We start from the raw sequence: 72,089 nt of genomic DNA on the forward strand, positions 1-72,089 counted from the left end.
TAGCGAAAAATTAAGAACTTTTCCTTTAGATATCGGATGGTTTCGATGAACGGATTAGAACTTATAGTCAATTGAATTTTTATATTATTATTAAAATGATTATTATTATCGTCTTTATTATCGTCGTTCTAGTTTTTATCAAATTATTATTATTATTATTATTATTATTATTATTATTATTATTATTATTATTATTATTATTATTATTATTATTATTATTATTATTATTATTATTATTATTGTTATTGTTATTGTCATTATTATTATTATTATTATTATTATTATTATTATTATTATTATTATTATTATTATTATTATTATTATTATTATTATTATTATTATTATCAATAAAAAGTATTATCATTAAAAAAATTGTTATTTTTATTATTATTACTATCGTTAAAGTTATAATTAGTATTATTATTATTATTATTATTATTATTATTATTATTATTATTATTATTATTATTATTATTATTATTATTATTATTTGTGATGACCCGGAAATTTCCGACCAAATTTAAACTTAATATTTATATGTTTTCGACACGATAAGCAAAGTCTGTAATGTTGATGTTTCAAAAACTTTGAACTGTGTTCATGTAATCAATTGACCTTCGACCATTCTCGACGATTCATGAACAATTAATTGTAAATAGATATGTGTGTATGTATATATAAATAATTATTTGAAATATAATTTGAAGTATTATATGTTATTGTTATTAAAAATTAATAAAATAAAAATAAGATATTAAATTTGATTGCAAGCTGAAATATAGTTGTTAAGTAATTTGTTACTTTCATTACTAAAGTAAATATTTAATATTAATATCAATATCAGTATTACTAATACCATTAAATATAAAATATATAGATATAAAACTTGATACATGAGGTGTGTTGTATTTATTACCAATACTATTATTATTAACATTATTAATATCATATTTATTGATATAAATAATAGTAAAACTTTAATTAGTATTATGAATATTATTTTATAATTATCATTATTATCATAAATAATAAAAATAGTATTATTATGAATAAAATTATTATTATTATCAGTTTTTATAATAAATATCATTATTATTACATAATAATATTATAAATACTATAAAAATAATTATTATTATTATAAGTATTGTTATTATAATTACCATTAATAATATCAGTATTATCAACTACACTAAAAATTACTATTATGACTTATTATTAATATTGCCCTTATTATTAATATTGTTAGTATTTTTGATTATTAATAATATAATTATAATTATTAATTAATAATATCATATATAAAATCGTATATATATAAAGATTTGAAATCTGTAGCTATTTTATGTAGCAATCAACTTTAATCCATTTTTGTTTTTGGTCTCCAGTTTGTTATCTATCGTAATCGATCGTACCAGTTTTTGTTTCAATCACACTCAACTTTTATTTCTTTATTAATTATATTTCTGATCGAATTTTTCTAATTATCTACACTCGACTATAAATCTAACAAAGTGTTCAATTATATGGATTATCTTCTCCAAATTTTCTTTTTCATATCTATTATCAGTTAAAAACATCACAGTCGATTAAACTGGGTGAATTTAAACAAGAAAAATGGTTGACGGCTCTGTATGTCAAACTTTTCAGCCAAAACTCAAATTCGAGTTTTATTTCAAAAAATATTTATTCAATTCTATTAGAAAGCTTTCATCTAAACTATCTGGAGAATCTCAGGTATTAATTTTACCTATCGAGTAAGAATTTTGCAGTCAAAGTTATATTTTCAAAGGTCAAACAATGTGTTCATCACCAAAATTAGAAATCGTTCATAGGTTTTAAGTCTAATTGAGGTTACAGAAAGATTCTAGGAATGATTTTACACCTTTTTCATGTTGTGATCGAAGTCTAAAACATTATTAATTTTAAAAATCAAATTCAAAGTGCACGAGTGTATGTTTCTTCCTGTTACAGCGTTTAATTTTAATTTTATTCTGTTTAATTAAAATAATCTATCTCTAAACGTTTCTGTGACAATTGTAAATTATAAGTTAAGGAATTTATTAGCTGTTAATAGGGTTTGGGTATTCACTGGTCGATCTCGGTCATGAAGAAGAAGAAGAAAAGCTGAAACATATGGTACACGTATTATATACATATTGGGATGATTAAAATCAGATAAAAATATATGGAAGGATGGTTAGGGTGCGTGTATGGTGTACGAGAGGTCGCGGGTTCGAGTCCTGGCTTGGGCGGATTGCTATTTTTTTTAGCCTTTAATGCCTTTAAGGTAGTAATCAATTTCTTTTTATTAATATTAGTATTATTATTAAAATATTATTATTATTAATATTACTAATAAGTATTAGTTATCATTTATCACTATTATTATTACAATTAAAGTTATAATTAAAATATTGTTATTACTACTATTATTATTATATTTATTAACTACTAATAGATGTATTATTATTATTATTTTCATTATGTTAATGTAAAGACTATGACTAACATTATTATCATTTAGATTAAGTAACGTCATTAAGTATTGTTAACGATATTATTATTAATCTTCATATCAATATAATTAAATACAACTTTTTATATATATAGCAAACATTATTATCTATGTAAAATATACTTATAAGTATACTACATATAAGTATAAATTAATTAGGTTATCAACCTTTATATAAATATCCATATATAATAAATTAAGTATTTTTAATATATATATATATATATATATATATATATATATATATATATATATATATATATATATATATATAGATTATATATAACTAAATAGATAAAAATCATTATTAAAGATATATACAAATTAATTACATAAAGTTATAATTATTCGATTACGAGTATATGTTTTAATATATATACAATTGATATAGGTTCGTGAATCCGAGGCCAACCCTGCATTGTTCAGTTATTCAATATAGTTGTATGTATTTTTACTACAAAATACATTAGGTGAGTTCATTTACTCCCTTTTACTCATTACATTTTTGGACTGAGAATACATGCAAATGCTTTATTAACTGTTTTACAATATTTATATGCGTGAATTTCATTATTCCCTTTTTATATATTTTTTTGGGCTGAGAATACATGCAAATGCTTTATTAACTATTTTACAATATTTATATGCGTGAGTTTCATTTGCCTTTTTACTCTTTACATTTTTGGGCTGAAAATACATGCAAATGCTTTATTAACTGTTTTACAATATTTATATGCGTGAGTTCATTAGCTCCCTTTTTACTCATTACATTTTGGGCTGAGAATACATGCAAATGCTTTATTAACTGTTTTACAATATTTATATGCGTGAGTTTCATTTGCTCCCTTTTTAAATGCTTTTGCAATATATATTTTTGGGACTGAGAATACATGCGCTGCTTTTATAAATGCTTTACGAAATAGACACAAGTGATCGAAACTACATTCTGTGGTTGGATTATTAAACCGGATATGCCCCTTTTTAGTCTGGTAATCTAAGAATTAGGGAACAGACACCCTAATTGACGCGAATCCTAAAGATAGATCTATCGGGCCCAACAAGCCCCATCCAAAGTACCGGATGCTTTAGTACTTCGAAATTTATATCATGTCCGAAGGAGGATCCCGGAATGATGGGGATATTCTTATATGTATATTGTGAATGTCGGTTACCAGGTGTTCAATCCATACGAATGATATTTTTGTCTCTATGCATGGGACGTATGTTTATGAGAAATGGAAATATGAAATCTTGTGATCTATTAAAATTATGAAATGATTATTTATGTTAAACTAATGAACTCACCAACCTTTTGGTTGACACTTGAAAGCATGTTTATTCTCAGGTACGAAAGAAATCTTTCGCTGTACATTTGCTCATGTTATAGATATTACTTGGAGTCATTCATGGCATATTTCAAAAGACGTTGCATTCGAGTCGTTGAGTTCATCAAGATTATTATTAAGTCAATTATAGTTGGATATATTATGAAATGGTATGCATGTCTGTCAACTTTCGATGTAATGAAAGATTGTCTTTTCAAAAACGAATGCAATGTTTGTAAAATGTATCATATAGAGGTCAAGTACCTCGCGATCTAATCAATTGTTGTGAATCGCTTATAATCGATATGGACTTCATCCGGATGGATTAGGACGGGTCTTCACATTATTATTATTGTTATTATCATTAAAATAGTTATTAGTAATATCATTATCATAATATTTATTATTATTAGTATTATTATAATTAAACTAATATTAGTAACACTTAATTATTATAATTACTATTACTATTATTATCATTAAAATGAACGCAACATAAAAGACGATTTAAAAGCTACTAACAAATCAATTAGGAAATAATGAGTATGGGTATCATGATGAAATTTAAAATATGGAAAGAAATTGATTTAGATAAAATTATCGTTTTTCATTATTTTTATCACTATTATTATTAAAAATATTATTAATATTAAAAATATTACTTTTACAAAAGTTATTATTTTTAATAGGAATATCATTGTTAATATAAATTTCACTAATATCACGAATTAGAATTATCATTTTTTCATAATATCATTTTGGTAAATATAAAAATTAATATTTTTATTAATAAGATAATAATTATTATTATTACAAAATAATACAACTTTTATTTACTATTATTATCAATGTTAAAATTATCAAATAAATAAGTAATACAAATAATATAATTAACTTAATAAAACCTATCATAATATCTTTATGATATTAAATGAACTTTATAAATTTTATTACTTAAGATATATAAGATTATATTTTTATATAAAGTTTTATTTATTAATAAATGAATTATATTATTTACTCTAATAAATTTTTTAAAAATATTTAAAAATATAAAACGACGATATTTAAACTATATAATAATCATGTATAAATTTCGGAAATTATTTTGAGTCAAATTGACTGTTGTTGACTTTTGCATACTAGACTCGAGCATTAAGATTGTGGTACACTATGACTTGACCTAATTGTTAGACAAATTTTGACCAATATATATATATCTATATATATATATATATATATATATATATATATATATATATATATATATATATATATATATATATATATATATATATAATTAATTTATGTCCGTGAATCCGAGGCCAACCTTGCACTTGTTCAATGACGTTATATGTATTTTTACTACGAAATACAGTATGGTGAGTTTCATTTGCCTTTTTACCTTTTATATTTTTGGGCTGAGAATACATGCGGAATTTTTATAAATGTTTTACGAAATAGACACAAGTAATCGAAAGTACATTATATGGTTGAATGATCGAAGCCGAATATGCCCCTTTTTGCTTGGTAGCCTAAGAATTAGGGAACATCACTAATTTTGAGAATTAGTGCACGCCTAATTGACGCGAATCCTAAAGATAGATCTATTGGGCCTAATGAACCCCATCCAAAGTACCGGATGCTTTAGTAATTCGATGTTGTTTTTATCATGTCCGAAGGATTTCCCGAAATGATCGGGGATATTCTTATATGCATCTTGTTAATGTCGGTTACCAGGTGTTCAATCCATATGAATGATTTTTGTCTCTATGCATGAGACGTATATTTATGAGAACTGGAAATGAAATTCTTGTGGTCTATTAAAATGATGAAAATGAATGATTATGATAAATTAATGAACTCACCAACCTTTTGGTTGACACTTTATAACATGTTTATTCTAGGGTATTAAAGAAATCTTCTGTGTGCATTTGCTCATTTTAAAGTTATTAGTTGGAGTCTTTCATGGCATATTTCGAAGAACGTTGCATTCGAGTCATTAGGTTCATCAAAGATTATTTTAAGTAAATTTATAGTTGGATATTATGAAATGGTATGGATGCCTGTCAATTTTTGATGTAAAGAAAGTTTATCTTTTAAAAATGAATGCAATGTCTGAAAAATGTATCATATAGAGGTCAAATACCTCGCGATGTAATCAACTATTGAGAATCGTTTATAATGTATATGAAAGGGTCCTTTCAGTTGGTATCAGAGAGGTGGTCTTAGCAAACCAGGTCTGCATTAGTGTGTCTAACTGATAAGTCGTTAGGATGCATTAGTGAGTCTGGACTTCGACCGTCCCTGCATGTCAAAAGTTTTGCTTATCATTTCTAGTCGAAAATCATCTGCTTATCATCCTTAGAAAATTACCTGCTTATCATTATTAGTCTAGACATGTCTTGCTACATTAATTGCATGAGTAGTGAAATGTCCCGTTCATATTGATTATAAACGTTCCATATTAATTGATTTCGTTGCGAGGTTTTGACCTCTATATGAGACGTTTTTCAAAGACTGCATTCATTTTTAAAACAACGATAACCTTTATTTTATCAATAAAGGTTTTAAAAACATTACGTAGATTATCAAATAATGATAATCTAAAATATACTGTTTACACACGACCATTACATAATGGTTTACAATAGAAATATATTACATCGACATATGTTTCTTGAATGCAGTTTTTACACAATATCATACAAACATGGACTCCAAATCTTGTCCTTATTTTAGTATGCAACAGCGGAAGCTCTTAGTATTCACCTGAGAATAAACATGCTTTAAACGTCAACAAAAATGTTGGTGAGTTATAGGTTTAACCTATATATATCAAATCGTAACAATAGACCACAAGATTTCATATTTCAATACACATCCCATACATAGAGATAAAAATCATTCATATGGTGAACACCTGGTAACCGACATTAATAAGATGCATATATAAGAATATCCCCATCATTCCGGGACACCCTTCGGATATGATATAAATTTCGAAGTACTAAAGCATCCGGTACTTTGGATGGGGTTTGTTAGGCTCAATAGATCTATCTTTAGGATTTGCGTCAATTAGGGTTTCTGTTCCCTAATTCTTAGATTACCAGACTTAATAAAAAGGGGCATATTCGATTTCGATAATTCAACCATAGAATGTACTTTCACGTACTTGTGTCTATTTTGTAAATCATTTATAAAACCTGCATGTATTCTCATCCCAAAAATATTAGATTTTAAAAGTGGGACTATAACTCACTTTCACAGATATTCCCTTCCTCAAAAATAAGACTTGGCCACGGATCGATTCACGAACCTATACAAATATGTACATATATATCAAAGTATGATCAAAATATAATTACAACCATTTTTATTATGTTTTAAAGATTTGAGTGTATTAAGTCAGCTGTCCTCGTTAGTAACCTACAACTAGTTGTCCACAGTTAGATGTACAGAAATAAATTGATATATATTATCTTGAATTAATCCACGACCCAGTGTATACACGTCTCGGGCTAAATCACAACTCAAAGTATATATATTTTTGTAATTTTATGAGATATTTCATGCTAGTTGCCAAATGATGGTTCCCACATGTGTTAGGTGACTCACATGGGCTGCTAAGAGCTGATTATTGGAGTGTATATACCAATAGTACATACATCTAAAAGCTGTGTATTGTACGAGTACGAATACGGGTGCATATGAGTAGAATTGTTGATGAAACTGAACGAGGATGTAATTGTAAGCATTTTTGTTAAGTAGAAGTACTTTGATACGTGTCTTGAAGTCTTTCAAAAGTGTAAGAATACATATCAAAACACAACATGTATATACATTCTAATGGAGTCGTTAAGTCTTCGTTAGTCGTTACATGTAAGTGTTGTTTTGAAACCTTTAAGTTAACGATCTCAATTAATGTTGTTAACCCAATGTTCATTATATCAAATGAGATGTTAAATTATTATATTATCATGATATTATGATGTATGAATATCTCTTAATATGATATATACATTAAAATATCGTTACAACGATAATCGTTACATATAAGTCTCGTTTCGTAATTCTTGAGTTAGTAGTCTTGTTTTTACATATGTAGTTCATTGTTAACACACTTAATGATATATTTAAATATCATTTTATCATGTTAAATATAGTGTATCAATATCTTAATATGATACATATATATTTAGTAGACGTTATCATAACGATAATCGTTATATATATCATTTCGAGTTTCTTAACTTAGTAATCTCATTTCTTATGTATATCACACATTGTTAATATACTTAGTGATACTTACTCATCATAATCTCATGTCAACCATATATATATGTCTATATATACCACAACATGTAGTTTTTACAATTTTGTAACGTTCGTGAATCGCCGGTCAACTTGGGTGATCAATTGTCTATATGAAACTTATTTCATTTAATCAAGTCTTAACAAGTTTGATTGCTTAACACATTGGAAACATTTAGTCATGTAAATATCAATCTCAATTAATATATATAAACATGGAAAAGTTCGGGTCACTACAGTACCTACCCGTTAAATAAATTTTGTCCCGAAATTTTAAGCTGTTGAAGGTGTTGACGAATCTTCTGGAAATAGATGCGGGTATTTCTTCTTCATCTGATCTTCATGCTCCCAGGTGAACTTGGGTCCTCTACGAGCATTCCATCGAACCTTAACAATCGGTATCTTATTTTGCTTAAGTCTCTTAACCTCACGATCCATTATTTCGACGGGTTCTTCAATGAATTGAAGTTTTGCATTGATTTGGATTTCATCCAACGGAATAGTGAGATCTTCTTTAGCAAAACATTTCTTCAAATTCGAGACGTGGAAAGTGTTATGTATAGTCGCGAGTTGTTGAGGTAGCTCCAGTTGGTAAGCTACTGGTCCGACACGATCTATAATCTTGAATGGTCCAATATACCTTGGATTTAGTTTCCCCCGTTTACCAAATCGAACAACGTCTTTCCAAGGTGAAACCTTAAGCATGACCATTTCTCTAATTTCAAACTTTATATATTTTCTTTTACTATCCACGTTGCTCTTTTGTTGACTCTGGGAGATTTTCAATCGTTGTTGAATTTGGATGATTTTCTCGGTAGTTTCTTGTATTATCTCCGGACCCGTAATCTGTCTATCCCCCACTTCATTCCAACAAATCGGAGACCTGCACTTTCTACCATAAAGTGCCTCAAACGGTGCCATCTCAATACTAGAATGATAACTGTTGTTGTAGGAAAATTCTGCTAACGGTAGGTGTCGATCCCAACTTTTTCCGAAATCAATAACACATGTTCGTAGCATGTCTTCAAGTGTTTGTATCGTCCTTTCGCTCTGCCCATCAGTTTGTGGATGATAGGCAGTACTCATGTCTAGACGAGTCCCCAATGCTTGTTGCAACGTCTGCCAGAACCTTGAAACAAATCTACCATCCCAATCAGAGATAATAGAGACGGGTATTCCATGTCTGGAGACAACCTCCTTCAAATACAATCGCGCCAACTTCTCCATTTTGTCATTTTCTCTCATTGGCAGGAAGTGTACTGACTTGGTGAGACGATCAACTATTACCCAAATAGTATCATAACCACTTGCAGTCCTTGGCAATTTAGTAATAAAATCCATGGTAATGTTTTCTCATTTCCATTCCGGGAGTTCAGGTTGTTGTAGTAGCCCTGATGGTTTCTGATGTTCAGCTTTGACCTTAGAACACGTCAAACATTCTCTTACATATTTAGCAATATCGGCTTTCATACCCGGCCACCAAAAGTGTTTCTTGAGATCTTTATACATCTTCCCCGCTCCGGGATATATTGAATATCTGGTTTTATGTGCTTCTTTAAGTACCATTTCTCTCACATCTCCAAACCTTGGTACCCAAATTCTATCAGCCCTATATCGGGTTCCATCTTCCCGAATATTAAGATGTTTCTCTAATCCTTTGGGTATCTCATTCTTCAACTTTCCTTCTTTTACAACCCCCTGTTGCGCCTCCTTTATTTGAGTAGTAAGGTTAGTACGAATAATTATATTCATAGCTTTTACCCGTACATGTTCTCTGTCCTTTCTACTCAAAGCGTCGGCTACTACATTCGCCTTCCCCGGGTGGTATCGAATCTCAAAATCATAATCATTCAACAGTTCAATCCACATGCGTTGTCTCATATTCAGTTGCTTCTGATTAAATATATGTTGGAAACTTTTGTGGTCGGTATATATAATACTTTTGACTCCATATAAATAATGCCTCCAAGTCTTTAATGCAAAAACAACAGCACCCAATTCCAAATCGTGAGTTGTATAATTTTGCTCGTGAATCTTTAATTGTCTAGACGCATAAGCAATCACCTTCGTTCGTTGCATTAATACACAACCGAGACCTTGCTTTGATGCGTCACAATAAATCACAAAATCATCATTCCCTTCAGGCAATGACAATATAGGTGCCGTAGTTAGCTTTTTCTTCAATAACTGAAACACATTCTCTTGTTCATCCTTCCATTCAATTTTCTTCCCTTTATGCGTTAATGCAGTCAAGGGTTTTGCTATTTTGGAGAAATCTTGGATGAATCTTCTGTAGTAACAAGCCAATCCTAAAAATTGACATATATGCTTCGGAGTTTTTGGGGTTTCCTACTTTTCAACGATTTTGATCTTTGCCGGGTCCACCTGGATACCTTCTTTGTTCACTATGTGACCGAGGAATTGAACTTCTTCCAACCAAAATGCACACTTTGAAAACTTAGCGTACAGTTTTTCTTTCCTCAATACTTCTAGCACTTTTTTCAAATGTTCTTTGTGCTCTTAATCATTCTTTGAGTAAATAAGTATGTCATCAATGAAAACAATGATAAACTTGTCAAGATATGGCCCACACACTCGGTTCATAAGGTCCATGAACACAGCTGGTGCGTTAGTCAATCCAAACGGCATAACCATAAACTCGTAATGACCATAACGCATCCTAAAAGCAGTTTTTGGAATATCATCCTCCTTTACTCGCATTTGATGATATCCAAAATGTAAATCGATTTTCGAATAAACCGACGAGCCTTGTAGTTGATCAAATAAGTCGTCAATTCTCGGCAGTGGATAACGGTTTTTGATGGTAAGTTTATTCAACTCTCTGTAGTCAATACACAACCTAAATGTACCATCCTTCTTCTTGACAAACAAAACAGGAGCTCCCCATGGTGATGTGCTTGGTCAAATGAAACCACGTTCTAATAGTTCTTGCAGTTGGCTTTTCAGTTCTTTCATCTCGCTGGGTGCGAGTCTGTAAGGAGCACGAGCTATTGGTGCAGCTCCTGGTACAAGATCTATTTGAAATTCAACAGATCGATGTGGAGGTAGTCCCGGTAATTCTTTCGGAAATACATCGGGAAATTCTTTTGCGACGGGAACATCATTGATGCTCTTTTCTTCAGTTTGTACTTTCTCGACGTGTGCTAGAACAGCATAGCAACCTTTTCTTATTAGTTTTTGTGCCTTCAAATTACTAATAAGATGTAGCTTCGTGTTGCCCTCTTCTCCGTACACCATTAATGGTTCTCCTTCTTCTCGTATAATGTGAATTGCATTTTTGTAACATACGATCTCTTCTTTCATCTCCTTCAGCCAGTCCATGCTAACTATTACATCAAAACTCCCTAACTCTACTGGTATCAAATCAATCTTAAATATTTCGCTACCAGTTTAATTTCTCGATTCCGGCATATATAATCTGCTGAAATTAATTTACCGTTTGCTAATTCGAGTTAAAATTTACTATCCAACGGCGTCAATGGACAACTTAATTTAGCACAAAAATCTCTATGCATATAGCTTCTATCCGCACCCGAATCAAATAAAACGTAAGCAGATTTATTGTCAATAAGAAACGTACCCGTAACAAGCTCCGGGTCTTCCTATGCCTCTGCCGTATTAATATTGAAAACTCTTCTGCGGCCTTGTCTATTCGTGTTCTCCTGGTTCGGGCAATTTCTAATAATGTGGCCCGGTTTTCCACATTGGTTTAGAAAAACCTGGTGGTTTAGAGGTTCCCGGGTTATTGTCACGATATTGAAAATACGGGTGTTGACGGTACATATAAAGTTCATCGGGGTCAGAATAGATTTCTCTATTTTGATGCCTTTTCCCTTATTATTTTCTTTTGCCTCATTAAATTGGGTCTCGGTAATTTCTATAACATCATCGGAATCCTCATCAGGATCCGATTCATCGAAAAATTGGTAATTTTCCCAATATTTTGCTTCCTTAGCGGAAACACCATTGACCATTATTAACTTTGGTCCATTGGTTGAGGATTTTCTTTTATTTGACCGGTTTTCTGTGGTTCCTACTATCCCCCCCCGGAACCTATTCTTCTTTCGGTTCCTCTTCTTCTGGTTCCTCTTCTTCCAGTTCCGTTTCCTCTTCTTCCGGTTCTTCGGGAACTTGTGAATCTTGCCAATATATATTCGACTCTTCGTTATTATTAGGTGAGTCAATGGGATTTGTGCTAGAGGTAGACATCTATCACACAATATCAAACATGTTAAGAGATTAATATATCACATAATATTTACATATTAATAATACATAGTTTCCAACAAAAATGTTAAGCAATCATTTTTAAAGAAAACACGGTCGAAGTCCAGACTCACTAATGCATCCTAACAAACTCGATAAGACACAATAATGCAAATTTTTTGATTCTCTAAGACCAACGCTCGGATACCAACTGAAATGTCACATTCATATTTATTATAAACGTTCCATATTAATTGATTTCGTTGCGAGGTTTTGACCTCTATATGAGACGTTTTTCAAAAACTGCATTCATTTTTAAAACAACCATAACCTTTATTTTATCAATAAAGGTTTTAAAAACATTACGTAGATTATCAAATAATGATAATCTAAAATATACTGTTTACACACGACCATTACATAGTGGTTTACAATAGAAATATATTACATCGACATATGTTTCTTGAATGCAGTTTTTACACAATATCATACAAATATGGACTCCAAATCTTGTCCTTATTTTAGTATGCAACAGTGGAAGCTCTTAGTATTCACCTGAGAATAAACATGCTTTAAACATCAACAAAAATGTTGGTGAGTTATAGGTTTAACCTATATATATCAAATCGTAACAATAGACCACAAGATTTCATATTTCAATACACATCCCATACATAGAGATAAAAATCATTCATATGGTGAACACCTGGTAACTAACATTAACAAGATTCATATATAAGAATATCCCCATCATTCCGGGACACCCTTCGGATATGATATAAATTTCAAAGTACTAAAGCATCCGGTACTTTGGATGAGGTTTGTTAGGCCCAATAGATCTATCTTTAGGATTCGCGTCAATTGGGGTGTCTGTTCCCTAATTCTTAGATTAGCAGACTTAATAAAAAGGGGCATATTCGATTTCGATAATTCAACCATAGAATGTAGTTTCACGTACTTGTGTCTATTTTGTAAATCATTTATAAAACCTGCATGTATTCTCATCCCAAAAATATTAGATTTTAAAAGTGGGACTATAACTCACTTTCACAGATATTTCCTTCCTCGGAAATAGGACTTGGCCACGGATCGATTCATGAACCTATACAAATATGTACATATATATCAAAGTATGATCAAAATATAATTACAACCATTTTTATTATGTTTTAAAGATTTGAGTGTATTAAGTCAGGTGTCCTCGTTAGTAACCTACAACTAGTTGTCCACAGTTAGATGTACAGAAATAAATCGATATATATTATCTTGAATCAATCCATGACCCAGTGTATATACGTCTCAGGCTAAATCACAACTCAAAGTATATATATTTTTGTAATTTTATGAGATATTTCATGCTAGTTGCCAAATGATGGTTCCCACATGTGTTAGGTGACTCACATGGGCTGCTAAGAGCTGATCATTGGAGTGTATATACCAATAGTACATACATCTAAAATCTGTGTATTGTACGAGTACGAATACGAGTGCATACGAGTAGAATTGTTGATGAAACTGAACGTGGATGTAATTGTAAGCATTTTTTTAAGTAGAAGTACTTTGATATGTGTCTTGAAGTCTTTCAAAAGTGAAAGAATACATATCAAAACAAAACATGTATATACATTCTAATGGAGTCGTTAAGTCTTCATTAGTCGTTACATGTAAGTGTTGTTTTGAAACCTTTAAGTTAACGATCTCAATTAATGTTGTTAACCCAATGTTTATTATATCAAATGATATGTTAAATTATTATATTATCATGATATTATGATGTATGAATATCTCTTAATATGATATATACATTAAAATATCGTTACAACGATAATCGTTACATATAAGTCTCGTTTCGTAATTCTTGAGTTAGTAGTCTTGTTTTTACATATGTAGTTCATTGTTAACACACTTAATGATATATTTAAATATCATTTTATCATGTTAAATATAGTGTATCAATATCTTAATATGATACATATATATTTAGTATACGTTATCATAACGATAATCTTTATATATATCATTTCGAGTTTCTTAACTTAGTAATCTCATTTCTTATGTATATCACACATTGTTAATATACTTAGTGAGATACTTACTCATCATAATCTTATGTCAACCATATATATATGTCTATATATACCACAACATGTAGTTTTTACAATTTTGTAACGTTCGTGAATCGCCGGTCAACTTGGGTGATCAATTGTCTGTATGAAACTTATTTCATTTAATCAAGTCTTAACAAGTTTGATTGCTTAACACGTTGGAAACATTTAGTCATGTAAATATCAATCTCAATTAATATATATAAACATGGAAAAGTTCGGGTCACTACAAGTAGTGTATGGACAAAATTCATATCTTAGCATATCTGCTAAATCATATCTTATCGTATCTGTTACTTTAGACTTTGCCTGATATATTCCGTAAATTCCTCCGTAATTTATGAAATCTTTTGCTCTACATATGTAGATATTCTATGTAATTAGAATACCATCCGATAGCCGGAAGATCATTTCATATCGAAAAATCCTTTATCCAATCGTACAGAATTGAAATTGTCATCAGTACAAGTCACTCGGATTCCGAAATGAAATCTCACTCAAGCTCCGAAAGCAGTGTGACCGAAATGGATCAACCAATTAGTCATCACCTATTCTGGATGAATTGGGATGGGTTCGTAGCCTCCTCAATCATTGGAAACAAGAAGAAGGCGATCCTTTCCATCCATCACATTGCCCTCTTGGGAAAGAACCTGAAGCACTTACCGGCGAACCTGTTCGAGATACCATTTTTTCTCTCATTTCCAGAGTATCTCGTCATGATTATATACTACAACAAGTTCTAGATTTTATTTATCCGCTCGTCTGAACCGACAATCACCCCGGTGTAATAGAAGAAGTCAACAAGCTTCGTGCTCGGGTGTAGTGACCTGGAAATTTCCGATCAAATTTAAACTTTAATCTTTATATGTATCCGACACGATAAGCAAAATCTGTAATGTTGAGTCTCGAAAAGTTTGAAAACTATATTCATGTAATCAATTACCCTTTGACCATGTCTGACGATTCACGAACAAAAATGTGTAAATAGAAATGTATGTGTATGTACATATGTGTATTTTTTTTTTTAAGCTAAGAAATATTGATAAAACATTTAAGAGCTTGGTGATACAAAAATAGATTATGAGATTATTATGTGACTTGAAAGCATTGAACGAATTAGTTGATATGAATATAAGCTACGAGATCTATTTTATGAACATAGAAATGCTATCACAGTAGTTAGTGAATAATACTTTACTTGAACGTATTTGTTCGATGTAAGTTTATCAATGAGATTAAAAGATAATATCAAGTGATTGATTTATCAGGTACATTGAATTATAATTACGAGTCTTTGTTATGAGGTCCACTTGAATTAGAAAACTCTTACTTTTAACGGTATTCGGAATATTTAGTAAAGTGATTCCATGTAAGAACAAAAGTGTTATTATTGAGGATTAGACAGAGGTTAGCGGAGAGTCTCGTTTAATTATCAAAAGCGTACCTTGCAATGATTGACTTGTGTCACTTGGTAGGTTAATTATTTAGTTTTCTTAATATTGAAGACGTTTTACGATATAGATGAAACCTTTTAAAGAATGATTTTGAATATAACTAATTCTGGAAAACTAAATTATATTTATTCAATTTAGTACAAACACATTTTTTTTCGATATAATAGAATTTGATTATAAAATATTTTTATGGATTTTCAATGATATAAAAATAAAAATAAATATAAAATAAAGATTTCTAATGAGCACCAAAAGACTACAACATTTCATCACAAGATTGAAAGTTAAAATGTTGGAAATCACTAAACCTGCGCACTTGCACGAGAAAAATCATAACTAAATCATACTGACTCGAAAAAGGGTGATTCCGGTGTCCAAACGACCGTAACTCAAAAATCTACAACTTTCATGAAGACACCATACACGAATCGTGTACCTATCTACACGAAACGTGTAATCTTGTGCCGACATATTTTGGTGGCGGCTCACTATGCAACATGTTTTTAATTTTTATTAATATTATATTATATTATTATATTATTTATAAATCTATATATATAGGATCGATCATAATTGTTTTCTAACTATCTATCTCTCACACTCTCTCTATAATTATATTTATTATTATTATTGTTAGTGTTATTATTATTATTATTATTATTAGTATTATTATACATAAAATACTACGACGAGGTCATGGGCGAGTTATTTCAAAACGGGTTTTATGAGCGGGATAGAGCTAAGGAAATTATGAGTTATGGTTATGGAGGTGATGGGTATTGTTCATGGGTATGCTTGTGAGGTTAAACTAGTGTTTGTCACCTCCATTGCGTCTACGTACCTTTCCTACAATATTGAACCTCAATATTGATACGTGAGTACTCCTAATTTAATTTTTACATACTAATAGTGTATCCCTGACTAGTGCTCGAGAAAATAGGATTATGCATGCTTGTAAATTTGATAGTGCCCTTAGATAGGTTATGCCGAATCTTAAAGGTTGTTATATTATAGTTGAAGGAAGATATAAGATTTGCATGTCCTTAAAAAGCTAGAAAAAAATTAAGAACTTTTCCTTTAGATGCCAAATAGATTTGATGGACGGATTAAAAGTTATAGTCAATTAAAATTTCGTAAAAATGATTATTATCGTCGTTAATATCGTTGTCTTAATTTTTTTTATCAAATTGTTATTATTCCAAAATAACACGACTGTTACTTATTATTATTATCAATACTATATTATTAACTAGAAATGTAATACAAATTATATAACTACCTTAATAGAATCTATCGCAGTATTTTTATGATATTAAATGAACTTTATAAGTTTTATTACTTAAGATATATAAAAGTATATTTTAATATAAAATTTTATTTATAAACGAATTATATTATTTACTTTATTAAATCTTTAAAAAAAAAATATTTTAAAAATATAAAACGACGATATTTAAATTATATAATAAAACATTTATAAAGTTTTGAAATCATTTGGAGTTAAACTAATTTTTGTCGACCTTTGCATACTAGACTCGAGCATTAGGATTGTGGTACACTATGACTTAACTTAATGTATTAGACAAATATTGACAAATACATAATTATATATAAATAATTTAGGTTCGTGAATCCAAGGCCAACCTTACACTTGTTCAATGATGTTATATGTATTTTTACTACAAAATACAGTATGGTGAGTTTCATTTGCCTTTTTACCCTTTATATTTTTGGGACTGAGAATACATGCGCTTTTATAAATGTTTGACGAAATAGACACAAGTAATTGAAACTACATTCTATGGTTGAATTATCGAAATCGAATATGCCCCTTTTTATTAAAGTCTGGTAATCTAAGAATTAGGGAACAGACACCCTAATTGACGCGAATCCTAAAGATAGATCTATTGGGCCTAACAAACCCCATCCAAAGTACCGGATGCTTTAGTACTTCGAAATTTATATCATGTCCGAAGGAGGATCCCGGAATGATAGGGGATATTCTTATATGCATATTGTTAATGTCGGTTACCAGGTGTTCACCATTTGAATGATTATTTTTGTCTCTATGCATGGGACGTATATTTATGAGAACTGGAAATGAAATTCTTGTGGTCTATTAAAATGATGGAAATAAATGATTATGATAAACTAATGAACTCACCAACCTTTTGGTTGACACTTGAAAGCATGTTTATTCTCAGGTTTGAAAGAGATCTTCCGCTGTGCATTAGCTCATTTTAAAGATATTACTTGGAGTCATTCATGACATACTTCAAAAGACGTTGCATTCGAGTCGTTGAAGTTCATTAAAGATTATTATTAAGTAAATGACAGATTAGGTCATTTATAGTTTGGATATTATGAAATGGTATGCATACATGTCAATTTTCGATGTAAAGAAAGATTGTCTTTTAAAAACGAATGCAATGTTTGTAAAATGTATCATATAGAGGTCAAATACCTCGCAATGTAATCAACTATTGTGAATCGTTTATAATGTATATGAACGGGTCCTTTCAGTTGGTATCAGAGCGGTGGTCTTAGCGAACCAGGTCTGCATTAGTGTGTCTAACTGATAAGTCGTTAGGATACATTAGTGAGTCTGGACTTCGACCGTGTCTGCATGTCAAAAGTTTTGCTTATCATTTCGTGTCGAAAATTACCTGCTTATCATTTTTAAGTCTAGACGCGCTTTCCTGCATTTATTGCATAATAGTGTATAGACGAATTCTTATCTTAGCATATCTGATACTGTGAACTTTGACTGACATTTTTCAAAGATTCTCCGTAATTTATGGGATTTTGGTATTATATATACATATGTAAATTATGTATAGAAAGATATCAAATCTAACTCCTATAATCTATTTCATATCAAAAATTCATTCCCTTGATCATACGAGATGGATCCCTCAACCAGTTCGAATTCCTTAGATTACGACAGCTATTCCGATATGGAGTCTCATTCCAGCTCCGAAAGCAGTATGACCAGAATAGATCAACCAATCAGTCATCACCTATTCTGGATGAAATGGGGATGGGTTCGTAGCCTCCTCAATTATTGGAGACAAGAAGAAGGTGATCCTTTCCATCCACCAAATTGCCCTATTGACAATGAACCTGAAGCACTTACCGGCGAACCTGTTCGAGAAACCATTTTCTCTCTCATCTCCAGAGTATCTCGTCACGATTATATACTACACCAAATTCTTGATTATATTTATCCGCTCGTCCGAACCGACGATCACCCCGGTGTAATAGAAGAAGTTAACGAGCTTCGCGCTCGGGTAGTGGCTTTGGAGAATACGGTGCGAAGGTTACAAACACCATCAGCAGCACCAGCAGCGTAACCAGTACCTCCAGTAACATCCACATCGCAAGTCTCAATACTAAAAGCACCAGCAGCATCACCGACATCAACATTAACCACCATTATTAACATCAACAGGATCATTACCACCACCAACAATCACATCCGCATCACACACCTCAATATCCCAATCTGTATATCGGATATCAACGTCACACGCACCAAAGATACCAAGGAGTACCAACAACAACAAACGATGAAGTATTGATTCATAACTTCATCGGAGAAACATTCTGTGGTGATTAGGTAATCTCTAAAGTTTTAGAGATTATCTATCTCAGCCTTAACCGTAAACCAGATGAGTGGACAGAGATGATAGAGAGAAGAACCGAAACCCTAACAAGACTGGTGCGTAAGGTACAAGCTAGACTTGTTTTACCAACATCATCAGCAGTACCAATAGCCTCACCAACACAGTCAATGCTGTCAACATTGTTAGAATCGTCAGCACCTCTAACCTCACAAGTTTCGCCAATTCAAGAATCACTGTGGAAACCATTACAAATTAATAACAAGTATATTGTATCAACGAGTTATGAAGTATTAACTCAGTTCCTCCAAAGAATTTATATGTATATTCTATAAAAATTTTTTTTTACCATAATAAATCTTTCTGTACTAAGCTATTATGTATGGAACTTAACTATCTGGTTAATTCATATTACTAATTTGCTATGATGTACATTCTTCGTTAACAATTTAATCATTGTTAACTACAATCTCTGCTTCAACTCAATGAATTTTATTTCATAATAAATCAAGTGTATCATTCAATAACATGTTTGATTATACACTTTCATCTTTGATATACCCGAAATTTACGGGAAAACAATATTCGTATCTTGCGAAGTTAGCAAGAGTTCCATGAGCATCAGCATGATTCACTAAGGAAATACATATAAATATTGAAGCATTGATTACATTAGTGAAATACTCCGCAAAGTTTATGTAATCTCTAATGTTTTAGAGAAAATTCATTTCTAATTCAATCCGAAAATCAAATGAGCTTAGTATGATATTAACTCATTGAATCTGTACTACATCTGAAGAAAATATACCCACATATATTTTCATAAAGATTGTAATGAGAATTCTTGTTCAAAATATTATTTGTGAAATTTTTTTAACGGGTAGGTAATACCCGAGAGATATATAAAATCACAATTAATATGTTACATTCTTCAATTCTGATTCAATAATCATCAACTAAACCAATATACATTCTTCTATAGAAATCAAAACAATCATACTCATTCGAATCTAATTACATATTCTGATTTTGGGAATTTCAGAATTCAACTCGAGATACAACCAAAATCATCACTCTTAGATCCTTATATTTTTCAAAGCTATACTTTGACTTCAAAACTGTGATAGCACATCACTTTTAATCGTAACACACAAGATGGATATGAGAAATCATTCGGGATTTAGGAAGATTTCATCATTTGGATATTGACTATGACAATCTGCAATCAAAACCCTCCGAAATTCTAGAAGACACTTCAAATAATAAACAATTGAGATGATGATCCAACCACACGTTACCCGAAGTTTTGTACCTGAAAAACTCTCGAAACCAAAGTCATAATCTAACATGTACCTGCGTCGAATTCTTCTAGCAAGAACAACATTTCGATTCCTTTTCAAAGTAGCCAATTTTGTCACGGATCCAGCAAGTCAACTTCGATTTTTTCAGTCGGACCAGTCTTATTATAACCCTGATAGATACGTTGCCCTTTCGTCATTATTACTGGGGAACCTTTCATATTCCACCATATTACCACCAGCGTTTAATCATCTAAAACACGATTCTTCTGAACCCACCTCAGATTGATAACCAGAGATTCAGATATTATTGCATTAAATGCAGAGGAAACATAAAAATGGTAGATGGTTTAAACGGTCAAAAGTTTGATGATAAAAGATAGTGAGTTGGTAAAGCTCAGAAAAAGAAAGGATTTGGTACTGAAAAATGGATTGAGCAAAGTATGAAGGAAGCCATGGACAAATCACAGAGACTGAATCTGCCTTCAAAGGATCCAAATGATTCAGTGCCTGCTGAACTCGTTAGCGAACACCTTATTTCTTATTCTAAATCTCCACAGACAAATATTCTTCATCATCATCATATCTTGAATATTCTAAGATATCATAGTATCTTTCATTATAAATATCCTTGATAATTCTGAAGATATTTTCATAAGTATTCTCATTTGAAATCAATTATCTCTCTGTAATATCTGCAACATAGAAAGAAACTGTGTTAGTTTCTAAATACTGAAAAATTCGAATATGAATGTTTTTGAAGTAGTGTTGGGAACTGATACATGAGTTAATATAATATAATGACACTTGATCAACGTCATTATATTACAGTAGGTCATGTTAAGTTTCTAATGGGATGTGATGATTCACAGCACCATCATCATGTGCCATTTACACGACTCTTACATTCGATCTAATCCTTAAACATAGCAAGAAAATATTTCTTGATGATTCGATCTTTTACAGGATATTCTGGTAATTTGACAAGTCAAAATCGCATCATTAAGATTTCCTTCTTAGAACATTAACTATGTTCATTCCGAAATTCATAACTGCAAATTCTGGACCATTACTCGCTTGACTCAAGGACGGGAAGAGGAAACGAAATAATGAAGCTCCAAACTAGAAATTGGAGCATAAACCGCAGCAAATAAAAGAGAATATTAATTATGGGTGACAATGATTATAGAAGACAGATGCAGGGGCATCGAAATATAAGGGAAGATATAAAACTCAACAACCACCCTGAAGCTACAAACCGTGCATATCAATACGTATTGCCACGTAAAGGCACGGAAAAATTAATAACACTATAACCCCAAGATAATAGTAGAAGTAAATAAAATCTTCCGGTGGTAGATGAAAGAAAAGGATGACAGATGTAAAAATTAAGAGTATATCAAGGATCAAAATGGGATGGAGCATATTGACGAATGTTTTAAAGTATGAACTGAGGAGAAAGAATAGAAGGTGTGAGTTGTAAGGAAACAAAGAGGGTGGATTTATAGAAAAATATCCGACAGAGCAATCGGAACAGATTATTACATTTACTCAAAGAAGATCCTGATTTCCTAAGTCGCCGAAGAACCAAATCTTATTACGAAAATTTTCTTTAAATCCCTTAAATTCCGGAAATCAATCATAGCTACGTCATCAGTTAAAACAAATCTACATTTACTCATTTCGCTCTTTTACGATAGCTTCACTCATACGCTTCGAGAAATCGAATTATTTTATCCGTACTTCTTAATCATGATAAAACTCTATGTATCAGCTTATATTCGTCATAATAACATTCTTACTATTAGCTATGACGACCTCTATCAAATTTCGGGACGAAATTTCTTTTAACGGGTAGGTACTGTAGTGACCCGGAAATTTCCGATCAAATTTAAACTTTAATCTTTATATGTATCCGACACGATAAGCAAAATCTGTAATGTTGAGTCTCGAAAAGTTTGAAAACTATATTCATGTAATCAATTACCCTTTGACCATGTCTGACGATTCACGAACAAAAATGTGTAAATAGAAATGTATGTGTATGTACATATGTGTATTTTTTTTTAAGCTAAGAAATATTGATAAAACATTTAAGAGCTTGGTGATACAAAAATAGATTATGAGATTATTATGTGACTTGAAAGCATTGAACGAATTAGTTGATATGAATATAAGCTACGAGATCTATTTTATGAACATAGAAATGCTATCACAGTAGTTAGTGAATAATACTTTACTTGAACGTATTTGTTCGATGTAAGTTTATCAATGAGATTAAAAGATAATATCAAGTGATTGATTTATCAGGTACATTGAATTATAATTACGAGTCTTTGTTATGAGGTCCACTTGAATTAGAAAACTCTTACTTTTAACGGTATTCGGAATATTTAGTAAAGTGATTCCATGTAAGAACAAAAGTGTTATTATTGAGGATTAGACAGAGGTTAGCGGAGAGTCTCGTTTAATTATCAAAAGCGTACCTTGCAATGATTGACTTGTGTCACTTGGTAGGTTAATTATTTAGTTTTCTTAATATTGAAGACGTTTTACGATATAGATGAAACCTTTTAAAGAATGATTTTGAATATAACTAATTCTGGAAAACTAAATTATATTTATTCAATTTAGTACAAACACATTTTTTTTCGATATAATAGAATTTGATTATAAAATATTTTTATGGATTTTCAATGATATAAAAATAAAAATAAATATAAAATAAAGATTTCTAATGAGCACCAAAAGACTACAACATTTCATCACAAGATTGAAAGTTAAAATGTTGGAAATCACTAAACCTGCGCACTTGCACGAGAAAAATCATAACTAAATCATACTGACTCGAAAAAGGGTGATTCCGGTGTCCAAACGACCGTAACTCAAAAATCTACAACTTTCATGAAGACACCATACACGAATCGTGTACCTATCTACACGAAACGTGTAATCTTGTGCCGACATATTTTGGTGGCGGCTCACTATGCAACATGTTTTTAATTTTTATTAATATTATATTATATTATTATATTATTTATAAATCTATATATATAGGATCGATCATAATTGTTTTCTAACTATCTATCTCTCACACTCTCTCTATAATTATATTTATTATTATTATTATTGTTAGTGTTATTATTATTATTATTATTAGTATTATTATACATAAAATACTACGACGAGGTCATGGGCGAGTTATTTCAAAACGGGTTTTATGAGCGGGATAGAGCTAAGGAAATTATGAGTTATGGTTATGGAGGTGATGGGTATTGTTCATGGGTATGCTTGTGAGGTTAAACTAGTGTTTGTCACCTCCATTGCGTCTACGTACCTTTCCTACAATATTGAACCTCAATATTGATACGTGAGTACTCCTAATTTAATTTTTACATACTAATAGTGTATCCCTGACTAGTGCTCGAGAAAATAGGATTATGCATGCTTGTAAATTTGATAGTGCCCTTAGATAGGTTATGCCGAATCTTAAAGGTTGTTATATTATAGTTGAAGGAAGATATAAGATTTGCATGTCCTTAAAAAGCTAGAAAAAAATTAAGAACTTTTCCTTTAGATGCCAAATAGATTTGATGGACGGATTAAAAGTTATAGTCAATTAAAATTTCGTAAAAATGATTATTATCGTCGTTAATATCGTTGTCTTAATTTTTTTTATCAAATTGTTATTATTCCAAAATAACACGACTGTTACTTATTATTATTATCAATACTATATTATTAACTAGAAATGTAATACAAATTATATAACTACCTTAATAGAATCTATCGCAGTATTTTTATGATATTAAATGAACTTTATAAGTTTTATTACTTAAGATATATAAAAGTATATTTTAATATAAAATTTTATTTATAAACGAATTATATTATTTACTTTATTAAATCTTTAAAAAAAAAAATATTTTAAAAATATAAAACGACGATATTTAAATTATATAATAAAACATTTATAAAGTTTTGAAATCATTTGGAGTTAAACTAATTTTTGTCGACCTTTGCATACTAGACTCGAGCATTAGGATTGTGGTACACTATGACTTAACTTAATGTATTAGACAAATATTGACAAATACATAATTATATATAAATAATTTAGGTTCGTGAATCCAAGGCCAACCTTACACTTGTTCAATGATGTTATATGTATTTTTACTACAAAATACAGTATGGTGAGTTTCATTTGCCTTTTTACCCTTTATATTTTTGGGACTGAGAATACATGCGCTTTTATAAATGTTTGACGAAATAGACACAAGTAATTGAAACTACATTCTATGGTTGAATTATCGAAATCGAATATGCCCCTTTTTATTAAAGTCTGGTAATCTAAGAATTAGGGAACAGACACCCTAATTGACGCGAATCCTAAAGATAGATCTATTGGGCCTAACAAACCCCATCCAAAGTACCGGATGCTTTAGTACTTCGAAATTTATATCATGTCCGAAGGAGGATCCCGGAATGATAGGGGATATTCTTATATGCATATTGTTAATGTCGGTTACCAGGTGTTCACCATTTGAATGATTATTTTTGTCTCTATGCATGGGACGTATATTTATGAGAACTGGAAATGAAATTCTTGTGGTCTATTAAAATGATGGAAATAAATGATTATGATAAACTAATGAACTCACCAACCTTTTGGTTGACACTTGAAAGCATGTTTATTCTCAGGTTTGAAAGAGATCTTCCGCTGTGCATTAGCTCATTTTAAAGATATTACTTGGAGTCATTCATGACATACTTCAAAAGACGTTGCATTCGAGTCGTTGAAGTTCATTAAAGATTATTATTAAGTAAATGACAGATTAGGTCATTTATAGTTTGGATATTATGAAATGGTATGCATACATGTCAATTTTCGATGTAAAGAAAGATTGTCTTTTAAAAACGAATGCAATGTTTGTAAAATGTATCATATAGAGGTCAAATACCTCGCAATGTAATCAACTATTGTGAATCGTTTATAATGTATATGAACGGGTCCTTTCATCGGGTAGTGGCTTTGGAGAATATGGTACAAAGATTACAAACACCATCAGCAGCATCAGCAGCATAACTAGTACCACCATCATCAACGCCAACAGTACCATTACCACCTCCAACCACAACCGCGTCGTAACCCTCAACTTCACAATCTGTCCCACGAGCATCAACGTCATACGCACCATAGATACCAAGGAATACCAACAACAATAACTGATGAAGTATTAATTCATAACTTCATTGGAGAAACATTTCGCGGAGATTATGTAGTCTGTAAAGTCTTAGAGATTATCTAATCTAGCCCTAACCATAAAAACAGTTAAGCAAACCGAAATGATAGAAGGAAGACTAGAAACCCTGACAAAAATGGTGTGTGATTAACCAGCTAAACTTGTTTTACCAACAGCATCATCAGTACCGTCAGCGTCACCAGCATCGTCAATGCAGTCAGCATCAGAATCAACAACATCTATAACATCACAAACTCCGTCAATTCAAGAATCACTGTGGACATCATTACGAATCAATAATGCGTATATTGTATTAGCGAGTTAGGAAGAATTAACTCATTCCCTCTGAAGAAATTATATGTATATTTTACATATATATATTTTAAAAAAAATAAATAAATAAATCTTTCCGTGCTAAGCTATTGTGTATGAATCTTAACTACTTGGTTAATTCATATTACAAATATGCAATAATGTACGTCTTTCGCCCGCAACTTAACCAGCGTTAACTACAATCTCTCTCTCAATTCAACAAATTCCAATTCATAATAAATCAAGTATATATTTGATTTTACACTTTCATCATCGATGTACCAGAAACTTTTCAGATAACATCATTCGTACTTTGCGAAGTTCACAAGAATTTCACGAAACCAACATCACGCCTCAACAAAAACGAAGTTTTGATTCATAATTTCAATATTATTGAAGAAATACTTATGTAATCTCTAAAGCCTTCCAGGGATTATTCAATTCTAGTTCCAACCGTAAATCGAATGAGTTTAATTTAGTATTAACTCATTAAAATCTATGTTACATCCGAGGAGAATATATACATATATATTTTCATAAAGACTGTAATAAAATTCTTATGTATAAAATATTAATTGTGAAATTTTTTTTAACGGGTAGGTAATACCCGAGAGATATATATATATATATATATATATATATATATATATATATATATATATATATATATATATATATATATATATATATATATTCACAATTAATATGTTACATTCTTCGAATCAGATTAAACAAATTATCAACTATACTTCCTACTTTCACAATAATATACATTCTTTCATAGAAATCATAAAAACCATACTCATTCAAACCCAATTACATACTTTGATTTTGAAACCTCAAAATTCAATTCAAGATATAACCGGTACCATCACTTTTTGATTCCTACATCTTTCGAAGCTATACTTTGACTTCAAAACTGTGTTAGAACATCAAATGTATATTAACGATTACAATTTGTGTTCAAACCCTTCGAAAATTTCTGAAGACACATCAATTAATGAGCAATCGAGATGATGATCCAACCACATATTACCCACAGTTATGTACTTAAAAAGCTCTCGAAACCACAGTCATAATTCAACACATATCTGTGTCAGATCCTTTGGCATTTATTAGCAAAAATAACTTTGCAATTCCTTTTTTCAAAATAGCAAATTCTATCACAGCTCCAGCAAGAAAACTTCGATTTTTCATTCGGAGTAGCCTTATCATAATCTTGATAAATATGTTGCCCTTTCACCATTGTTACCGGGAAACCTTTCATATCTCACCACATTAACTGTAAACTTATCAGCAACCGTAATGATCTGAGATTTTTTGAAAAATCATTATATTTATCAAAACCCCATCATTTACTCATTCGCATCTTGTAACGAGAATGGCCATACGAATCATCGAGAATTAGCAATCAGTATTTTGAAATCTCGCAGCATGTCCACGCCAACAGTTATATGTGTATATATAACGGCTATCTCCTGGACATACATACTTCAATGTGAAGTTTCTGAAAAACACCCTAAACTGCGGAATAGTTCTCGAAATTGTTGATGAAGCAGCAAAAACTATAAAACGACCTTAACAGTAACAAGTTTGATAATAAAGAGTAGTGTGTTGGTAGAGCTCAGAAAAAGAATAGAGTTGGAACTGGAAAACGGATTGAGCAAAGTATGAAGGAGGCTGTGGATAAATCACAAAGGCTAAACCTGCCTTCAAAGGATCCAAATGATTCAGTATCTGCTGAAGTCATTATCAAATACCTTGCTCCTGACTCTAAACTCTTGCGGACAATATTCTTCATCATCCTCTGATATTAGAAATCCTTAGATATCATCATATCTTTCATTATAAATATCCTCCATATTTCTGAAGATATTTTCTTAATTTTTCTTATTTGAAATTATTTACCTCTTCGCGCTATCTGTATTACATCATAAAAGAAACTATTTTAGTTTCTAAATTCTGAAACATTCAAGTTTAAAATAGGAATAGTTTGAAGTAGTATTGGGAACTGAAGCATGAATTAGTATAATATAATGACACTTGATCAACGTGATTATATTACAGTAATTCATGCTGAGTTTCTAAATAGAACATGATGATTCACAGATCATAACGTCATTATGTGCTATGTTACACGACTCTTGTATTCCCTTTAACCTCTAAAATATCAAGAAAATATTTCTTGATGATTCGGCCTTTTTCAAGGTATTCTGGTAATTTGACAAGTCAATATCGTGCCATCACAATTTCTTTCCTAGAACATTGACAATGTTCATTCTGAAATTCATATCTGTGAATTCTGGACCATTACAAGCGGTGCTTAATCGCAAGAAGAAGAAATGAAAGGACAAAATTCCGAAATAGAAATTGGGGTATAAATTGCAGCAAATAAAAGAGAGCATTAACTGTGAATGACAATGATTATAGAAGACAGAAGCAGAGACTTTGAAATATAAAGGAAGATATAAAGCCAACGATAAACCAGAAATTATAAACCATATATATCGATGCATATAGCAATATAAAGATACGAGAGAACTAGAAATACTATAAACCCAAGAGTATAGAAGAAGTAAATAGATTCTTCCGGCGGTAGATGAAAAAGAAGAATGACCGATATGAAGGTTAGGAATATATCAAGAAGCAGAACTGAATGAAGCATATTTATGAATGCTTTAAAGTATGAGTTAGAAATAATGGAAGGTGTGAGTTAAAAGGAAACAAAGGAGGTGGATTTATAGTAAAATATCCGACAGAGAAATCAAAACAGATGATCGCATTTAAAGCAGATCCTAATTCCCTTGATTATCGAAGAATCAAATCCTATTGCGAAGATTTTCACCAAATCTCTTGAACTTGAAAATCAATCCTATCTACATCAAAAGATATGACGAATCTATACCTACTCATTTCACTCTTTTGGTGATAGCTTCAGTCGTACTCTTCACAAAATCAAATGATTTTATCCATATTACTCAATGATGATAAAACCCTAATCTTCAGCTTATATGCGTCATGAAAACATACTTATTGTCAGCCATGACCATCCCAATCAAATTTCGGGATGAAATTTCTTTAACGGGTAGGTACTGTGACAACCCAGAAATTTCCGACCAAATTTAAACTTTAATCTTTATATATTCCCTACACGATAAGCAAAGTTTGTAAGTTGAATCTCAAGAATTTTAAACCGTGTTCATACATTCATTTAACCTCAACCAAATTCCAAAGATTCACGAACCATTATAGGAACGGACATGATTATATATGTATATATGTATATATTATAACTTGAAAACGTTAGCAAGTATTAAACGTATAATACTTTACATGAGCGTATTGTTTCGATATAAGTTTAATATAGTTATCGACGAGATATTAACATAACATCATATGGGTAGATTATCAAGATTCATTGTGATCGGATTTGCGCGTCTCTATTGAGAGGTCCACTTTGATTTAGAAAACCTTTCCTTTTTAACGGTATCCGGAATATTGGTAAAAGTGATTTACAAAAGTGTCATTAACGAGAGTTAGTCAAAAGTTAGTAATCATTTCCGTTCAAATTTCAAAAGTGTACTTACTTTGATTAACTCTTATCCCTCGATAAACCGACTATTTAGTTTTCATATTAAAAACATTATTTGGTAAAATAACTATTATTATTTAAGATGAGTTAAAATATATAAAACGAACTTTGAAATGTAATTGGTTTTGAAAAATTAAATATTATATCATTAGAAAAATATTTCAAATATATTTATTATGTACAAATTTACAATTTAAAATAATATATATATATATATATATATATATATATATATATATATATATATATATATATATATATATATATATATATATATATATATTAACTTAGTCATAAAACGTCCTGATTTAAAATAATATATTTTGATAAACAACGAGTCACTGATTTATAGAAGCAAATGACCACGACGCTCAAATTTTATAAAATACATTTTCATAAAGTAAATTTTTGATAAATAAGTCAAATTATTATTAAAGGTACACGTCGCGTAACGTTAAAGGCTAGTTTTCTAATCATATGAAAGTGCGCTCGAAAAACCGAAAGTGGTACATGAGTCGAGTGACAATGTACGAGTCATTTTTGTAAAAATTATATTTTTATCATTAACGTAAATATAATATAATATTTAATTAATTCTATAGATTAAATAATATTTATATTATGTTAACTAATAATATACGTTGCTATTATGAAACAAAATGGTGTGCCAGTATTTGGTAAGTCATGCGCTAGCATGAGGTAGTTGGTGAGACTAATCCCTTTAAATATCGAACGTATCCAGTTTCTGATTTATATTCATTCATTCATCTATCTCGTCTCTTAATCTCTCTATATATCTACTAATTATAATTATTATTATTAATAATATTATTATTATTAAGATTAATATTAACCTTATGGTTAGGAGTATTATTATTATTATTAGTATTATACATAAAATACTACGACGGAGTGCTGCTCGAGTAATCTGAAACGAGTTTTAAAAACTGTTTTGTGAATGGGATAGGTCTAAGGAAATTATGGGTTATAGCTATAGGTGATGGGTATGGTTTATGGGTATGCTCATGAGGTCAATCTAGTATTTATCATCTCCATTGCGTCGACGTATCTTTCCTGCAATATTAAATCTCAATATTGATACGTGAGTATTCGTAAATAAATTTTTACATACTAATAGTGTATCCCTGACTAGTGCTCGAGAATATAGGATTATGCATGCTTGTATTTTTGATATTGCCCTTAGATAGGTTATATTGAATCTTGAATTAGTTACACCTGCGGTTGAGATATGGTATAAGATATGCATGTCCTTGGAAAGCTAGCGAAAAATTAAGAACTTTTCCTTTAGATATCGAATGGTTTCGATGAACGGATTAGAAGTTATAGTCAATTGAATTTTTATATTATTATTAAAATGATTATTATTATCGTCGTTATTATCGCCGTTCTAGTTTTTATCAAATTATTATTATTATTATTATTATTATTATTATTATTATTATTATTATTATTATTATTGTTATTATTATTATTATTATTATTATTATTATCAATAAAAAGTATTATCATTAAAAAAATTATTATTTTTGTTATTATTACTATCGTTAAAGTTATAATTAGTATTATTATTATTATTATCATTAAAATAGTTATTAGTAATATCATTATCATAATATTTATTATTATTAGTATTATTATAATTAAACTAATATTAGTAACACTTAATTATTATAATTACTATTATTATTATTATCATTAAAATGAACGCAACATAAAAGACGATTTAAAAGCTACTAACAAATCAATTAGGAAATAATGAGTATGGGTATCATGATGAAATTTAAAATATGCTAAGAAATTGATTTAGATAAAATTATCGTTTTTCATTATTTTTATCACTATTATTATTAAAAATATTATTAATATTAAAAATATCATTTTTATAAAAGTTATTATTTTTAATAGGAATATCATTGTTAATATAAATTTCACTAATATCATGAATTAGAATTATCATTTTTTCATAATATCATTTTGATAAATATAAAAATTAATATTTTTATTAATAAGATAATAATAAAAATTAATATAAGTCTTTCTTGCTTTTAAAAAAAAATAAAAATAATAAGATAGTAATTATTATTATTACAAAATAATACAACTTTTATTTACTATTATTATCAATGTTAAAATTATCAAATAAATAAGTAATACAAATAATATAATTAACTTAATAAAACCTATCATAATATCTTTATGATATTAAATGAACTTTTTAAATTTTATTAGTTAAGATATATAAGAGTATATTTTTATATAAAGTTTTATTTATTAATAAATGAATTATATTATTTACACTAATAAATCTTTTAAAAATATTTAAAAATATAAAACGACGATATTTAAACTATATAATAATCATGTATAAATTTCGGAAATCATTTTGAGTCAAATTGACTGTTGTTAACTTTTGCATACTAGACTCGAGCATTAGAATTGTGGTACACTATGACTTGACCTAATTGTTAGACAAATTTTGACCAATATATATATATATATATATATATATATATATATATATATATATATATATATATATATATATATATATATATATATATATATATATATAAATTAATTTAGGTTCGTGAATTCGAGGCCAACCTTGCACTTGTTCAATGACGTTATATGTATTTTTACTACGAAATACAGTATGGTGAGTTTCATTTGCCTTTTTACCCTTTATATTTTTGGGTTGAGAATACATGCGAAATTTTTATAAATGTTTTACGAAATAGACACAAGTAATCAAAACTACATTATATGGTTTAATGATCGAAGCCGAATATGCCCCTTTTTGCTTGGTAGCCTAAGAATTAGGGAACATCACTAATTTTGAGAATTAGTGCACGCCTAATTGACGCGAATCCTAAAGATAGATCTATTGGGCCTAACGAACCCCATCCAAAGTACCGGATGCTTTAGTACTTCAATGTTGTTTTTATCATGTCCGAAGGATTTCCCGGAATGATAGGGGATATTCTTATATGCATCTTGTTAATGTCGGTTACCAGGTGTTCAATCCATATGAATGATTTTTGTCTCTATGCATGGGACGTATATTTATGAGAACTGGAAATGAAATTCTTGTGGTCTATTAAAATGATGAAAATGAATGATTATGGTAAACTAATGAACTCACCAACCTTTTGGTTGACACTTTATAGCATGTTTATTCTCAGGTGTTAAAGAAATCTTTTGTTGTGCATTTGCTCATTTTAAAGATATTACTTGGAGTCTTTCATGGCATATTTTGAAAAACGTTGCATTCGAGTCATTGAGTTCATCAAAGATTATTTTAAGTAAATTTATAGTTGGATATTATGAAATGGTGTGCATGCCTGTCAATTTTTGATGTAAAGAAAGTTTATCTTTTAAAAATGAATGCAATGTCTGGAAAATGTATCATATAGAGGTCAAATACCTCACGATGTAATCAACTATTGAGAATCGTTTATAATGTATATGAACGGGTCCTTTCATATATGTTGATGACATGTTAATTTTTGGGACTGATCAAAGTCAGGTTGATTTAACAAAAGATTTTTTGTCATCGATGTTTTCCATGAAAGATATGGGGGAGGCTGATGTTATCCTTAGTATTAGGATCAAGTCCGTATATTGCTTTTGCTGTGAGGAAAATGAGTAGATATACTAGTAATCCTAGTACTCATCATTGATAAGCAATTTGGCATGTACTGAAGTATTTCAAGAAAACTATGAACTATAGTTTATCTTATAATGGGTTTGATAGTTCAAGTCATGGTGAGAATTGAAGATATGATTGATAGAATGAGACTCGGTTTAAAGAAGAATTGATTCGGTATTAGAGAGTTTCGGTAAGTTTACATTCCACAGCTTCTTAAACTCAGTTACAGTGCAATGGCTATCTAATTAGGACTACTTAGGTTCCTTATATAGCCCTCTTCTAGGGAACCATCTATTTAGCTAATTTCACATTAACACTATACACATTTTGGGGTCCTAACAATCTCCCCCTTAGTGTTAAATGTGAAAAATACAATGTAATCCTATTAAAACATCTAAAGGAACTTTGTTCCTCTAAAATGCATCTTTGATTTAAATCCACTAAGTCTCTCATATCTTCTTGTATTCATTCTTTTATTGAGACGACTCTTCAATCTTTTAATAAGCACTTTAACTATTTCACCATCTTCAGTTGAATAGCACTTACTATTCAACCTTCATCTTAAATATTTAAGAGCATATACCAACATTCCGTCCGAGTATCTCCTGAAATCTGAGAGTCTGATGAAGATCTTTGTGTAGTGAGAATTTACAAACACGAATCCATATGGACAGTCACTCACTTCAAGTAAGGACATGTATTGTAATCCATCAATCACTTGATTTAGTGGTTTGATTCCAATCTTCTTTTACCCTAATTCTAACCTCATCTAAAAATTGTGAATAGACATCCATCTCATAGAATCAAGAATAAACCTTTAGACTGCCTTCAATGCAATAACATGATACATTTTTGCAGATTCATTCAGGATCAGTCAAGTAATTGCAGATAAAGATAATATTGTTCATCTTCAGCTTGTCAAAATCTGCCTCTGAGAACTGATAATCCTCACCATCCGTTCTTGTAACATAGAAAAGTGGTATCTTCACTCCATCCTTGTTGATTATTAAGATCTTAATAATGCTTCCGACCTCCGAGTTTCGTTGATCTTGAAGATTCTCTTCCTTTTTTAGCTTATACTTGTTTCGAACCTTCAGATAAGCTTTAAGGTATTCTAGTTTCTTATGATATTTCCGAGCACCAAGAACACACATCGAAGGTATAAGGATGAGCTCAGGTTCACCATAAATCTTGTAAGCTTATTGTTCCACAAATGGTGAACGAAGAATCAAATGTTCTTCATCATCACTTAACTGATAATTAACACCATGGACAAGGACAATTTCTGAAATGTAAAACTGAACATTAGGAGCAGGAGGTGTTGTAGTGTCTACTTCACCATTTGAGAATATCTCCCTTTCAAAGTATGAACCAAATTCCTCGGTTGGAGTTGTAATGTTGACGAATTGATGCTCATTGAATTCATTTATTACACTCTTCCCTTTCAAAATGTCCTCGATATCATCAAAATTACGATCGTCCACGGGTACTGATGTATCCTCTGTTTGTTGTTCAATCGCATCCAAAATCCTTAACAACCCTGAGTCACCTTCTCTCTGAATAACCTTTTCATCTAGAGAAATTTCAAAATTATCACGTTGAATCTCTTCAACTTTATCACTTTCAGAATCAGAAATTTCAACAATGTCATCGTTTCCCCAATGTTGACAAGATGATCCAATTTCATAAGTAGAGCGTTTAAAAGCGCTGGACCCATAACCATATCTATTCTGTGACGACCCGAAAATTTCCGACCAAATTTAAACTTTAATCTTTATATGGTTTCGACACGATAAGCAAAGTCTGTAATGTTAAGTCTCGAAAACTTTGGAACAGTTACATGAATTCATTTAACCCTTGACTATTTTTGACAATTCACCAACTATTGTCTGTATATGTAAATATAAATATAAGAGTATATATAATACTTCGCATAAATAAAATACACTTTAATTAATTAGAATTAAAAATGTAAAACAGAATAACTAAGTACAATTAAAATGAATAAATATAAACATGTACATGATATTATTATGAATCTATAGGTATATATATGATTTCTATTAATAAATATTATTATATTATAATATATATATATATATATATATATATATATATATATATATATATTATATTTAATATCTAATAAATATTTTTATAAGATATATAATATAAATACTAAGTGTTACATAGTTAATAAGATATAATTTCTACATATTAAATTTACATACAAGTTAAAATATAATTGATATATTTATTACTTACATTAAAATAAATGTTAATATCTAAAAATCAGTATTAATAATATTATTATATAAAAAAGAAATTTGATATATATAAATTATTATACTATTATCATTATTAATATTATATTCATTAGTAATATTAAGATTTTTATAACTTGTATTATTATTTGTATCATGAATAAGATCATTATTATCACTATTATTAATTAAGCTTATTAAAAATTAGCATTATTGTTTGTATTAATATTATCATTATTTATCATCTATTATTACTAACCTCTTTACTTATAACTTTATTATTACCAATAATATTATTATTGTATTATTAATAGTATTAACATAATTATACTTGTAATTATCAAGATATACAATGTATATACATATAAATAGATATATATACGTAAAGAATTATATAAGTACATATATATATATATATATATATATATATATATATATATATATATATATATATATATATATATATAAAATACTGTTATAGATAAATATAAACTAAATTTTATATAGGTATATATATATATATATATATATATATATATATATATATATATATATATAATACAGAAAATATTGTATTCAGCTACCCATCATTTTCATCTGTGATAAATTGATTCGTCTGACTTCAAAATTGTACCAATCAAGGAATTAAATCACAGATACAACAAAATATGTTTGAAATCGTTTTCACCTTTTTAGTTTTTTTTATAGTTTTTCTGTCCTTGTGAATCAAACCTGTCGACTACTCAATTGACTATAAACCGAACCAGATACACAAGGTTAATGAAAATTCAGTCATTTATCCATCACCTTTATCAATTAAAACCCAATACGAATTTTTTTCTGGTCAATTTTTAAAACAGAAAAGTGAGGATACAGCTCGCCACCCTGTTCTTAGTTCATTTAATCAAAGGCTCGAAATCGAATTGTTTTCCAAAATGTAAAAATGCAATCATGTTAGGAATTTCATACTAAAAGTATCTGGAAAGTTTCAAAACCCAATTCATTATATCGAATTCGAATTTTAGAGTCAAAGTTTTGAAACTTAAAAAGTCAACATGTTGTTCGTCGTGAAATTCGAATTTGTATTTATGTTATAGGATGAATTGATTGTCCCAGAAGGTTTTATGAATGATATAATACACATTTCATGTAATAATCATATCCTAATTCAGTCCAAAATTTAAAATCAAAGTGTGAGTTGTTTTTCTCCTTCACGACTGCAGTTTTTTTTTAATTTTTCTTTTTTCTTTTATCTGTTCTGATTAGCTAAATTATACACCATAGATAGATTCTGTTACAATTACAAGTCTTAAATTCAAATCCCTTTTGATTGCTGTTATGATGATTGTTAATTACGGACGTGTAATTTAAAGAAGAAGGAGAAGAAAAGAAACAGGATCATAGACGGGGTATATTTATTACATTGGGTATAATTACAGAAAAAATGAAACGGAGGAGTGGCAGGGTGTTGTGTCGGGTGAGCGAGTGGTCGAGGGTTCGAGCCCGGTCATGGACGTTTTTTTTTGGAAAACCATTTAAAAGGTAGTTTTGATTTGTTACTTTTATTATTATGATTATTATTATTAATTATGTTATTATTATTATTATTATTGTTGTTGTATTATTATTATTATTATTATTATTATTATTATTATTATTATTATTATTATTATTATTATTATTATTATTATTATTATTAGAATTATTATTATTGTTATCATTAATTCTAATACATGTAATGAATATTAATTATAATCGCAAAAATGAGTAATATTACTAATATTGTTAATATAGGTATTAGAATTATTATTAAGTGATAATATTATTGTTATTAGTATTATTATTATAACTATCACTAGTAGTAAAAATTATCATTTTAGTATTATTATTATTAGTATTATTATTATTATTATTAGTAGTATTAAAATTAGAATTATCATTAAGGTTAAAAAAAAATTTAGTACTATTATGATTAAGTCAATATTTTGTGTTATTGTCATTATTAATAAAATTATTGATATTATTAAAAATTTACATTCATAAGTAGTATTGTTATTAAAAGAATCATTTTAATTGAAATTATCATTACTAGATTTATTAAAAATCTATCAATCTTAAAATTTGTATTTTATTAAAATTAACATTTTTATTATTATTAATAGTATTACTATTATCATTATCAATATCTTTACAAACAAAGTAACTAATGATGTTATCAAAATAACTATTTTCAACATCATTATTAAATTTAAGTAATAGTGTTATTATCATTAACTTAACGAACAAATGATATTATAAAAATATATTTACTACACATAACCTAACTATATTAATATTTCTATATATAGAAATGAAAATTTAAATAATAAAACTCATTAAATTATTATATATATATACATATAAATTACAACACTAACAATAATATATATATATATATATATATATATATATATATATATATATATATATATATATATATATATATATATATATATATATATGTTCGATTACAATTACGTGTGTTAATATATATACAAATGATATAGGTTCATGAATCCGAGGCCAACCCTGCATTGTTCAGTATCGTCGTATGAATATTTTTACGACAAAATATCGTATTGTGAGTTTCATTTGCTCCCTTTTTAAATGCTTTTGCAATATATATTTTTGGGGCTGAGAATACATGCGTTTTTATAAATGTTTTACGAAATAGACACAAGTAATCGAAACTACATTATATGGTTGAATGATTGAAGCCGAATATGCCCCTTTTTGCTTGGTAGCCTAAGAATTAGGGAACATCACTAATTTTGAGAATTAGTGCACGCCTAATTGATGCGAATCCTAAAGATAGATCTATTGGGCCTAACGAACCCCATCCAAAGTACCGGATGCTTTAGTACTTCGAATTCATTTTTTATCATGTCTGAAGGATTTCCCGGAATGATAGGGGATATTATTATATGCATCTTGTTAATGTCGGTTACCAGCTGTTCAATCCATATGAATGATTTTTGTCTCTATGCATGTGACGTATATTTATGAGAACTGAAAATGAAAATCTTGTGGCCTATTAAAATGATGGAAATGAATGATTATGATAAACTAATGAACTCACCAACCTTTTGGTTGACACTTGAAAACATGTTTATTCTCAGGTACGAAAGAAATCTTCCGCTGTGCATTTGCTCATTTTAAAGATATTATTTGGAGTCATTCATGACATATTTCAAAATACGTTGCATTCGAGTCGTTGAGTTCATCAAGATTATTATTAAGTCAATTATAGTTGGATATATTATGAAATGGTATGCATGTCGTCAACTTTTGATGTAAAGAAAGTTTGTCTTTTAAAAACGAATGCAATATTTGTAAAATGTATTATATAGAGGTCAAGTACCTCGCGATGTAACCAAATGTTATCATATTCGTCCTTATGGATTAGGACGGGTCGCTTCATGTGGTATCAGAGCCGTGGTCTTAGCGAATCAGGTCTTGCATTAGTGTGTCTAACTGATAGTTGCTTAGATGCATTAATGAGTCTGGACTTCGACCGTGTCTGCATGTCAAAAGTTTTGCTTATCATTTCGTGTCAAAAATTACCTACTTATCATCCTTAGGAAATTACCTGCTTATCATTCCTAGTCTAGACACATCTGTGATGATCCGGAAATTTCTGATCAAATTTAAACTTAATCTTATATGATTCCGATATGATAAGCAAAGTCTGATAGGTGGAGTCTCAAAATTTTTGAACTATTTTCATATAATAAATTACCCAGTGACGATATTCGATGATTCACGAACCTTTAATTATAAATAAAAATGTATATATATAAATAAGAATATATGTAAATAAATAAATATTATAAATTAAACTATTATGCGATTTAATTATTATGAAATATAACTTAAGATAATCTATAGATACGAAATTGTTATATATAAATGATTATAGTATTATTATTACTAATATTATTATTAACATTAATAATATTAGTATTATTATAATTAGTATTATTATCAACATTAATAATATTATTATCATTTTCATTATTATTATTGTTACTTATTATTATTATTCTTATTAATATATATGAAATTTGATTAGTGTCATTAATATTATTGATATTACTATCATTATTTTTTTTGTTATTATTATTAATAATATTATTATTAGTTTCACTTTTATTAACAAAATTAATATTAAAAATTAATACATGTATAATTAGCATTATTATGTTTATTTATAAAATTAATACACAGATATAGAAATAAGCGATATACACTTATACAAGTACAGATATACCTAAATACATATACAGATACGTATAGTATATAAATATATATATATATATATATATATATATATATATATATATATATATATATATATATATATATATATATATATATATATATATATATATATAAATACTGGTATGTACATCTAAAATATTCATAAATACGTATATATGCATAAAGGATCAAATTATGTTTCACATCTTAATCAACCACTGTATCTGATTTTTGTTTGAATCTTCTAAAGTGTTAAACAACATAATCGTTAGTACAAATCAGTGTAGATCATGTAAGTCTTTATTTTTTTTATTTAAACTTCTGTACGATGGGAGATTATTTCCTGTCGATCCAAATTGCTACAAAACAAACGAATATCTCAAGGATATTAACACATTCTGAAATGTCCTGTTCTTATTGATTAAAAACGTTCCATATTAATTGATTTCGTTGCGAGGTTTTGACCTTTATAGGAGACGTTTTTCAAAGACTGCATTCATTTTTAAAACAAACCATAACCTTTATTTCATAAATAAAGGTTTAAAAAGCTTTACGTAGATTATCAAATAATGATAATCTAAAATATCCTGTTTACACACGACGATTACATAATGGTTTACAATACAGATATGTTACATCGAAATCAGTTTCTTGAATGCAGTTTTTACACAATATCATACAAACTTGGACTCCAAATCTTGTCCTGATTTTAGTATGCAACAGCGGAAGCTCTTAGTATTCACCTGAGAATAAACATGCTTTAAACGTCAACAAAATGTTGGTGAGTTATAGGTTTAACCTATGTATATCAAATCGTAACAATAGACCACAAGATTTCATATTTCAATACACATCCCATACATAGAGATAAAAATCATTCATATGGTGAACACCTGGTAACCGACATTAACAAGATGCATATATATAAGAATATCCCCATCATTCCGGGACACCCTTTGGATATGATATAAATTTCGAAGTACTAAAGCATCCGGTACTTTGGATGGGGTTTGTTAGGCCCAATAGATCTATCTTTAGGATTCACGTCAATTAGGGTGTCTGTTCCCTAATTCTTAGATTACCAGACTTAATAAAAAGGGGCATATTCGATTTCGATAATTCAACCATAGAATGTAGTTTCACGTACTTGTGTCTATTTTGTAAATCATTTATAAAACCTGCATGTATTCTCATCCCAAAAATATTAGATTTTAAAAGTGGGACTATAACTCACTTTCACAGATATTTCCTTCCTCGGAAATAGGACTTGGCCACGGATCGATTCATGAACCTATACAAATATGTACATATATATCAAAGTATGATCAAAATATAATTACAACCATTTTTATTATGTTTTAAAGATTTGAGTGTATTAAGTCAGGTGTCCTCGTTAGTAACCTACAACTAGTTGTCCACAGTTAGATGTACAGAAATAAATCGATATATATTATCTTGAATCAATCCACGACCCAGTGTATACGTATCTCAGTATTGATCACAACTCAAACTATATATATTTTGGAATCAACCTCAACCCTGTATAGCTAACTCCAACATTCACACATAGAGTGTCTATGGTTGTTCCGAAATATATATAGATGTGTCGACATGATAGGTCGAAATATTGTATACGTGTCTATGGTATCTCAAGATTACATAATATACAATACAAGTTGATTAAGTTATGGTTGGAATAGATTTGTTACCAATTTTCACGTAGCTAAAATGAGAAAAATTATCCAATCTTGTTTTACCCATAACTTCTTCATTTTAAATCCGTTTTGAGTGAATCAAATTGCTATGGTTTCATATTGAACTCTATTTTATGAATCTAAACAGAAAATGTATAGGTTTATAGTCGGAAAAATAAGTTACAAGTCGTTTTTGTAAAGGTAGTCATTTCAGTCGAAAGAACGACGTCTAGATGACCATTTTAGAAAACATACTTCCACTTTGAGTTTAACCATAATTTTTGGATATAGTTTCATGTTCATAATAAAAATCATTTTCCCAGAATAACAACTTTTAAATCAAAGTTTATCATAGTTTTTAATTAACTAACCCAAAACAGCCCGCGGTGTTACTACGACGGCGTAAATCCGGTTTTACGGTGTTTTTCGTGTTTCCAGGTTTTAAATCATTAAGTTAGCATATCATATAGATATAGAACATGTGTTTAGTTGATTTTAAAAGTCAAGTTAGAAGGATTAACTTTTATTTGCGAACAAGTTTAGAATTAACTAAACTATGTTCTAGTGATTACAAGTTTAAACCTTCGAATAAGATAGCTTTATATGTATGAATCGAATGATGTTATGAACATCATTACTACCTCAAGTTCCTTGGATAAACCTACTGGAAATGAGAAAAATAGATCTAGCTTCAAAGGATCCTTGGATGGCTTGAAAGTTCTTGAAGCAGAATCATGACACGAAAACAATTTCAAGTAAGATTTCCACTCGAAATAAGATTGTTATAGTTATAGAAATTGAATTAAAATTTGAATATGATTATTACCTTGTATTAGAAAGATAACCTACTGTAAGTAACAAAGGTTTCTTGATCTTGGATGATTACTTGGAATGGATTTAGAAAACTTGGAAGTAAACTTGCAATCTTGGAAGTATTCTTGATTTTATGAAACTAGAACTTTTTGAATTTATGAAGAACACTTAGAACTTGAAGATAGACCTTGAGAGAGATTAATTAGATGAATAAAATTGAAGAATGAAAGTGTTTGTAGGTGTTTTTGGTCGTTGGTGTATGGATTAGATATAAAGGATATGTAATTTTGTTTTCATGTAAATAAGTCATGAATGATTACTCATATTTTTGTAATTTTATGAGATATTTCATGCTAGTTGCCAAATGATGGTTCCCACATGTGTTAGGTGACTCACATGGGCTGCTAAGAGCTGATCATTGGAGTGTATATACCAATAGTACATACATCTAAAAGCTGTGTATTGTACGAGTACGAATACGAGTGCATACGAATAGAATTGTTGATGAAACTGAACGAGGATGTAATTGTAAGCATTTTTGTTAAGTAGAAGTATTTTGATAAGTTTCTTGATGTCTTTCAAAAGTGAATGAATACATATTAAAACACTACATGTATATACATTTTAACTGAGTCGTTAAGTCATCGTTAGTCGTTACATGTAAATGTTGTTTTGAAACCTTTAGGTTAACGATCTTGTTGAATGTTGTTAACCCATTGTTTATTATAACAAATGAGATGTTAAATTGTTATATTATCATGATATTATAATATATAATATATCTTAGTATGATATATATACAGTTGGAGGTGTTGACGTATCTTCTGGAAATAAATGCGGGTATTTCTTCTTCATCTGATCCTCACGCTCCCAGGTGAACTCGGGTCCTCTACGAGCAATCCATCGAACCTTAACAATCGGTATCTTGTTTTGTTTAACTCTCTTAACCTCACGATCCATTATTTCGACGGGTTCTTCAATGAATTGAAGTTTTTCATTGATTTGGATTTCGTCCAACGGAATAGTGAGATCTTCTTTAGCAAAACATTTCTTCAAATTTGAGACGTGAAAAGTGTTATGTACAGCCACGAGTTGTTGAGGTAGCTCCAGTTGGTAAGCTACTGGTCCGACACGATCTATAATCTTGAATGGTCCAATGTACCTTGGATTTAGTTTCCCCCGTTTACCAAATCGAACAACGCCTTTCCAAGGTGAAACCTTAAGCATGACCATTTCTCCAATTTCAAACTCTATATCTTTTCTTTTACTGTCCGTGTAGCTCTTTTGTCGACTCTGGGCGGTTTTCAATCTTTGTTGAATTTGGATGATTTTATCGGTAGTTTCTTGTATTATCTCCGGACCCGTAATCTGTCTATCTCCCACTTCACTCCAACAAATCGGAGACCTGCACTTTCTACCATAAAGTGCTTCAAACGGCGCCATCTCAATGCTTGAATGGTAGCTGTTGTTGTAGGAAAATTCTGCTAACGGTAGATGTCGATCCCAACTGTTTCCGAAATCAATAACAAATGCTTGTAGCATGTCTTCAAGCGTTTGTATCATCCTTTCGCTCTGTCCATCAGTTTGTGGATGATAGGCAGTACTCATGTCTAGACGAGTTCCTAATGCTTGCTGTAATGTCTGCCAGAATCTTGAAATAAATCTGCCATCCCTATCACAGATAATAGAGATTGGTATTCCATGTCTAGAGACGACTTCCTTCAAATACAGTCGTGCTAACTTCTTCATCTTGTCATCTTCTCTTATTGTCAGGAAGTGTGATGATTTGGTGAGACGATCAACTATTACCCAAATAGTATCAAAACCACTTGCAGTCCTTGGCAATTTAGTGATGAAATCCATGGTAACATTTTCCCATTTCCATTCCGGGATTTCGGGTTGTTGAAGTGGACCTGATGGTTTCTGATGCTCAGCTTTGACCTTAGAACATGTCAAATATTCTCCTACGTATTTAGCAACATCGGATTTCATACCCGGCCACCAAAAATGTTTCTTGAGATCCTTGTACATCTTCCCCGTTCCAGGATGCATTGAGTATCTGGTTTTATGAGCTTCTCTAAGTACCATTTCTCTCATATCTCCAAATTTTGGTACCCAAATTCTTTCAGCCCTATACCGGGTTCCGTCTTCCCGAATATTAAGATGCTTCTCCGATCCTTTGGGTATTTCATCCTTTAAATTTACCTCTTTTAAAACTCCTTGTTGCGCCTCCTTTATTTAAGTAGTAAGGTTAGTGTTAATCATTATATTCATAGATTTTACTCGAATGGGTTCTCTGTCCTTTCTGCTCAAGGCGTCGGCTACCACATTTGCCTTCCCCGGGTGGTAACGAATCTCAAAGTCATAATCATTCAACAATTCAATCCACCTACGCTGCCTCATATTCAGTTGTTTCTGATTAAATATGTGTTGAAGACTTTTGTGGTCGGTATATATAATACTTTTCACCCCATATAAGTAGTGCCTCCAAGTCTTTAATGCAAAAACAACCGCGCCTAATTCCAAATCATGCGTCGTATAATTTTGCTCGTGAATCTTCAATTGTCCAGACGCATAAGCAATCACCGTCGTCCGTTGTATTAATACACAACCGAGACCTTGCTTTGATGCATCACAATAAATCACAAAATCATCATTCCCTTCAGGCAATGACAATATAGGTGCCGTAGTTAGCTTTTTCTTCAATAATTGAAACGCCTTTTCTTGTTCATCCTTCCATTCAAATTTCTTCCCTTTATGCGTTAATGAAGTCAAGGGTTTTGCTATTTTGGAGAAATCTTGGATGAATCTTCTGTAGTAACCAGCCAATCCTAAAAATTGACGTATATGCTTCGGAGTTTTTGGGGTTTCCCACTTTTCAACGGTTTCGATCTTTGCCGGGTCCACCTGGATACCTTCTTTGTTCACTATGTGACCGATGAATTGAACTTCTTCCAACCAAAATGCACACTTTGAAAACTTAGCGTACAGTTTTTCTTTCCTCAATACTTCTAGCACTTTTCTCAAATGTTCTTCGTGCTCTTGATCATTCTTTGAGTAAATAAGTATGTCATCGATGAAAACAATGACAAACTTGTCAAGATATGGCCCACACACTCGGTTCATAAGGTCCATGAACACAGCTGGTGCGTTAGTCAATCCAAACGGCATAACCATAAACTCGTAATGACCATAACGCATCCTAAAAGCAGTTTTTGGAATATCATCCTCCTTTACTCGCATTTGATGATATCCAGAACGTAAATCGATCTTCGAATAAACCGACGAGCCTTGTAGTTGATCAAATAAGTCATCAATTCTCGGCAGTGGATAACGGTTTTTGATGGTAAGTTTGTTCAACTCTCTGTAGTCAATACACAACCTAAATGTACCATCCTTCTTCTTGACAAAAAAAACAGGAGCTCCCCATGGTGATGTGCTTGGTCGAATGAAACCACGTTCTAATAGTTCTTGCAGTTGGCTTTGCAGTTCTTTCATCTCGCTGGGTGCGAGTCTATAAGGAGCACGAGCTATTGGTGCAGCTCCTGGTACAAGATCTATTTGAAATTCAACAGATCGATGTGGAGGTAGTCCCGGTAATTCTTTCGGAAATACATCGGGAAATTCTTTTGCGACGGGAACATCATTGATGCTCTTTTCTTCAGTTTGTACTTTCTCGACGTGTGCTAGAATAGCATAGCAACCTTTTCTTATTAGTTTTTGTGCCTTCAAATTACTAATAAGATGTAGCTTCATGTTGCCCTTTTCTCCGTACACCATTAAGGGTTCTTCTTCTTCTCGTACAATGCGAATTGCATTTTTATAACATACGATCTTTGCTTTCACCATCTTCAGCCAGTCCATGCCAACTATTACATCAAAACTCCCTAACTCTACTGGTATCAAATCAATCTTAAATATTTCGCTACCCAGTTTAATTTCTCGATTCCGGCATATATTATCTGCTGAAATTAATTTACCGTTTGCTAATTCGAGTAAAAATTTACTATCCAACGGCGTCAATGGGCAACTTAATTTAGCACATAAATCTCTACTCATATAGCTTCTATCCGCACCTGAATCAAATAAAACGTAAGAAGATTTATTGTCAATAAGAAACGTACCCGTAACAAGCTCTGGGTCTTCCTGTGCCACTGCCGCATTAATATTGAAAACTCTTCCGCGACCTTGTCCATTCGTGTTCTCCTGGTTCGGGCAATTTCTAATAATGTGGCCCGGTTTTCCACATTTATAACAAACTACATTGGCATAACTTGCTCCGACACTACTTGCTCCGCCATTACTCGTTCCGACACCATTTGTTCCTTTCGTTCTATTAACCCCTGGTCCGTAGACCTCACACTTCGCCGCACTATGACCATTTCTTTTACACTTGTTGCAAAATTTGGTGCAGAACCCCGAGTGATACTTTTCACACCTTTGGCATAGCTGCTTCTGATTGTTGTTGTTGTTGCGGTTATTATTGTTGTTGGGATGATTGTTGTAGTTGCTGTTGTTGTTGTTGTTGTTGTTGTTGTTGGGCCGTTTGTTGTAGTTGCGATTGATGTTGCGATTGTTGGGATAATTGTTGCGATTATTGTTGTAATTGCTGTTGTTGTTGTATTGGTGATTCTTATCACCGTTTTCCTCCCACTTTCTTTTGACTTGCTTCACATTGGCCTCTTCAGCAGTCTGTTCTTTAATTCTTTCTTCAATCTGGTTCACTAGTTTGTGAGCCATTCTACATGCCTGTTGTATGGAGGCGGGCTCGTGTGAACTTATATCTTCTTGGATTCTTTCCGGTAATCCTTTCACAAACGCGTCGATCTTCTCTTCCTCATCTTCGAATGCTCCCGGACACAATAGGCACAATTCTGTGAATCGTCTTTCGTACGTGGTAATATCAAATCCTTGGGTTCGTAACCCTCTAAGTTCTGTCTTGAGCTTATTGACCTCGGTTCTGGGACGGTACTTCTCGTTCATCAAGTGCTTGAATGCTGACCACGGTAGTGCGTACGCATCGTCTTGTCCCACTTGCTCTAGATAGATATTCCACCATGTTAACGCAGAACCTGTGAAGGTATGTGTAGCGTACTTCACTTTGTCCTCTTCAGTACACTTACTTATGGCAAACACCGATTCGACCTTCTCGGTCCACCGTTTCAATCCGATCGGTCCTTCGGTTCCATCAAATTCCAAAGGTTTGCAGGCAGTGAATTCTTTGTAGGTGCATCCTACACGATTTCCTGTACTGCTAGATCCAAGGTTATTGTTGGTATGTAGCGCAGCCTGTACTGCGGCTATGTTTGAAGCTAGAAATGTACGGAATTCCTCTTCATTCATATTCACGGTGTGTCGAGTAGTCGGTGCCATTTCCTTCAAAATAGTCAAATGGAACAAGTTAATCATACAGAATATTAAGAGTAGTTAATAGTATTTCGTAGCATAATATGAACTCATTTATAAAAGCTTTTTCTTCATATTAGCGTTTTATAAGTTTAAATTCGGGTAGTACCTACCCGTTAAGTTCATACTTAGTAGCTAATATACAATTCAACTACTACAATTCTATATGAAAAACTGATTATAATAATATTTCGCGTTCAAACTTTTATACAATATTTTACAAACTTTCAATACCGCTTATTTTACATAAAGCATGAAATATAGCACACAATAACTTTGATACAAGATAGTTGTGAAGATAATTCTAGCTAGTACACAAGTCGTTCAGCAAAGGTAATAAAGACACGTAATTCATACGTCCAGAAACAAGTCATGCATTCTGGTTTTACTAGGACTACTTCCCATCCTTGGTCTTGTGGAACATAACCGTTATGGCCGTTGATAAGACAGCGTGTTGTAACGTCGTCAAAGGGACGAGGGTTACGTAATGTCCAACAGTCCCATAACAATCTAAAAACCTCATTTCTTACCTAAATTACCGACTCTGTTACTTGTGGGAACGTTTTGTTTAATAGTTGTAGCCCGATGTTCTTGTTCTCACTTTGGTGAGAAGCGAACATTACTAACCCGTAAGCATAGCATGCTTCTTTATGTTGCATGTTAGCCACTTTTTCTAAATCATGAAGTCCTATATTCGAATACATTGAGTCAAAATAATTTCTTAACCCGTTGCGTAAAATAGCATTTGGGTTCCCCGCAATATATGCGTCAAAGTAAACACATCGTAACTTATGGGTTTCCCAATGTGATATCCCCCATCTTTCAAACGAAAGTCTCTTATAAACCAAGACATTCTTGGAACATTCTTCGAATGTCTTACAAACTAATTTCGCCTTAAATAGTTGTGCCGAGGAATTCTGACCGACTCTAGACAAGATTTCATCAATCATGTCTCCGGGTAGGTCTCTTAAAATATTGGGTTGTCTATCCATTTTATGTTTTTAAACTGTAAAATAGACAAGAGTTAGATTCATAAAAAAAATTACTTATTAATACAAGCAATTTTTACATATATCATAAAGCATAAGCACACTATATTACATATATTACACCACACGAATACAACTATCTTATTCCGACTCGCTCATTTCTTCTTCTTCGGTTTTGGTTCGTTTTGCCAAGTTTCTAGGGATATATGATGTTCCCCTAATACGACCCTTCGTTTTCCACATTGGTTTAGAAAAACCTGGTGGTTTAGAGGTTCCCGGGTCATTGTTACAACTTAAGGGCTTCGGGGGTTGACGATACATATAAAGTTCATCGGGGTTGGAATTAGATTTCTCTATTTTTATGCCCTTTCCCTTATTATTTTCTTTTGCCTTTTTAAATTCAGTTGGGGTAATTTCTATAACATCATCGAAATTCTCGTCGGAATCCGATTCATCGGAGAATTGGTAATCCTCCCAATATTTTGCTTCCTTGGCGGAAACACCATTGACCATAATTAACCTTGGTCGGTTGGTTGAGGATTTTCTTTTACTTAACCGTTTTATTATTTCTCCCACCGGTTCTATTTCCTCCTCCGGTTCCTCCTCTTCCGGTTCTGATTCTTCTTCCGGTTCCGACTCTTCTTCCGGTTCCTCTTCGGGAACTTGTGAATCAGTCCACGAATCATTCCAATTTACTTTTGACTCTTCATTATTATTAGGTGAGTTAATGGGACTTGTTCTAGAGGTAGACATCTATCACATAATATCAAACACGTTAAGAGATTAATATATCACATAATATTCACATGTTAAAAATATATAGTTTCCAACAAAATTTGTTAAGCAATCATTTTTCAAGTAAACACGGTCGAAGTCGAGACTCACTAATGCATCCTAACAAACTCGATAAGACACACTAATGCAAAATTCTGGTTCTCTAAGACCAACGCTCGGATACCAACTGAAATGTCCCGTTCTTATTGATTAAAAACGTTCCATATTAATTGATTTCGTTGCGAGGTTTTGACCTCTATATGAGACGTTTTTCAAAGACTGCATTCATTTTTAAAACAAACCATAACCTTTATTTCATAAATAAAGGTTTAAAAAGCTTTACGTAGATTATCAAATAATGATAATCTAAAATATCCTGTTTACACACGACCATTACATAATGGTTTACAATACAGATATGTTACATCGAAATCAGTTTCTTGAATGCAGTTTTTACACAATATCATACAAACATGGACTCCAAATCTTGTCCTGATTTTAGTATGCAACAGCGGAAGCTTTTAGTATTCACCTGAGAATAAACATGCTTTAAACGTCAACAAAATGTTGGTGAGTTATAGGTTTAACCTATGTATATCAAATCGTAACAATAGACCACAAGATTTCATATTTCAATACACATCCCATACATAGAGATAAAAATCATTCATATGGTGAATACCTGGTAACCGACATTAACAAGATGCATATATATAAGAATATCCCCATCATTCCGGGACACCCTTCGGATATGATATAAATTTCGAAGTACTAAAGCATCCGGTACTTTGGATGGGGTTTGTTAGGCCCAATAGATCTATCTTTAGGATTCGCGTCAATTAGGGTGTCTGTTCCCTAATTCTTAGATTACCAGACTTAATAAAAAGGGGCATATTCGATTTCGATAATTCAACCATAGAATGTAGTTTCACGTACTTGTGTCTATTTTGTAAATCATTTATAAAACCTGCATGTTTTCTCATCCCAACAATATTAGATTTTAAATGTGGGACTATAACTCACTTTCACAGATTTTTACTTCGTCGGGAAGTAAGACTTGGCCACTGGATGATTCACGAACCTATAACAATATATACATATATATCAAAGTATGTTCAAAATATATTTACAACACTTTTAATATATTTTGATGTTTTAAATTTATTAAGTCAGCTGTCCTCGTTAGTAACCTACAACTAGTTGTCCACAGTTAGATGTACAGAAATAAATCGATAAATATTATCTTGAATCAATCCACGACCCAGTGTATACGTATCTCAGTATTGATCACAACTCAAACTATATATATTTTGTAATCAACCTCAACCCTGTATAGCTAACTCCAACATTCACATATAGAGTGTCTATGGTTGTTCCGAAATATATATAGATGTGTCGACATGATAGGTCGAAACATTGTATACGTGTCTATGGTATCTCAAGATTACATAATATACAATACAAGTTGATTAAGTTATGGTTGGAATAGATTTGTTACCAATTTTCACGTAGCTAAAATGAGAAAAATTATCCAATCTTGTTTTACCCATAACTTCTTCATTTTAAATCCGTTTTGAGTGAATCAAATTGCTATGGTTTCATATTGAACTCTATTTTATGAATCTAAACAGAAAATGTATAGGTTTATAGTCGGAAAAATAAGTTACAAGTCATTTTTGTAAAGGTAGTCATTTCAGTCGAAAGAACGACGTCTAGATGACCATTTTAGAAAACATACTTCCACTTTGAGTTTAACCATAATTTTTGGATATAGTTTCATGTTTATAATAAAAATCATTTTACCAGAATAACAACTTTTAAATCAAAGTTTATCATAGTTTTTAATTAACTAACCCAAAACAGCCCGCGGTGTTACTACCACGGCGTAAATCCGGTTTTACGGTGTTTTTCGTGTTTCCAGGTTTTAAATCATTAAGTTAGCATATCATATAGATATAGAAAATGTGTTTAGTTGATTTTAAAAGTCAAGTTAGAAGGATTAACTTTTATTTGCGAACAAGTTTAGAATTAACTAAACTATGTTCTAGTGATTACAAGTTTAAACCTTCGAATAAGATAGCTTTATATGTATGAATCGAATGATGTTATGAACATCATTACTACCTCAAGTTCCTTGGATAAACCTACTGGAAATGAGAAAAATAGATCTAGCTTCAAAGGATCCTTGGAAGGCTTGAAAGTTCTTAAAGCAGAATCATGACACGAAAACAATTTCAAGTAAGATTTTCACTCGAAATAAGATTGTTATAGTTATAGAAATTGAATTAAAGTTTGAATATGATTATTAACTTGTATTAGAAAGATAACCTAATGTAAGTAACAAAGTTTTCTTGATCTTGGATGATTACTTGGAATGGATTTAGAAAACTTGGAAGTAAACTTGCAATCTTGGAAGTATTCTTGATTTTATGAAACTAGAACTTTTGGAATTTATGAAGAACACTTAGAACTTGAAGATAGAACTTGAGAGAGATCAATTAGATGAATAAAATTGAAGAATGAAAGTATTTGTAGGTGTTTTTGGTCGTTGGTGTATGAATTAGATATAAAGGATATGTAATTTTGTTTTCATGTAAATAAGTCATGAATGATTACTCATATTTTTGTAATTTTATGAGATATTTCATGCTAGTTGCCAAATGATGGTTCCCACATGTGTTAGGTGAATCACATGGGCTGCTAAGAGCTGATCATTGGAGTGTATATACCAATAGTGCATACATCTAAAAGCTGTGTATTGTACGAGTACGAATACGGGTGCATACGAGTAGAATTGTTGATGAAACTGAATGAGGATGTAATTGTAAGCATTTTTGTTAAGTAGAAGTATTTTGATAAGTGTCTTGAAGTCTTTAAAAAGTGTATGAATACATATTAAAACACTACATGTATATACATTTTAACTGAGTCGTTAAGTCATCGTTAGTCGATACATGTAAATGTTGTTTTGAAACCTTTAGGTTAACGATCTTGTTGAATGTTGTAAACCCATTGTTTATTATAACAAATGAGATGTTAAATTGTTATATTATCATGATATTATGATATATAATATATCTTAGTATGATATATATACAGTTAAATGCCGTTACAACGATAATCGTTACATATATGTCTCGTTTCGAAATCATTAAGTTAGTAGTCTTATTTTTACATATGTATTTCATTGTTAATACACTTAATAATATATTTACTTATCATTTAACATAATTAACCAAGTGTATCAATATCTTAATATGATTCATATGTACCTAGTAAGACGTTGTTATAACGATAATCGTTATATATATCGTTTTCGAGTTTCTTAAATTAATAGTCTCATTTTTATGTATATAACTCATTGTTAAAATACCTAATGAGATACATACTTATAATAAAATCATGTTAACTATATATATAACCATATATATGTCATCGTATAGTTTTTACAAGTTTTAACGTTCGTGAATCACCGGTCAACTTGGGTGGTCAATTGTCTATATGAAACCTATTTCAATTAATCAAGTCTTAACAAGTTTGATTGCTTAACATGTTGGAAACACTTAATCATGTAAATAACAATTTCATTTAATATATATATAAACATGGAAAAGTTCGGGTCACTACACATTCAACCTACTACCACTTTTATCAGATCACAAACAACTATCGATCACCACTACTTACAACTATTGCTATACTTATATTCTTCACGTTTCAAATGAAATCAAACAAACACCCTCACGTGACTCTCTTCTTCATACTTCGATCAATCATCACCATCTCAAAACTTAAGCTGCTGCGCTGCGTCTGTTCTTTTCTCATTCGTGAACCACAACCATAGATAAACCCATAAACCTGCATGCTTTCTTTGCTATCGTGATCAAACCCGACACCACATTAAAACCAACAACGAGGAACACAAACCACAACAAACCCACTTTGATCACCAACATGACAACCGAAAACAAATTATTTCACAACCGGAAAATCTCTTTTCTCTCTCTTATTCCGATTTCAGTCAATCACCATTAACCGTTGCCATCACCTTCGCCTTCACCATTTTTGTTTTCTGTTTTATCAGAAAAAATCATAAACCACCTGATGGAATGCCACATGTAAACAAGTCACAAAACATATTTATGTATGTATATGTATTCGTGTATATATGTATAGCAAGCGGAAGCAATTTTAAGTGTTGCATGTGTATTTTAACCCTTTTAAAATGTATTCCATTAAAAGATCTAGTCTTGTATAATATACTAAAATGTAAATAGAGCTAGTTAGGGTGTTTATACCTCCTCCAAAATGGAGGTTGAAGCAAGAAGATGAAGATGATGAAGATGCTAGTTTCTCACTTGAAACCTCAAGCCTTTGATACCCACAAACCTTGAATCAACACCCTTCTTGTTGGTTAGGATTTAAGACACAAGTTTACTAGCAAAAATCAATCAAAGAACCCTTGTTCTTGCTCCAAAAATTCGGTCAAAATGGAAGGGAGGAGGAAGAGTATTTTTGCTAATTCAAAATGCTAGAGAGATGTGTGTGAAAAGATGCAAAAGGTGTAATGACAATTAGGTGAAGTTAATTACAAGTTAAAGCAAAGCATGGGGTGCCTTGGGACTCCCCAAAACCGTCCCCTTTAGCCCCATAATTTTTTTTTTTTTTGCTAAACTTTTATAAACTTGTAATTATTTCCATGATACTTGCATCTTTTATAATTTTATAAACCCTTTTATAAAATTATACTTTATAAACTAATTATAAAATGTAACACACATATGAGTTTAATCAAATAATTAAACTCGCATTTATAATTATCCAAATAATTATTTCTTGCATTTCATCTTTAGAATACCAAATTCTAAAGTCTAAGTGTCGAGTATTTATTTTAAAGATCCAATCATTAAAACAGATACTTAAAGATGTTGACGGTTTGTTATTGGGTATGACCCGACTTGGATCATAACATGTTAGCCACATTAGTTTAATATGTCTCTCGGGCATATGAAATACCTTCACCACCATAACCTGCAACCTGTTGTTCTCTTCTATTTCTATTTATTTATATTGTAACGAGGAAGAGGGATGCGGAAGTGCTGAGCATTTTAAAAATAATAAGAGGATATAAAAGGGTTGATGATGTCCTACAATTTGTATTTACTTGACAACCTTTAATCAATCTATGCCCACTAACAATAATTTATTCGGTAATGAGGTAGAAAGGTGTGAGCAAAGTTGTGGCCGACATTATAAAGATAGAGAGCTGGATGTTTTATTTATTTATTTATTTTTGTTTTCTTCTTTGTTGACTTCATTATCTGAACAACTAATCAGGATCTCGATGCTGCAAGTGGGTCGTGTCTTTTAAACTATGATCCGGCTTCTTTTGGGCCACGGTTTTTTTGTTGGACAAGGATCCAACTCATATTTTTGGGCCACGTTTGTTTATGATGGTGGGTCAGAATAATTGAAATGATACATGATAGTTATTGATAAAATTGAACGCGAATAAGGATGATGATATGATTAGGGTAACGGATTAGATGATGATGGTATTGATTATGGGATAATGATTATGATGGTGAGATAGAGAAGATAGATGATGATGGATATTTGATGCCGAGATGATTATGAATGATATGTTAATGATGGTGAACGAGTGATATTATTGACTATGATCATAATGAATTGATGGTAAACATTAACGATGCAGCAATATAGGATCGTGAAAATGATCTGATGAAATTACCACGATAATTGTAAAGGTGATTAGGTTAAATTGATATATGATTAGGGTGAAGGAGATAAAAAGGAAGAAGGTGTAAAACGGGTTAATTAAATTTAAACCCTAGTTATAAGCAGAAAATCGTGACAGATCAATTGGTTAAGGGTGGTTGTGAATATCCAGAGGTCCTGAGTTCGATTCTGACTTGCTGAATTTTTTTGTTATTCATTAAACAGCAATAACATACCATTGGGCCTGATTAAAACTTCGTGGGTCGAGTGACTTGCTGTTGGACCAAAGAAAGTTAGTTGGGTTTTAGAAGAGGAAGATGAAAACAGATAGATATTAGATATATAGATATTAGATTCAAATATTATCAGAAAAGCAAGAACGGAAGAATAGTATAGAGTGTTATCGGGTTAGCGGGAGGTCGCAGGTTCAAACCCGGACTTGGGCATTTTTTTAGAGTTACTCCTTTGAGGTAGTTGAAATGTCCCGTTCTTATTGATTAAAAACGTTCCATATTAATTGATTTCGTTGCGAGGTTTTGACCTCTATATGAGACGTTTTTCAAAGACTACATTCATTTTAAAACAAACCATAACCTTTATTTCATCAATAAAGGTTTAAAAAGTTTTACGTAGATTATCAAATAATGATAATCTAAAATATCCTGTTTACACACGACCATTACATAATGGTTTACAATACAAATATGTTACAACAAAATAAGTTTCTTGAATGCAGTTTTTACACAATATCATACAAGCATGGACTCCAAATCTCGTCCTTATTTAAGTATGCGACAGCGGAAGCTCTTAATAATCACCTGAGAATAAACATGCTTAAAACGTCAACAAAAATGTTGGTGAGTTATAGGTTTAACCTATATATATCAAATCATAATAATAGACCACAAGATTTCATATTTCAATACACATCCCATACATAGAGATAAAAATCATTCATATGGTGAACACCTGGTAACCGACATTAACAAGATGCATATATAAGAATATCCCCATCATTCCGGGACACCCTTCGGATATGATATAAATTTCGAAGTACTAAAGCATCCGGTACTTTGGATGGGGATTGTTGGGCCCGATAGATCTATCTTTAGGATTCGCGTCTATTAGGGTGTCTGTTCCCTAATTCTTAGATTACCAGACTTAATAAAAAAGGGGCATATTCGATTTCGATAATTCAACCATAGAATGTAGTTTCATGTACTTGTGTCTATTTTGTAAATTATTTATAAAACCTGCATGTATTCTCATCCCAAAAATATTAGATTTTAAAAGTGGGACTATAACTCACTTTCACAGATTTTTACTTCGTCGGGAAGTAAGACTTGGCCACTGGTTGATTCACGAACCTATAACAATATATACATATATATCAAAGTATGTTCAAAATATATTTACAACACTTTTAATATATTTTGATGTTTTAAGTTTATTAAGTCAGCTGTCCTCGTTAGTAACCTACAACTAGTTGTCCACAGTTAGATGTACAGAAATAAATCGATAAATATTATCTTGAATCAATCCACGACCCAGTGTATACGTATCTCAGTATTGATCACAACTCAAACTATATATATTTTGGAATCAACCTCAACCCTGTATAGCTAACTCCAACATTCACATATAGAGTGTCTATGGTTGTTCCGAAATATATATAGATGTGTCGACATGATAGGTCGAAACATTGTATACGTGTCTATGGTATCTCAAGATTACATAATATACAATACAAGTTGATTAAGTTATGGTTGGAATAGATTTGTTACCAATTTTCACGTAGCTAAAATGAGAAAAATTATCCAATCTTGTTTTACCCATAACTTCTTCATTTTAAATCCGTTTTGAGTGAATAAAATTGCTATGGTTTCATATTGAACTCTATTTTATGAATCTAAACAGAAAAAGTATAGGTTTATAGTCAGAAAAATAAGTTACAAGTCGTTTTTGTAAAGGTAGTCATTTCAGTCGAAAGAACGACGTCTAGATGACCATTTTAGAAAACATACTTCCACTTTGAGTTTAACCACAATTTTTGGATATAGTTTCATGTTCATAATAAAAATCATTTTCTCAGAATAACAACTTTTAAATCAAATTTTATCATAGTTTTTAATTAACTAACCCAAAACAGCCCGCGGTGTTACTACGACGGCGTAAATCCGGTTTTACGGTGTTTTTCGTGTTTCTAGGTTTTAAATCATTAAGTTAGCATATCATATAGATATAGAACATGTGTTTAGTTGATTTTAAAAGTCAAGTTAGAAGGATTAACTTTTGTTTGCGAACAAGTTTAGAATTAACTAAACTATGTTCTAGTGATTACAAGTTTAAACCTTCGAATAAGATAGCTTTATATGTATGAATCGAATGATGTTATGAACATCATTACTACCTTAAGTTCCTTGGATAAACCTACTGGAAAAGAGAAAAATGGATCTAGCTTCAACGGATCCTTGGATGGCTCGAAGTTCTTGAAGCAGAATCATGACACGAAAACAAGTTCAAGTAAGATCATCACTTGAAATAAGATTGTTATAGTTATAGAAATTGAACCAAAGTTTAAATATGATTATTACCTTGTATTAGAATGATAACCTACTGTAAGAAACAAAGATTTCTTAAGATTGGATGATCACCTTACAAGATAGGAAGTGAGCTAGCAAACTTGAAAGTATTCTTGATTTTATGTAACTAGAACTTGTAGAATTTATGAAGAACACTTAGAACTTGAAGATAGAACTTGAGAGAGATCAATTAGATGAATAAAATTGAAGAATGAAAGTGTTTGTAGGTGTTTTTGGTCGTTGGTGTATGGATTAGATATAAAGGATATGTAATTTTGTTTTCATGTAAATAAGTCATGAATGATTACTCATATTTTTGTAATTTTATGAGATATTTCATGATAGTTGCCAAATGATGGTTCCCACATGTGTTAGGTGACTCACATGGGCTGCTAAGAGCTGATCATTGGAGTGTATATACCAATAGTACATACATCTAAAAGCTGTGTATTGTACGAGTACGAATACGGGTGCATACGAGTAGAATTGTTGATGAAACTGAACGAGGATGTAATTGTAAGAATTTTTGTTAAGTAGAAGTATTTTGATAAGTGTATTGAAGTCTTTCAAAAGTGTATAAATACATATTAAAACACTACATGTATATACATTTTAACTGAGTCGTTAAGTCATCGTTAGTCGTTACATGTAAATGTTGTTTTGAAACCTTTAGGTTAACGATCTTGTTGAATGTTGTTAACTCATTGTTTATTATAACAATTGAGATGTTAAATTGTTATATTATTATGATATTATAATATATAATATATCTTAGTATGGTATATATACAGTTAAATGTCGTTACAACGATAATCGTTACATATATGTCTCGTTTCGAAATCATTAAGTTAGTAGTCTTATTTTTACATATGTATTTCATTGTTAATACACTTAATAATATATTTACTTATCATTTAACATAATTAACCAAGTGTATCAATATCTTAATATGATTCATATGTACCTAGTAAGACGTTGTTATAACGATAATCGTTATATATATCGTTTTCGAGTTTCTTAAATTAATAGTCTCATTTTTATGTATATAACTCATTGTTAAAATAACTAATGAGATACATACTTATAATAAAATCATGTTAACTATATATATAACCATATATATGTCATCGTATAGTTTTTACAAGTTTTAACGTTCGTGAATCACCGGTCAACTTGGGTGGTCAATTGTCTATATGAAACATATTTCAATTAATCAAGTCTTAACAAGTTTGATTTCTTAACATGTTGGAAACATTTAATCATGTAAATATCAATCTCAATTAATATATATAAACATAGAAAAGTTCGGGTCACTACAGTACCTACCCGTTAAATAAATTTCGTCCCGAAATTTTAAGCTGTTGAAGGTGTTGACGAATCTTCTGGAAATAGATGCGGGTATTTCTTCTTCATCTGATCTTCACGCTCCCAGGTGAACTCGGGTCCTCTACGAGCATTCCATCGAACCTTAACAATTGGTATCTTGTTTTGCTTAAGTCTTTTAACCTCACGATCCATTATTTCGACGGGTTCTTCAATGAATTGAAGTTTTTCGTTGATTTGGATTTCATCTAACGGAATAGTGAGATCTTCTTTAGCAAAACATTTCTTCAAATTCGAGACGTGGAAAGTGTTATGTACAGCCGCGAGTTTTTGAGGTAACTCAAGTCGGTAAGCTACTGGTCCAACACGATCAATAATCTTGAATGGTCCAATATACCTTGGATTTAATTTCCCTCGTTTACCAAATCGAACAACGCCTTTCCAAGGTGCACCTTTAAGCATGACCATCTCTCCAATTTCAAATTCTATATATTTTCTTTTAATGTCAGCGTAGCTCTTTTGTCGACTTTGGGCGATTTTCAACCGTTGTTGAATTTGGATGATCTTCTCGGTAGTTTCTTGTATAATCTCCGGACCCGTAATCTGTCTATCCCCCACTTCACTCCAACAAATCGGAGACCTGCACTTTCTACCATAAAGTGCTTCAAACGGCGCCATCTCAATGCTTGAATGGTAGCTGTTGTTGTAGGAAAATTTTGCTAACGGTAGATGTCGATCCCAACTGTTTCCGAAATCAATAACACATGCTCGTAGCATGTCTTCAAGCGTTTGTATCATCCTTTCGCTCTGCCCATCAGTTTGTGGATGATAGGCAGTACTCATGTCTAGACGAGTTCCTAATGCTTGCTGTAATGTCTGCCAGAATCTTGAAATAAATCTGCCATCCCTATCAGAGATAATAGAGATTGGTATTCCATGTCTGGAGACGACTTCCTTCAAATACAGTCGTGCTAACTTCTCCATCTTGTCATCTTCTCTTATTGGCAGGAAATGTGCTGATTTGGTGAGACGATCAACTATTACCCAAATAGTATCAAAACCACTTGCAGTCCTTGGCAATTTAGTGATGAAATCCATGGTAATGTTTTCCCATTTCCATTCCGGGATTTCGGGTTGTTGAAGTAGACCTGATGGTTTCTGATGCTCAGCTTTGACCTTAGAACACGTCAAACATTCTCCTACGTATTTAGCAACATCGGCTTTCATACCCGGCCACCAAAAATGTTTCTTGAGATCCTTGTACACCGTCCCCGTTCCAGGATGTATTGAGTATCTGGTTTTATGAGCTTCTCTAAGTACCATTTCTCTCATATCTCCAAATTTTGGTACCCAAATCCTTTCAGCCCTATACCGGGTTCCGTCTTCCCGAATATTAAGATGCTTCTCCGATCCTTTGGGTATTTCATCCTTTAAATTTCCCTATTTTAAAACTCCTTGTTGCGCCTCCTTTATTTGAGTAGTAAGGTTATTATGAATCATTATATTCATAGATTTTACTCGAATGGGTTCTCTGTCCTTCCTGCTCAAGGCATCGGCTACCACATTTGCCTTCCCCGGGTGGTAACGAATCTCAAAGTCGTAATCATTCAACAATTCAATCCACCTACGCTGCCTCATATTCAGTTGTTTTTGATTAAATATGTGTTGAAGACTTTTGTGGTCGGTATATATAATACTTTTGACCCCATATAAGTAGTGCCTCTAAGTATTTAATGCAAAAACAACCGCGCCTAATTCCAAATCATGCGTCGTATAATTTTGCTCGTGAATCTTCAATTGTCTAGACGCATAAGCAATCACCTTCGTTCGTTGCATTAATACACAACCGAGACCTTGCTTTGATGCGTCACAATAAATCACAAAATCATCATTCCCTTCAGGCAATGACAATATAGGTGCTGTAGTTAGCTTTTTCTTCAATAACTGAAACGCTTTCTCTTGTTCATCCTTCCATTCAAATTTCTTCCCTTTATACGTTAATGCAGTCAAGGGTTTTGCTATTCTGGAAAAGTCTTGGATGAACCTTCTGTAGTAACCAGCTAGTCCTAAAAACTGGCGTATGTGTTTCGGAGTTTTCGGGGTTTTCCACTTTTCAACAGTTTCTATCTTTGCCGGATCCACCTTAATACCTTCTTTGTTCACTATGTGACCGAGGAATTGAACTTCTTCCAACCAAAATGCACACTTTGAAAACTTAGCGTACAATTCTTCCTTCCTCAATACTTCTAACACCTTTCTCAAATGTTCACCGTGTTCTTGGTCATTCTTTGAGTAAATAAGTATGTCATCAATGAAAACAATGACAAACTTGTCAAGGTATGGTCCACACACTCGGTTCATAAGGTCTATGAACACAGCTGGTGCATTAGTTAAACCGAACGGCATGACCATAAACTCGTAATGACCGTAACGTGTTCTGAAAGCAGTCTTTGGAATATCATCTTCTTTCACCCGCATTTGATGATACCCGGAACGTAAGTCAATCTTTGAATAAACAGACGAGCCTTGTAATTGATCAAATAAGTCGTCGATTCTCGGTAGTGGGTAGCGGTTCTTGATGGTAAGTTTGTTCAACTCTCGGTAGTTGATACACAACCTGAATGTACCATCTTTCTTCTTGGCAAACAAAACAGGAGCTCCCCACGGTGATGTGCTTGGTCGAATGAAACCATGCTCTAAAAGTTCTTGTAATTGGCTTTGCAGTTCTTTCATCTCGCTGGGTGCGAGTCTGTAAGGAGCACGAGCTATTGGTGCAGCTCCTGGTACAAGATCTATTTGAAATTCAACGGATCGATGTGGGGGTAATCCCGGTAATTCTTTCGGAAATACATCGGGAAATTCTTTTGCAATGGGAACATCATTGATGCTCTTTTCTTCAGTTTGTACTTTCTCGACGTGTGCTAGAACAGCATAGCAACCTTTTCTTATTAGTTTTTGTGCCTTCAGATTACTAATAAGATGTAGCTTCGTGTTGCCCTTTTCTCCGTACACCATTAAGGGTTTTCCTTTTTCTCGTATAATGCGAATTTCATTTTTGTAACAAACGATCTCTGCTTTCACTTCTTTCAACCAGTCCATACCGATTATCACATCAAAACTCCCTAACTCTACTGGTATCAAATCAATCTTAAATGTTTCGCTAACCAGTTTAATTTCTTATTCCGACATATATTATCTGCTGAAATTAATTTACCATTTGCTAATTCGAGTAAAAATTTACTATCCAAAGGCGTCAATGGACAACTTAATTTAGCACAAAAATCTCTACTCATATAGCTTCTATCCGCACCCGAATCAAATAAAATGTAAGCAGATTTATTGTCAATAAGAAACGTACCCGTAACAAGCTCCGGGTCTTCCTGTGCCTCTGCCGCATTAATATTGAAAACTCTTCCGCGGCCTTGTCCATTCGTGTTCTCCTGGTTCGGGCAATTTCTAATAATGTGGCCCGGTTTTCCACATTTATAACAAACTACATTGGCATAACTTGCTCCGACACTACTTGCTCCGCCATTACTCGTTCCGACACCATTTGTTCCTTTCGTTCTATTAACCCCTGGTCCGTAGACCTCACACTTCGCCGCACTATGACCATTTCTTTTACACTTGTTGCAAAATTTGGTGCAGAACCCCGAGTGATACTTTTCACACCTTTGGCATAGCTGCTTCTGATTGTTGTTGTTGTTGCGGTTATTATTGTTGTTGGGATGATTGTTGTAGTTGCTGTTGTTGTTGTTGTTGTTGTTGTTGGGCCGTTTGTTGTAGTTGCGATTGATGTTGCGATTGTTGGGATAATTGTTGCGATTATTGTTGTAATTGCTGTTGTTGTTGTATTGGTGATTCTTATCACCGTTTTCTTCCCACTTTCTTTTGACTTGCTTCACATTGGCCTCTTCAGCAGTCTGTTCTTTAATTCTTTCTTCAATCTGGTTCACTAGTTTGTGAGCCATTCTACATGCCTGTTGTATGGAGGCGGGCTCGTGTGAACTTATATCTTCTTGGATTCTTTCCGGTAATCCTTTCACAAACGCGTCGATCTTCTCTTCCTCATCTTCGAATGCTCCAGGACACAATAGGCACAATTCTGTGAATCGTCTTTCGTACGTGGTAATATCAAATCCTTGGGTTCGTAACCCTCTAAGTTCTGTCTTGAGCTTATTGACCTCGGTTCTGGGACGGTACTTCTCGTTCATCAAGTGCTTGAATGCTGACCACGGTAGTGCGTACGCATCGTCTTGTCCCACTTGCTCTAGATAGATATTCCACCATGTTAACGCAGAACCTGTGAAGGTATGTGTAGCGTACTTCACTTTGTCCTCTTCAGTACACTTACTTATCGCAAACACCGATTCGACCTTCTCGGTCCACCGTTTCAATCCGATCGGTCCTTCGGTTCCATCAAATTCTAAAGGTTTGCAGGCAGTGAATTCTTTGTAGGTGCATCCTACACGATTTCCTGTACTGCTAGATCCAAGGTTATTGTTGGTATGTAGCGCAGCCTGTACTGCGGCTATGTTTGAAGCTAGAAATGTACGGAATTCCTCTTCATTCATATTCACGGTGTGTCGAGTAGTCGGTGCCATTTCCTTCAAAATAGTCAAATGGAACAAGTTAATCATACAGAATATTAAGAGTAGTTAATAGTATTTCGTAGCATAATATGAACTCATTTATAAAAGCTTTTTCTTCATATTAGCGTTTTATAAGTTTAAATTCGGGTAGTACCTACCCGTTAAGTTCATACTTAGTAGCTAATATACAATTCAACTACTACAATTCTATATGAAAAACTGATTATAATAATATTTCGCGTTCAAACTTTTACACAATATTTTACAAACTTACAATACCGCTTATTTTACATATAGCATGAAATATAGCACACAATAAATTTGATACAAGATGGTTGTGAAGATAATTCTAGCTAGTACACAAGTCGTTCAGCAAAGGCAATAAAGACACGTAATTCATACGTCCAGAAACAAGTCATGCATTCTGGTTTTACTAGGATTACTTCCCATCCTTGGTCTTGTGGAACATAACCGTTATGGCCGTTGATAAGACAGCGTGTTGTAACGTCGTCAAAGGGACGAGGGTTACGTAATGTCCAACAGTCCCGTAACAATCTAAAAACCTCATTTCTTACCCTAATTACCGACTCCGTCACTTGTGGGAACTTTTTGTTTAATAGTTGTAGCCCGATGTTCTTGTTCTCACTTTGGTGAGAAGCGAACATTACTAATCCGTAAGCATAACATACTTCTTTATGTTGCATGTTAGCCGCTTTTTCTAAATCACGAAGTCCAATATTCGGATATATTGAGTCAAAATAATTTCTTAACCCATTGCGTAAAATAGCATTTGGGTTCCCCGCAATATATGTGTCAAAGTAAACACATCGTAACTTATGGGTTTCCCAATGTGATATCCCCCATCTTTCAAACGAAAGTCTCTTATAAACCAAGACATTCTTGGAACGTTCTTCGAATGTCTTACAAACTGATCTCGCCTTAAATAGTTGTGCCGAGGAATTATGACCGACTCTAGACAGGATTTCATCAATCATGTCTCCGGGTAGGTCTCTTAAAATATTGGGTTGTCTATCCATTTTGTGTTTTTAAACTGTAAAATAGACAAGAGTTAGATTCATAAAAAAATACTTATTAATACAAGCAATTTTTTTACATATATCATAAAGCATAAGCACACTATATTACATATATTACCCCACACGAATACAACTATCTTATTCCGACTCGCTCGTTTCTTCTTCTTCGGTTTTGGTTTGTTTTGCCAAGTTTCTAGGGATATATGATGTTCCCCTAATACTAGCTGTCGTTTTCCACATTGGTTTAGAAAAAACTGGTGGTTTAGAGGTTCCCGGGTCATTGTTACAACTTAAGGACTTCGGGGGTTGACGATACATATAAAGTTCATCGGGGTTGGAATTAGATTTCTCTATTTTTATGCCCTTTCCCTTATTATTTTCTTTTACCTTTTTAAATTCAGTTGGGGTAATTTCTATAACATCATCGGAATTCTCGTCGGAATCCGATTCATCGGAGAATTGGTAATCCTCCCAATATTTTGCTTCCTTGGCGGAAACACCATTGACCATAATTAACCTTGGTCGGTTGGTTGAGGATTTTCTTTTACTTAACCGTTTTATTATTTCCCCCACCGGTTCTATTTCTTCATCTGGTTCCGATTCTTCTTCCGGTTCTGACTCTTCTTCCGGTTCCTCTTCGGGAACTTGTGAATCAGTCCACGAATCATTCCAATATACATTTGACTCTTCATTATTATTAGGTGAGTGAATGGGACTTGTTCTAGAGGTAGACATCTATTACATAATATCAAACGCGTTAAGAGATTAATATATCACATAATATTCACATGTTAAAAATATATAGTTTCCAACAAAATTTGTTAAGCAATCATTTTTCAAGTAAACACGGTCGAAGTCCAGACTCACTAATGCATCCTAACAAACTAGATAAGACACACTAATGCAAAATTCTGGTTCTCTAAGACCAACGCTCGGATACCAACTGAAATGTCCCGTTCTTATTGATTAAAAACGTTCCATATTAATTGATTTCGTTGCGAGGTTTTGACCTCTATATGAGACGTTTTTCAAAGACTGCATTCATTTTAAAACAAACCATAACCTTTATTTCATCAATAAAGGTTTAAAAAGTTTTACGTAGATTATCAAATAATGATAATCTAAAATATCCTGTTTACACACGACCATTACATAATGGTTTACAATACAAATATGTTACAACAAAATAAGTTTCTTGAATGCAGTTTTTACACAATATCATACAAGCATGGACTCCAAATCTCGTCCTTATTTAAGTATGCGACAGCGGAAGCTCTTAATAATCACCTGAGAATAAACATGCTTAAAACGTCAACAAAAATGTTGGTGAGTTATAGGTTTAACCTATATATATCAAATCATAATAATAGACCACAAGATTTCATATTTCAATACACATCCCATACATAGAGATAAAAATCATTCATATGGTGAACACCTGGTAACCGACATTAACAAGATGCATATATAAGAATATCCCCATCATTTCGGGACACCCTTCGGATATGATATAAATTTCGAAGTACTAAAGCATCCGGTACTTTGGATGGGGCTTGTTGGGCCCGATAGATCTATCTTTAGGATTCGCGTCTATTAGGGTGTCTGTTCCCTAATTCTTAGATTACCAGACTTAATAAAAAAGGGGCATATTCGATTTCGATAATTCAACCATAGAATGTAGTTTCATGTACTTGTGTCTATTTTGTAAATTATTTATAAAACCTGCATGTATTCTCATCCCAAAAATATTAGATTTTAAAAGTGGGACTATAACTCACTTTCACAGATTTTTACTTCGTCGGGAAGTAAGACTTGGCCACTGATTGATTCACGAACCTATAACAATATATATATATATATATCAAAGTATGTTCAAAATATATTTACAACACTTTTAATATATTTTGATGTTTTAAATTTATTAAGTCAGCTGTCCTCGTTAGTAACCTACAACTAGTTGTCCACAGTTAGATGTACAGAAATAAATCGATAAATATTATCTTGAATCAATCCACGACCCAGTGTATACGTATCTCAGTATTGATCACAACTCAAACTATATATATTTTGGAATCAACCTCAACCCTGTATAGCTAACTCCAACATTCACATATAGAGTGTCTATGGTTGTTCCGAAATATATATAGATGTGTCGACATGATAGGTCGAAACATTGTATACGTGTCTATGGTATCTCAAGATTACATAATATACAATACAAGTTGATTAAGTTATGGTTGGAATAGATTTGTTACCAATTTTCACGTAGCTAAAATGAGAAAAATTATCCAATCTTGTTTTACCCATAACTTCTTCATTTTAAATCCGTTTTGAGTGAATCAAATTGCTATGGTTTCATATTGAACTCTATTTTATGAATCGAAACAAAAAAAGTATAGTTTTATAGTCATAAAAATAAGTTACAAGTCGTTTTTGTAAAGGTAGTCATTTCAGTCGAAAGAACGACGTCTAGATGACCATTTTAGAAAACATACTTCCACTTTGAGTTTAACCACAATTTTTGGATATAGTTTCATGTTCATAATAAAAATCATTTTCTCAGAATAACAACTTTTAAATCAAATTTTATCATAGTTTTTAATTAACTAACCCAAAACAGCCCGCGGTGTTACTACGACGGCGTAAATCCGGTTTTACGGTGTTTTTCGTGTTTCCAGGTTTTAAATCATTAAGTTAGCATATCATATAGATATAGAACATGTGTTTAGTTGATTTTAAAAGTCAAGTTAGAAGGATTAACTTTTGTTTGCGAACAAGTTTAGAATTAACTAAACTATGTTATAGTGATTACAAGTTTAAACCTTCGAATAAGATAGCTTTATATGTATGAATCGAATGATGTTATGAACATCATTACTACCTTAAGTTCCTTGTATAAACCTACTGGAAAAGAGAAAAATGGATCTAGCTTCAACGGATCCTTGGATGGCTCGAAGTTCTTGAAGCAGAATCATGACACGAAAACAAGTTCAAGTAAGATCATCACTTGAAATAAGATTGTTATAGTTATTGAAATTGAACCAAAGTTTAAATATGATTATTACCTTGTATTAGAATGATAACCTACTGTAAGAAACAAAGATTTCTTAAGGTTGGATGATCACCTTACAAGATTGGAAGTGAGCTAGCAAACTTGAAAGTATTCTTGATTTTATGTAACTAGAACTTGTAGAATTTATGAAGAACACTTAGAACTTGAAGATAGAACTTGAGAGAGATCAATTAGATGAAGAAAATTGAAGAATGAAAGTGTTTGTAGGTGTTTTTGGTCGTTGGTGTATGGATTAGATATAAAGGATATGTAATTTTGTTTTCATGTAAATAAGTCATGAATGATTACTCATATTTTTAAAATTTTATGAGATATTTCATGCTAGTTACCAAATGATGGTTCCCACATGTTTTAGGTGACTCACATGGGCTGCTAAGATCTGATCATTGGAGTGTATATACCAATAGTACATACATCTAAAAGCTGTGTATTGTACGAGTACGAATACGGGTGCATACGAGTAGAATTGTTGATGAAACTGAACGAGGATGTAATTGTAAGCATTTTTGTTAAGTAGAAGTATTTTTATAAGTGTATTGAAGTCTTTCAAAAGTGTATAAATACATATTAAAACACTACATGTATATACATTGTAACTGAGTCGTTAAGTCATCGTTAGTCGTTACATGTAAATGTTGTTTTGAAACCTTTAGGTTAACGATCTTGTTGAATGTTGTTAACTCATTGTTTATTATAACAATTGAGATGTTAAATTGTTATATTATTATGATATTATAATATATAATATATCTTAGTATGGTATATATACAGTTAAATGTCGTTACAACGATAATCGTTACATATATGTCTCGTTTCGAAATCATTAAGTTAGTAGTCTTATTTTTACATATGTATTTCATTGTTAATACACTTAATAATATATTTACTTATCATTTAACATAATTAACCAAGTGTATCAATATCTTAATATGATTCATACGTACCTAGTAAGACGTTGTTATAACGATAATCGTTATATATATCGTTTTCGAGTTTCTTAAATTAATAGTCTCATTTTTATGTATATAACTCATTGTTAAAATACCTAATGAGATACATACTTATAATAAAATCATGTTAACTATATATATAACCATATATATGTCATCGTATAGTTTTTACAAGTTTTAACATTCGTGAATCACCGGTCAACTTGGGTGGTCAATTGTCTATATGAAACATTTTTCAATTAATCAAGTCTTAACAAGTTTGATTTCTTAACATGTTGGAAATATTTAATCATGTAAATATCAATCTCAATTAATATATATAAACATAGAAAAGTTCGGGTCACTACAGTAGCTTACTTGTTACTCATTTTATTATTATTATTATTATTATTATTATTATTATTATTATTATTATTATTATTATTATTATTATTATTATTATTATTATTATTATTATTGTTGTTGTTGTTGTTGTTGTTGTTGTTGTTATTATTATTATTATTATTATTATTATTATTATTATTGTTATTGTTATTGTTATTGTTATTATTATTATTATCATAAGTATTAGTATTATTATTAGTAGTATTATTATCATTATAGTTATTAATATAAATATTAGTATCATTATTATTAATAGTAAAATCATTATTTTATGGTTACTATTATTAGTATTCATTATTATTAAAATTAACATTTTTTTATTTAAAAGTATCATTTTTTATCATTTTTATCATTAATATTAAAAGTATCATTTTAACTCTATTTTCACTATTATTATTTTTATCATTACGAATATTATTTTAGTATTATTATAATTTTTACAAATAAACGATATATATATATATATATATATATATATATATATATATATATATATATATACAAAAATATATATAACATAATAAAAGTAATATTTTTATCAATATATGAAATATATAGGTTATTAATATAAAAATGATATAACTAATAAATTTATATATATATAAATTTGTATGATTACAATTATGTGTGTTAATATATATATGAATAATATAGGTTCGTGAATCCGAGGCCAACCCTACACTTGTTAAATGTCGTCATATGTATTTTTACTATAAAATACAGTATGGTGAGTTCATTTGATTCCCTTTTACTCTTTACATTTTTGGGACTGAGAATAAATGCGCTACTTTTACAACTGCTTTATTAAATGCTTTTGAAATACATTTTGAACTGTGAATACATGAAATGCTTTTATAAATGTTTGACGAGATAGACATAAGCAAAACATTCCTCGAATGAATTATGTGGACGTGATAATTGCCACCATTGAATTATGTGGACGTGATAATTGCCACAATTGATATGAATATTTTTCCCCTGATTATTATTGCTTGGTAACCTAAGAATTAGGGAACATCACTAATTTTGAGAATTAGTGCACGCCTAATTGACGCGAATCCTAAAGGTAGCTACCGGGTTTAACACCCCCACCCAGAATGTTCACTAGACGGAAGGGCTAGTGGGCGTGGTGTTTAGTACTTCGAAGTTTATATGATTATTATACAGACGAGATGTTCTGTTTTGGGGATATTATTATGCGCATTATATGTTAAGGTCGGTTACCAAGCCAAGCTATGAAAGCAATGAAAAGTGAATGTTATGTATCGAGAGAATGATTTTATACACAAATTATGTGTATGTTATTTTTATGCACGAGATATGTGTACGGTTACTAAGATATATGAAAGATGATTTCGTACACGAGAAAGGTGTACTGTATTTAAAAGATATCGCATGTACATTACAGGTGGGTATAGGATTCGGGCCCATTTGTACCATGCAGCATTTAAATCTCGTGGTCTATCAAAATGATGAATTTTATTATTTTATGATAAACTTATGAACTCACCAACCTTTTAGTTACCACTTTAAAGCATGTTTATTCTCAGGTATGAAAGAAATATTCCACTGTGAATTTGCTCATATTACATGAAGTCGTTCATGGCATATAGAGGTCAGAATCTCGCAATGGAACCAACTGTTAAAGACTTCGTCCAGATGGATTAGGACGGGTCATTACAGATGGTATCAGAGCGGTGGTCATAGCGAACCAGGTCTTGCATTAGTGTGTCTAACTGATAGTTGTTAAGATACATTAGTGAGTATGGACTTCGACCGTGTCTGCATTTCAAAAGTTTTGCTTATCATTTCTAGTCAGAAATCATCTGCTTACCATCCTTAGAAATTTACCTGCTTATCATTCTTAAAGTCTAGAAACATCTTACTGCCTCTATTGCATAGATAGTGTATTGATAAATTCATATCTTAGTATATATGTTATTGTTACCTTTGCCTGACAGCTTCCGTAGATTCCTCCGTAACTTATGGGATTTTAGTATTATATATGCATATGTAAATTATGCATTGCAGGGTACTAATCTACATCCTATAATCTATTTCTTATCGAAAATCCTTCATCTTATCGTACGAGATGAATCCCTCAACCAGTTCGAGTCCCTCAGATTTTGATAGTTATTCCAATAGTTATTCTGACAGCTATTCCGATATGGATATTCACCTAAGCTTCGAAAGCGGTGTCACCAGAATGAATCAATCAATCAGCCATCCCTAATTCATCTGATGGGTTCTGATATGTGAAATCGCGTCTATAATTTATATAATGGGAAATACCGGTTAAAAGGATTACTACACACTAACGGGCAGTGTACCTGATCGTGCAATAGTATAAAGTTGGTAAATCTGTATTCGTTCCAAGGACAGTTTAGACGTGAAAATTAAGATTGTAACTAATGGAAATAAACTAAGTTAATCTAAAGAAATGGAAATTACGAGATAATAGTTTGGGTGGATATTTAACGATTAGCAAA

The sequence above is a fragment of the Rutidosis leptorrhynchoides genome, chromosome 6, assembly GCF_046630445.1.
Source record: "Rutidosis leptorrhynchoides isolate AG116_Rl617_1_P2 chromosome 6, CSIRO_AGI_Rlap_v1, whole genome shotgun sequence".
NCBI lineage: Eukaryota > Viridiplantae > Streptophyta > Magnoliopsida > Asterales > Asteraceae > Rutidosis > Rutidosis leptorrhynchoides.